The sequence below is a fragment of the Micrasema longulum genome, unplaced genomic scaffold (genome assembly GCF_059751315.1).
Source record: "Micrasema longulum isolate JH-2025_06_02 unplaced genomic scaffold, ASM5975131v1 h1tg000427l, whole genome shotgun sequence".
In the NCBI taxonomy this organism is placed as follows: Eukaryota; Metazoa; Arthropoda; class Insecta; order Trichoptera; family Brachycentridae; genus Micrasema; species Micrasema longulum.
The window spans coordinates 13755-82597 of record NW_028277627.1 but is presented as its reverse complement, the minus strand read 5'-3'; the positions used below and the strand labels follow the sequence as shown (position 1 = coordinate 82597).

At 30.8% G+C, this 68843-nt stretch overlaps 1 protein-coding gene across 4 annotated transcripts; it reads left to right on the top strand.

Annotated features, from left to right (window-relative positions):
* Positions 1–17890: 17890 nt before the first annotated feature.
* On the top strand, positions 17891–50484 carry LOC148281651 (uncharacterized). Of its 4 annotated transcripts, none has more exons than XM_088226368.1 (11): positions 17891–18136; positions 23693–23834; positions 26148–26318; positions 27454–27609; positions 28338–29022; positions 33915–34054; positions 40023–40203; positions 42687–42740; positions 43959–44042; positions 45046–45182; positions 48116–50484. In XM_088226368.1, the coding sequence occupies exons 1-11, from the start codon at positions 18122–18124 to the stop codon at positions 48238–48240; spliced, it is 1890 nt and encodes a 629-aa protein (XP_088082494.1). In that variant the 5' UTR covers positions 17891–18121; the 3' UTR covers positions 48241–50484. The 4 variants fall into 4 exon arrangements, with proteins under 4 accessions (XP_088082494.1, XP_088082493.1, XP_088082495.1 ...); XM_088226367.1 differs by having other exon boundaries at positions 45025–45182; XM_088226369.1 differs by lacking the exon at positions 43959–44042.
* Positions 50485–68843: the final 18359 nt, after the last annotated feature.

Genomic DNA, 68843 nt, shown 5'->3' with positions numbered 1-68843 from the left:
CTGCTGGGTGTTCTCTTACCCCCGTTATAAGGCTAACTAATTTAGCACGTACATATCGATGTGAGGGGTGGTTCGGTACATTCGTTGTGCCAGAGGCCGGCTACTTAGTACTAGGGAATTTGCATATATTTGTGAATTACGTATTTCGCAAGCTAGCCGTTAAATTAAAGCGACGTTCCTTGTTATAATTTATTCCTCTTATATTATTACACAGCGTGGATATGAACGCGATTATTGAAGGATTTTACATTTGGGAGTGTTTGTTTTCATATAATGTATAAACGTTGACACAATTTAATACAAAACACGTTTCTTATACTTCACTTTATTTATTTTGATTTGATTTATTAAATTAGTTGATAGCAATTTTTCTTCTTCTAATGCTTTTCAGGTGTCCTCGATGTTAGCGATAGAGCTTTGTGTCTTGCGCTTCCCGCAACAGATCCTCTGCACACCTAATTTTGTCCAGTCTCTTATGTTGCGCAGCCACGACGTTTGCCTTCTGCCAGGTCCCCCAATCTTGCCCATTAGCGTAAGCTGAAGGATTTTATATTTGTCTCATCTCAAATGTTTGCATTATTCGGTGAAGTCTCATCTCGAATCCCTCTGCTTGGTTCATAGAGAGTGCTTTCAAGGTCCAGGTTTCTGAGCCATATGACAGAATATACCAAACATAACACATTTTATTTTATTAATTTATTTGGATAACGAACACCTATAATTATTTTATATATATAACAAATAAGCCAATAACAGGTTTTCACAATTTGCATCACAGTAAGTTAAAAAATATTCTCAAACATAAAATGAATAGTAATTTAATGTAAATCCAAAAGAAAATAAAAAATACTACGAATTATTTCGAAAGTAAACGCCGTACGTCATTAAATTTATTTGCAAATAAATCTATGTTTAATGATTTATTTTTTACATTAAAACTATTTAAAGTTCGCCATAAAGATGAATTTTGCGTATAACTAGATGAAACAAGAGGTATGTGAAGAAGAAGGTTATTTCTTAGAACTTTGAAAGGAACATTGATAGAAAGTTTGCATAGTAGTTCAGGACAGTCGATTGAACCAGAGGCAGTTTTTAGTAAATAAATTATATCCGCTATTTCACGACCTTTTTTCAGAGGCAATAGGTAATGTTTTTTTTACATATATGAATATATTGATCGGACTTATTACATCTATTACATTTCTCTATCAACTAACATTTACAATTATTTTAATTATTACTATATTACACTTATTCATTAATCAACATTGTTATAATAAACATAACTTCTTTTTTGAAAAATCAAGTGGTTTTTTTATTATCTTATATACGTTTATCATCATACAATTTTACCTCAAAACAGAAAGTTGTTTGAAAATTTGGTTTTTCTCTCAAGTGGTAGCCTTATTCTATTACTAATTCTAGATACAGTATATTTATAAATCATATTTCTTATTAATATTTTGGCATAAACCTCTTTATACTTTTATTCACCCAGTGGTTCATAGGGCACTGCGTTGGAATTCTAATTTCAAATTTATTAATATTACATCGAGGTAAGCTGATCACTCTTTCTCTTTAGGTGCAATCACAGGAACAATGAAATATTTCGGTAAAAAAAAACACCTTCAAAACCTATATTCAAGGTCCACCCTTCAAAGAATCGAATCCAGGACCTCAAAAATGTTAGAAAAGCGCGCCAACCACTACACTAAATGACGTATACCTACAAGGTGGGTTTGCATTCAATCGACCTTTTTTTCTTCCATTCTCAGCTGAGAGTTCATAAAAAAACTCATTTAGAAAGAGTCAACTATATTTTTTTTTAAGACGTAATAAACATTGTGTTATTATAAATTATTAATTATGCGTTATTATTATTAACCAGTTCAGATCTGAGTGAATTCTTTAGGATGTAAAAAATATGTTTTATTGTGTATGTAGGTACTAAAAAAAAATCGGGTCGTAGTCCCGTGGCCATTGTGGCGGACTCACGGATCAGAGGTACAAGGTTCGAACTCCTACTCTTCAACATTCTTACATTCTTACTATTCTTACATTCTTACAACCTTACAAAAAATTAAAATATTTTGACAAATAGAAAAATATATTTTACATCTTTTTTTTTTTATTAATTTATTTATTTATTATATAAACGGCCTAAACCAATTACAACAGTTACATGAACAAACATAAATACAAGAAACTAAATAAAAATAACATAAAACTATGTAGCAAAGACAAACAAGGGCAATGCAATAATAAGGACATAAGACTTCGAGTTAAACCGTGTCAATCCAACTTCATCCCACACTGTTTTATTCGCGAAGAGATCTACAAAAAGCCAGAAGATCTATCCCAAAGAATTCCAAATCGTGTGATGAATTGACTAATCTACACGTTCTGGACATTGGGGAATGAAAACAAAAGTGGCTCTTAGAAGATTTAATAAAAAGCAGATTTTGACTTCTGGTGACATGGTTGGGAACACGAAAAGAAATTGATTGCAACTGAGATGGGACATCACTTAAAGCATTCAGTATTTTGAAAATGCATATAAAGTCCGTCTCAGTTGTACGTCTCTCCAATGAAGCCGATTAAGAGATTGCTCTATTTCAAAAAAGGAATAATTACCCCTCTGTAATCCAAGCAACCTTGCCACTTTTCTTAAAAAACGGAGTTAGACAGACTCGATATGGTCAATATGAGTCCTTTTAATAGAAAAAATTGAAGGATTTTTTTGTTTTCTGATTATTTTTATCTTGTATGCTTTATAAATAACTAGTGCTAATTGTTCACATATAATAAATACTGGGTCGCAACGTAATAAAAAATCGACATAGTTTCTGAAACAATACAATATAATAATTTATTTTAATATATATTTGTATTGTTATATTACATTACAAATATTTGTTAAAAAAAAAAAAAGTTTCATTTTAGTGAAATGCGTTTAAAACAATTACTTTTATCATTAAGGATGACAGGAGTTCACTATAAAACAAAAAATAAACAGCCAGAAACAGCCAGCTGTCCAACTAAAAACAATATTTTATGTTTAATACTGACCACTTAAATAAACATAGAGAAGTACTTAGGGATACATGTAATAAATAAATCAATTTTCTGTGATTAATTTGTGTACATTCTGAAGTTATTCAATCTTAAACGTCGCGTCGGGTGTTTTTAAATATACATCCCCGCTGAAAGTGTTAACAATATACCAGAAAAAGTATACAAAAAACAAAATTGAAATTAAAACCTATGAAACCCGATTTTCATATATTATTTAGTATCTTTCATATTATAATAATGGTTCAGTTTTTTATATTACTCTATATTTTGATAAGTGAATTTAAAAAATAATCTGACCAATAATTCATAATTTAGATAGAAAAACAAACTGATAATAGTCACGGTCCAGTGATAGTTTTGGTAATTTACGTATCAAAGGTTCGAGGTTTGAATTCCAGTCTACTATAACTTGATTTCAATTTTTCCAGCACAAGTTGTTTACGATTTTTAGGAAATGTTCTGAATGTTTAAATATTTGAGTAAATAATTAGAATTTAAGTACTTCTCTAACAAAAAAAAAATCTTTTTATCTTGAAATTCCGATGAACTTTACTTTATAAAAAATACTTGACCGATTCATGAGACCTGGGCCCTGATGGCAATAATAGAGTTATCTTAAAATTTCTAAAAAAAAGTCTAATTTTTTGTAAGAAAAATATTCATATAATATCTTTTTTAAACAAACTTAATTACACGTTTTGTCGTCCTCTTAGTTTAGTGATCAATGCATTTCTCTGCCATGCAAGAAGTCTCCCGATCCGGAAGTTCAATAAGTTTCGAAATATGTGTAAAATGCCGACCGGTTTCAAAAAAAAAACTTTTATCGATATTTACAACATTATATCATTAAATATTTTACATCTGACAAAAAACAAGCATGAACATTAAATGCTTACAAAGTTACTCCTTCAATATTAATTTTATTAATAATTAATGAGGTGATAAATATGCCATACTTTAGCTTGTCATTAAGGAGAAGATCCAGGGACGTAGACGTGTTGGAACAAAACAATTCTCTTGGCTTCGAAACATCCGAGTATGGACCAAGGTTAGAACTTTGGAGGAGCTGTTTCGCACTGCTCAGTATAGGAAAGGTTTCTTCCAAGTGGTCGTCAATTTCGCGTTGGGGGGACCCGACATGACACGTGAAGAAGAAGAAGAAGAATGATAACTCTGTTAACTTCCCACTTTAAATGGGGGCCAGCTCTTTTATTTGGAAATATCGGTCCCAAGTAAATTTGACAAATGGTTGAACTGCGAAAGTACCAAATGTTGCAAATGTTTTCGACCAAACTTTTTTGAGGAAAAATGTGATTATATGTATTATGCTAAAAGTTTACTAAGTTGAATAAATTCAAATTACTTATACAGTTTTCTATATTTTATTTAAATGAGTTAAATTAGGATTTAATGTGAAACTACCCTTGTACTTAATGTTTAATTCATCGAATGGCTTTAGCTATAACTAGCATACCCGTTATGTGTAACACTGAACGTAAATCATTCACTCTAAAATCAGTCGGCAACAAAGCCTCTCCAGGCGTCGGTACTTTGGAAAATCTATTGTTACTATCTCCATCCAGCCCTCGCCATTGAAAGAAAGGCATGGATCGTGATTTCTAAGTACTGCGATTTGTTTTGGTGAGATTTGAGCTTTTTGAGATAGTGCCTGGTTAAGTGAACCCGAGTTTAAACGGTTTTGTGTATTTGACGTTGCAGAACATTCAAACTAACCACCGACGGCGACGTAGCTTAATTCTCAACCGTGAGGACTATTCTGTGGACATCGATGCTTAAACCAATGGCGAAGATTTACCATTACTTAATTTGTAAAATTAAAACGGAAGAAAAAAATATTTTATCGTCAGATATGCTACAGACAAAAAAAGATCGGACTTCATACTTATATCAATTTATAAGAGGAATAATATTTTCGTTGCGCCAGCAATATCTGTTACGTAATATTTTTTTTAAATAAGGGGGTAATAAATACAATGCACTTTTTGATGATGAACTATTTTTTAACATTTTCATACTTGATAACAAAAAGGAAAATATCTACAATACCCGGCAGTTAATGAAGTACATCGGGCTTAAGAAAGAGACTTTCCATTTTGTAAAGCGTTTAAATTTATTTCAAGAGAGAGGGAAAAACATTATTGAGAAGAAAATATCTCACATATGTTTACAAAAGTCAACAGATAAAAAACTTGAGGAAATGTGATTGTTATGCATAAGCAGAATGCTAAATGTTACTTAGTGTGTAAAGTGGCCACTTAAACCAGCCAATGACAGATTATAATCCCTGTAAATGCCTAGACTTCCATATTCCCTTCTTAATAATGTTTTCTGTCTGTGTTGAAATAAATTTAAATATGAATAACTCCCTAGGAAGGAAATCCAGCCAATCTGCAAGCATTTGAACATACTCAAACATTGTTGTAGAGCGTTGTTTCTGTCGCTCGAGTCCGGTATCCGTAATATGGATGAATGACAAAGACGACGCTCTACAAACCTAAAGTTAGCCGATTAGTCCGGCAGTCTCTTTCTCATGCCCTATATACTTTATTTAAAACATTTAAGTTTGTAAGTGAAAATTCTCGATGGAAGTTCATTGTAATTTATTATATAAATAAAACACGAGTGATACTTTAATCCACAAATTTGGAATATCCAGTGACCGGTTTCATCGCTTTCGCTTTTCGAAAGCGATGAAACCGGTCACTGGATATTCTAAATTTGTGGATTTAAGTATCACTCGTGTTTTACTTTATTTAATGCCGGGTACAATAATTTTATTTTGCAAATTTTTTTTGATTTTTGTTGTAACAAATCTGTGAAATCTTAATGAGAAACTAAAAATACTTCAAAATTAGACAAATTAGACAAATTGCTTTACAGATATTGTAAGCGTAACAAAAATATGAAAAAATTCATTGATTAATAATTCATAATAATTTACAATATTCAACGTAATTACATAAATATAAATGAAGGTGTTTTCCTTTTGAAACATATTTAAAAAATATTTTTAGTTTCTTTTATTTTACTGTTCTGAATGTTCATCAATGATAAATATATATATATATATATTTATCTTATCGATACCTAGGGAGAAATATAAAAGAACAAAAATATTTAAAATGTCTAAATCAAAGATTTAATGAGTTTTTACATTTATTTTTTAAAAAAATCATAATTTACTGTAAGAAAAAAAACGATTAAAATCGAAAAGTTGTACAATTTTCAAGTCAACAGTAGACTCATTGTACAATAAAAAATTGCGAGCAGAAAAGGGCCTGGGAAGAGGAGAACTCCCAGGCGGAAAATCTTGCTACAGTGAAATGCCAAGATTTCAGTAAAGCTCTTCTGGGCAACCGTAAATAATTTTATGTTAGCCAACATGATCTCAGACGTCCGATAATGGACATGCAAAGATTCTCCGGAGAAGAAGAAGAAGATTGATGAAGGATTTTAACGACTTCGAAAAATCCATTTAAAACACGTTTGATAATACACGTTTGAAAGATGGTGGCTTGTTTTGATCAAAATTTAAAGTTAGGAACCTAAGTTCATGTAAGAAAAATATAATGAAGGTGAGAGAGATAGATCAAATAGTTTACTTTGCAGACAAAATATTTATTTGTTAATCGTTAAAAGTGGGTAAAGTACTTTTTTGTTGTTATTAAATCCCGATCAAATTTAGTTGTAAAAAAAAAGTTTTATTCATGTTTCAATTAAAATTTTACATGACAAATAATTCTTTGGTCATAAAATCTAAACATATCCGTTTTCTTCCTAAAGTTATTCCCAATTGATTTTTTTTATTTTTTTGCAGTTTTGAACACAATCTAATGCATTAAAATGCTAAAAATATGATTTATTTATTATTATATGAAAAGCAAAAGTGACGCAAGGTTTTCAAATATGTTTCTGCTTAAATTCAAAAAGGCCACAAATCGGAAATTTCCTTTTTTCTGTGGAGCCAATTAAAGTTAACACGAGCTTTATTTTTAAAGTCTTACTTTTAATATGATCCGATGAGTTTTTTAAGGCTGTATCCATCTATTTATGGGATTTTGTGCTGACTATCACCTATTACGCTTTTAAATTACCCACCAAAACGCAAAATGCCGAAATAACTCTTGTACAATTTGGGTAATTTATAATGCAAAATCCATGAAAGTCTTTTTCTTTTAGAAAAATATAGCAGATTTTATTTTCGTTTTTGAAAAAATCTAAATTTCGGGGTTTTCGACTTGTGTCCCTTTTGAATTAAAGCAGCGATGTGTGATCAATTATTTTTATATTGCATTTTTCCTCTTTGTCCTTTGAAAGTGGAATGTTGTCAGCGGCTGGAAACTATAATATTCTTAATTAAGTTGGCTGGTTTAATGAAAACGGCAAACAAAAAAAATCACTTCATCAAAAATAATTAAGAGTGCTCGGGTATGGTGATCGATTGTATGCTTTATTACGCCACAGGAAAACTGAAGCCCAGCTTTATGCGGGAAAAAACCTCTTGCGACCGTTAAAAATGACGACTAATTAGACAAATTAATTGATTACCCCAATAAGTCCTCATCACACCGCTGGAACCGAATCTACAGTATAGAGAATAGAAGGCCGAACAGTAGTGAATAGCCATAGAATTTATAATTAGACATAATGGAACTAATATACATATTCTAATTAAAGCCCACCCGTTCGCCAGAAACGTCGAGTCCAGAGAAGGCGGGAGAGGAAGGGAGAATGGGTGTCGGGTTAGGGTGGCTCGGGGGAAGGGTGCACTCCCCAGGAGGAGGAGGGGACTTTCTGAAGCGCTGGACGAATAATTTACCGGCTGTTTGATTGATTCACGCATTTTTTATCGGAAAAGGGTTGCTGCAAGGCGGATTCGAATTCCATACACGAAAATTGCTATTCAATTCATGAATATGAATGAGTGCTTGGGATGATAAGACTCTCTGTGTTTGTCGAAGATGATTCCGGGATTTTCCGTTATAATTTCTGCAGAATCATCGTGGGAAGAAATACGCAAACAACGAAGCACCTAAATCATCCTGCTGTACACTCTTAAATCCCTATTGCCAAACGAAATGATTTATACAAATATTTTTTTCCTTTTGAAAATTGAAATATTAATGCCAAATTTCACCATAAACACATTTGATAATAAAAACTTCATTTTAGAGAATTGCCAAAATTTGTTGATGGATAAAACTATGTTGACCCCAACGTTTTTTCTGCCGATTACCATTTCGAGAATCTATATATTATAACTCTAAAAATGATTGCATATGTCCGGTATGGGCTTTTTTCGCCCGCTGGTGGACAATTTTTTTTTAGTAAATGTACTTCCGAAGCGAGAAGTTTTGTTGAAAGTTGAAACTGTGATGTTGGTTCATATTTTGGAAAAAATTAGTTTAACGTTTCACAATCGGCTGCTAGATGACAGGATATTTAAATGTTTTTATTTTGCTAATAAAATAATATCTAAATCTAATTTTAAAAAAATAATAACAATAATCGACATGCAGAAAAAGTATCTATAATCACATTTAATATTTGTGTTCACACCAGGAATTGAACCCGGAACCTTCCATGCGTGAGTCAAGCGTCTTAACTTCTTATGAATACATATTTATGTTTTTATGATTTACGTCACCAAACGCATGTTTTTATTTTTTCACGAAATGACTAAGATTATCGGTAAGTCGGAACGAAACAATCACACAGCTCAATTGGTCGTTTTAATATTTTTAGAAATAAAGTAAAGTTGCTATTTGTCTTGGAATAAAATTGACTTAACCGGTTTTCGGTCACTATGTTTGTCTGCGTTGTGTCCTTCACACAGCAATATAAACACAACTTTAATAGTGTCACTCCCGTAATGATACAAAACCCAAATTTTCTGAGTAACAAAGAGACCAATGTAACGGTTTTGTCCTATTCTCACCTGAATGTTGCATTTTTTTAATACAGGAAGATAAATAATGTTCATTGAAGTCGTTTTATGACGTTCACTTATTTTAATTGAGTTAAATCGTTTTCGTTCTATAAGTGCGATAAATTGATGTAAATAAAATATATAAAAACATATTTACACACACCCTTCTCATACATACTTACACATAAACATGGTGATGAAAATTAAAAAATAAAGTTTTGTTGTTACTACAATAAAGTAATAGTGTGTAATAAAATACGATAGTGAAAATATGTTTTTTTTTATGTTAAAATGGAACATTAAATTATTTATCATATTAAAAAATTAAAATTTAATTAAAGTGATTGATACGCAAACATTTTTACCTTAAGCTAGATTTTTGTAAATATAATGATATTTTTTTTATTACTTAAACTTGAGACTGAAATGAGAAGTGAAAATTTTTTCAAATACTGAACCCATTCACTATTTCATTATATGGCTACTCTCTTATCGTTCTATTTTTTCTTTTCTTGTATGATTGAGAAAATTGAGTTATAAATGCCCAATATATTTATTATCTTATTACGCGTCCATGTAGCTAAAGAATTATTATTTTTTCAGTTACTAAATAGTATTTTCCGCATTTTTTGAGTGCCAATCTTCACTTATTAATTTTACTTATTTGACTCTAAAAACAAATAAAATGTCTTATGTAAAATTTGCAAAATAGTCTATTGAATACACAAGAACAAGGGCAGCGTGTGGTAAATAATTCCTCTGTGCACGGTAATGTAACGTTGTTTTACCTCAAGCAAAAGACGAAATATTCTAACATTCAGACATTTTTTAAAAAAAGCCTGGAGAAATACTGTTTGATAATTATTTTTTCATAATTAATTAAAATAAAAAAGTTTGATTGAACCTTGCAAGAAAAAAAATAAAATCGTCAATATGCCGGTTATCTTACACGCGTGCGTCCCCCATCATTGTCAATAACTGACTGGATATGTTCCACACAAACATTGGCCACAGAACAGCGTCTCTGCCTTCCTTGTAATGAGTTCTATCTTCGTGCTCTCTATAACACAGATTTATTGCTGTATTGGAGTCACGTTTATTCATCGTGTGTCAAGGATAAATATTTTTTGTCCATTAAAATCTTAAAATTATAATTTAAAAAAATAATAAAATCCAGCATATTTATAAAAATTTTACTTTCCTAGTAAAAATGTCCGCTGGAAGATTACTAAAAATGCATTTTTATCATTTGAAAAAATAAAAGAGACATATGAAGCCTTGTATCGTATGAAAACTAGTGTGACATCACAGCCACACAAGAGTTTCAGCCATGTAACAAATGTAATTAATTTACTTAAAGTATTGCAAAGATTTGAAAGTCAACTTTGTTGACTTCGATTTTTAATTTATAAATCTTGTTCATTTTTAAATTGATTTGTTCCATCGGTTCTGCGTAAAAGCACGAAACACTAATTACAGCCTTACCTACCCCAAGGCTAGCAACCCCTATCTTATTTTCTGTTGGCGTATCAAGGATGTGAATGTGTGGGGGTGGTTCGACAGTATAATGAGGGATGATGACGTGGCGTGCGATGCTAAATTACACCCAATCGCACTTCAAATGCACTTGCTCACTACTGGCTTTAATTAGCCCTTATTTCCTTCCAGCAAGTTTCACGGACAAATGAAATTATACCTAGATATATCCAAAGAGACGAAAATTAACAACATCACCTGGGAGCTTATAAATTCGCTGGTAAGTTATATTAAAAAATAATAATGAGCAAACATTTTTTTCTCATTATTTAGTATAACCGAACACAAATAATATATAATGTTTATTTTTTACCCACATCCAAATTGTAAGTAATTATTTTTCATTTTGATTCCATGCCAAAAAAATGTGTTGTTTTCGAATCAAAATTTCTCTGCGGAATAATAAACTAACTATAAAGTAGATACCAACCTCCTGAATAATTTTGAATAAGGTTATAATCCCGTGGCTAGTGTTGCGGACTCTCAATTCAAAGGTCCACGGTTCGAACCCCATTCTACCCCATCTTGATTCCCATCCTCTAATAGTGAGTTATTTACAACTCGTTGAAAATGGCCCTGAAAATTGAAATATTTGTGTAAATCATAAAAATGCAAATATTTTGGTTTTTTATCAAATACACGTAAATGTGGGAAATATAACTCTGAGACATCTAAATATATTCAAACTGCTTTCATTTTCAAGCAATGTAACATACCATACACCTTTGACCCACATGTGTCGGGAATATAACATAAATAAATTTATTTAAAAGTAAATTTAGACTTATTATTTCTGGCTGCGATACGATCCCACTTACTATTTAATGATGCTCACACTTACACACACCTGAACACTTACCTTCACACTTATACACATAAACCCACATCTACGCTTACTCTCATACAAATACACATACTCACACTATTTTGTTGTAACACAATTTAATAATATGTATGATTTTTATTTAAAAACTTCGCTGGTCTGTCTTTAAACCGTATTTAAAAAAAAAAAAATTAAATCTTTGTTGACGGTTGGTTTCTTTAAAATAAATAAATAATATTCAGCCGAAATAGCAAAATAGACATTTCACGATTCTTTACGAACTTTTGCAATATATTACAATAAATAAAATAAAACAAACATGTAACTTACAAATATAATTCTTTCTATTTTGTGTACTTCTGTTATTGAAAATGGAATTGTATTGACAAATACGGCCATCTTTTTTAAGCATGTATTTTTGTTGACTTACCTAATAAAATAAATTTATCTAACAAATAATGAGTGATTAATCACTGTACATTCTATGCTAATTCAATGATTTGGATTTAAGTAGTAAGTAGTAGACATCGAGTTCAGGGTTCTTATTATATTTCCGAAACAAAGCTGTATTCTTCATTCCGCCTGGTTAGAGAAATCTTTTTGGCAGAGGTTAAGCTAATTAATCTACTGAATAAATAGTAAGTACATCAAAAATAATTTAACCGTGCCGTGTGGCTTTGTACGATCCGTCTAGAATAGGTTTATTCCACACCATTGATTGTTTATGGCTTATTTTACAACGTTCGTAAAAATCCACATAACACGATAAAATTAAAATAAATTGTTTATTTTTTCAACGTATCTATTATAATTATTTTTCCATTTGTTTTGTGGCAGGCAAACGCACCGACTAGTACACTATGGGGGCGACTCCACTTAATTTAATTTCGCACGATTTTTACCGTAGAGTCGCCATCAAATAAGTAATAAATATAATAAAAATGAATAAAATAAAAATGGATCCACCCTATTTTTACCGTTAAGTTTGGATTTGTGTGGCCTTTGACTTATCATTTTTTTTTTTTAACATATCCGTCCAAGAAATCTTACAAAATTGGTCGAAGATAAAATATTATTTCACAAGATAAATATATATTGACGTTTAACATGAGTTTAGCCCGTTTTAACCGAATAAAGGAGGATTAAGGCTTAAAAAAAATCAGAACATATTAGTCAATAATGTATTCTTCTTTACTATTTTACAAAAAAACTACAATAATTCATAGTATGCTCACCGTAAAGTGCGCAAAAATCGTAAGCAGCTTTGGCAGCTTTATTCCTTAGATTGAACGCGAACAAAAGGTAGAGCCCAAAATGCCCACTATCGTCTACTTGACATTCCATTTTAAAGATTTGTTTTCAAATAAAATAATGTTTGTATCCTAAAAGCAAACACAATATCTTGTATAGCAGAAAATTTTGTTTCGAATTACATAAAACTTTAATCGTTTTGTTTTACTTTTGGTGCTCACTTTTTAATTTGTAAAAAACGAACAAAACTTATACATAGCAAATATATATATATTGCAATATTTCATCGCAAATATTTATTTGTGTAGTAAATTACTGGTACGCATTTGTGATTTCAGATTTTAAATACTTAATCGGCTTATACTTACATTTTTATTTTATATGATTTTTGAAAAAATATTAAAAATCGTTGAAATTAACAAGTACCTACTTTTAGTCACTTAAAACGTAAAATCACTTTACAATAAAAGCTCAGCAATTATGAATATTGACAGTGAACTATCAGTTAACTTCCCAGTTCGAAAAGGTGTTAAACAAGGTTGCATTTTGTCTCTCGTCTTGTTTAATATACTTGTTTAGTATATCGTGAATATATCGTTCGAAAGGCACTTAACGGCTGGACAAGTAAGTTCTCAATTGGAGGAAGAAAGTTATCCAACCTAAGATATGCTGATGACACCACACTTATTGCATCGTCAGAGATTGAAATGAAAAAACTAATTGACCGAATAGATGCTGCTAGTTCAGATCTGGGACTCTCAATGAATATAAGCAAAACTAAGCTTATGATCATTGATCGAGCTAATAAAGTAGCGCCTATATTCTTACTGCGCAACTTGGAAAGAGTCAACAATTTCATTTATCTAGGTTCTCTCATCAGCGATGGCGGTGGGTATGAAGGTAAAATACTGCGACGTGTTGGTATTGCCAAAAGTGCTATGAGTCGGCTGGTGAAGATCTGGAAGAATCGCAGTATAACCATTAACACTAAAAAGAGACTGGTGAAGGCCTTGGTTTCTCAGTGTTGACACTGAGGAAATCTGAAAAGAAAAAAATCGAAGGTTTCGAGATGTGGTGTTAGCGGCGAGTGATGCGGATTCCGTGGACGGCCAGACGTACGAATGCATTTATTCTCCAGGAACTGGACATAGGAGAAAGACTGATATCCATGTGCGAAAAAAGAATGCTGCAGGTCTTTAAGCATATTTCCAGGAGAGATTCTGATAGTTTGGAGTAAACTATTCTTCTGGGAAGTGTCGAAGAGACAAGGTCGCGTGGATGTCAACCGACAAGATGGAGCGGCACAGTCACTAAGTTATCAGAATCATCACTGATGAATGCCTATAGAAGAGCACAAGACCGTTCGAGATGGAGGGAGACTGTCCACAGACGAGCCGTGCCTGGAGTCAGGCGTAATCACCATCCTCAGACATGAGGCACGGATTGAAGAGACTTTTAGTAGATGCTAATGCTTTTGTCAATTGATTGAAAATTCACAATGCTAATGCTAAAATTATTCCCACTGCTACCCGCTGTCCAGTCACCGTACACGAGTACTGGCCGTAATTAGCGCTAGGATATTGGGTCATTATCGTTTAATTTCCTTTTTGCGTCCCTAATCATACAACTCTTGGAACGATGATCAATTGAAGTCATTAGGGCTAATTCTTTCCTCGTCTCCCCTCTACGATAATCAACGAACAAGTTTTGTGCCTGTGGTAGTGTAAACAATTCATTAAAACTTACACATTCACATGACGGCGAAATAATACATTAATGATTTCAGCTGGTTGTATGTGTTTCGTGTATTCGTAAGGCGCTCCAAATTAAATTGGCCATTGTTTTTTTACAAGCTTAAATTTATTTTACAGTCTAAAGGCTTAAAATTAATCGAAAAATAACTTAATCAGAGTTATCAATCCATTAGATTAATAAAAGTGGGTTACAAAATAAGTAAAATTCAGATTTTCGTGTAAAAAAATAAATCATGAAATTTATGTTGAAAAAATTGTCTACATTTTTTCAAGAATTATTTACTTTAAATCTGTAAGAACCACATAATATTATTAGTTTCTGATTCATGATACGGAAGTACAAGACGTACGATAGTTGGTGATAGTTTAATTTCTAAATTAATAACCATAATTATGCTCAGGTACAATGGAATATATTAATGAAATGAATAAACTTGACAAAAAATACAATCAGGCATACAAAATATTTTTAAAAGAAGCCAAAGATAATTTATTTTAATAAAGTACTCATTGAAAACACTGCAAGTATGTTTTAAAATTTTATTAATTATTTTTGGAATATTCACTAAGTAAAAATATAAAATACATAATTGTAAGAAGTCACTTCCCATTATGGCAAACAAGATTTTTTATTTAAATAGATTTTTTTAGTAAAATTGTATTTCCATGTTCTTTTTTTTCTAGATAAAGACTTTTATAGGTATAATACATTTATATGAAAAAAAAATATTGAAGAGCCCAAGTTAAAAAAAAAAAATTGCAATAATTTATCTGTTATATAATAAAAACCTATATACATTACCTTTATACCCAATACATAAACGACCCTGTTTAATTCCGAAAATGAACGATATAATTTGTGCAGGGCTTGTGTTTTTGAAAAAATTATTTCAAAATAGGAACGTTTTTTTTTACAAACACTATTTTAAATTAAGATTATTTTAATTTACAACTCTGCTAAGCATGCTGATATTTTGTGTTTGAAGGTCTCTAGAGAATAGATGAAAATATGTGAATGTTCAAATACAGGCAGTATAGTGAATGTCACACGATGCATTATCTCAAATAAGATCCAGTCAATTACATTCATAGATGAGTAGATTTTCGCAGTCGCTGTTTTCAATATGTAGTCTTTTTTTAGGTCAATTTCCGTTGGTTGGACTTATTCCGATGTTTTGGGTGCCATTGCAGGAGCAATCTTCATCATCGTCGGAATTCCTGAAGATGTCTTTTGCAATGGTAGCCAAAACGTCAGAATGAATCCAACCTAAACCGGATCACCCAAATAAGACTATACAAGACGCCAATAGTTACAGCCATAATAAGCCCAGACTTTTTTTATTTGAAAAAATATATTTATCTTTGTTTATAGAACTGTTCTTAAACTTGTACGTGGGTTAATTCAGTATTTGTTGTCTGTAAAGATTTGGACATCTACAAAGCGTGACTAAAACTAAATTTTATTGACAGAATAATCTCTAATATTAAAGAAACAAAATATGACTAAAAATAATTCAAACGAAGGTAATTCAGTTTCCGAAATATTACATACATACAAACGTTTCGAATTATAATTGTGTATTATAATGATTTCTAAATCAATTAGTTTCAGAAGTGTAAGTTTTTATGTTCAATTTAATAATACACACTATGTTACTTTTATCAATCATTTTTTTTTCGGATATACTATAGTTACTATGTGTTATTATTATAACTTTAATTACGGCGTATTGAGAATCCTTTAACTGTCAATCTTTTATTTTATATATTTTATTTCGATTGTACCTGCATATAATATAAAGAAATGTATTAACCGTTGTTAAATATAGTTTATAAGTCAATAAATAAATTAATACACCTATTCTCAGTAATATTATATCATTACTACAAATAAGGCAATAATTGTCCTAAACCTTAACGCATTTTTAAAAAATATTTTTTTTTTTAGTAGATGTATAAACTAGCCTTTTTAATATACATAGGTTATTTATTTAAATTATTGTTATTACACATTTTTTAAATAAATCGGTAGATTTAAAGGTTATTTGAAACAACCGAAGTTTGCACAAAATTGAATATAATTGTATGTACATACATTCATAATACAATATATTATATACTTACTATTTATATTGAATTGTTAATTATTTAGGGGAAAAGGGGTGTAAGTGACTCTTCTTCTTTTATATCTTTACCCTTCTTTAGACATAGCGTGATGGCGATTAAGTGACTTATAATAAGTAATTATTTTTTAGTTTGTGCGTGCTAGGTACAGTGTCGCGTGTTAAGACCATTTGTAGGAATATGTTGGTTTATCATAAATTTGTCTAATTCTTTCTGTTTCTTTACGATTCAATTAGACAAATAATACTTAATTGTAGCGAGAGCGAGAGGTAGAAAATATTTTAAGTAATCTGTAATCACTTGTACAATTAAGCTATAAAATTATGTAATTTTCATTAAAACAGATAAGATCCGTTGTTAAATTACACATTTCTGTGTTATTACAAATGGAAATTAACTTTTTTTACGTGAGGCTCGGACGTAGGTGTTTCATGTTTTTGTTTTACTGAATAAATAATATCAACATATTGCGTTAATGCCAAGCTATTATTCTCATGAAAATAGGCAGACAATGATACGTTATAACATTCAGAGAGTAACGAGGTACGACGCACATACAAAAACGTTAAAGTTTGTTTTATTTGATGTGAAGTAGATCCGTTTTATCGTTTTATTCGACGTGTTAAGTCGCTACTTGATATAAAGATGGTATTCAGAAAGCGAGTTTCTCGTGATGACGATGTTTCAGCAACTCGTTTGTTTGGTCGATTAATCCTCACATTATACTTCACCTCAATTCAGAGGCACGCTGCACTCCGCAGGCTGCACGACCACGACTCATCTGCGCCACCCGATAGAAAAAACGCACCCACATAGAGGGGTAGGTTTGGGGGGACGAGGCTCGAAAAAATCCCCGAAACAGCATCGGCACGATAATGGCGAGAGCCGCGAATTTAAAGCTTTGACAGTGGAAAAATCGCCCGCTTTCCATTTGACGGGGAGGGGGTGGTCGGATGCAGATACAGCACGGGGGGGCACAATCGACCCCTTTTTTCGATTTTTAATTATATTTTTTCTCCCCATTCCCCACGCGTGCAGACCAATCTATTTAACTCGCCTCCCGCTGGCCACCCTCCGCGGAAAAAACCGGGCGTTTTAAAATTAATGAGTAAAATCTACCCATACTCTGTTGCGCGATCGTGTGTGTACGTATTCACCCCTTTTTCCATATCCGTGTTTTTTTTATTTTGGATGAAGGGGGTGTTATGTGCCCGTACCGCCAATACCCCCCACGCACGAGGGGTTTGGGTTCCTGTTGTGTGTGTTAGTACGATTGTATTCGTGTTAAAGGGGATGGGCGGCCGCTTGATTTTTCAAACTGATGACGCGCATTCATTCCGTAGCGAGTAAGGTTTACTTATGGACGTAAATATAGAGTGTTGTGTTATATCATTACTCAGGCCAGCGTTCTAACCAATATAACACAAGTACAAGTTCAGTATGCGCGCGGCGCGGAATTACGTCTCTATACTTTCGATCATTTTCTTTTTACTTTGGAAACCAAAGCACCGATAAATCAAATGAACGAGTAAAAGTGTTGTTAACTTAATGAAGTGATAAAATATTTAATCTTATGATTAAGAAATTGTGGGTTTCTTTCAAGATAATATGACTCTCTCTTGCGTAAGTAACTATTTATAATGAAATTATTTAGTGTATCGATAAAAACTTTTCACATTAGTACTTTCAAACTATTAAACTCCTTATATAGGTATTTGTTAGTTTAATGCAATTAATTAAAATTTAAGCCCAATTCCTAATAAAATATTAAAAAATTAACAAACGTTTGTTCTTCCACATATAAATGTAAGAAATTTCTTTTTAGAAAATTGGAATACTTAACTCAAATACACTATATTTAAAAATAAATTTTGGTTTACACATGTAACTTAAATGCTTATGTAGTTACGGGATATTAGACTTTTTTTTAAAAGAGTCATTAACACATTTCTGGTCATGCGGTTACAGAAGGAAATCCCAGCAGAATGCTAGTACGAGGTTTTCCTGTAATTTGAATTATTTAATACCAAAAATACGAACGATTTTTGGTCAGTTATTTTTATCTTTGTGGTCCTAAGAGTGTTCAATGTCCTGAATGAACATATCAAGTTCTTCAAAACGAAAGTTTTTTTTCAGGAGAAGTGTACAAGTTTGGATTTTTAAGGGAAAAGACCATTGTATTAGTTTTCTTCGAAATATTGCATAGATTTATATAGGTTCTATAAGCATGTTGTCCAGATGTTTATTTAAATGTATATTTATGTAAGAACTTTAATTTTTTTTTTTGTATTGTTTAATGATATGCATGCTTATACTTTCCGTTATGTTGTATCCCAACTCAACCCAGGGCTCTTAGTTTCATAGAAGAAGAGATACGTTATTATTTTTTTTAAATATATATGTATATTCGTACGAATAAGTAAATAAATATGTACACAATCAGAAAAAAAATATTTTATCAGTGTTTGAATCCTGTTATATTAATTAATAACGTATTCGATATGTCTCAATGTTACTTTATTTAAATGATGTTGTTAACCCTCCATTGCCCAATTTTTTAAATTCTAACTTAAAACACATTTTTATCTATGTTTTTTTATGCAAATACTGGAAAAAATAATGAAATTTTAGTTTTTATTTTTTTCAGTTTTATTTATTTATTTAGACATATTATAATATTACATACATTTTTTCTACACTTATATTGAAACACTTGTTGACAATATGTTACATCGGGCATTCAAAGGTTAAAAAATACAAGAACATAACGAAAACTAGAAATAATTATTTTCTTTTTATTTTATTTTATTTATTTGGATAACCAACAGCTATAATTATCTTATATATATATAACAAAACAAATAACAAATAAGATAATTACAGGTTTTCACAAGTAGCATCACAGTAAGTTAAAAAATATTCTCCAACATAAAATAAATAGTAATTTAATGTAAATTCAAAAGAAAAGAAAAAATACTACGAATTATTTCAAAAGCAAACGTCGTACGTCATTAAGATTATTTGCTAATAAATCTGTGTTAAATGATTTATTTTTTACATTTAAATTATTAAAAGTTTGCCATAAATAGGATTTTTTCCTATAATAAGATGAAACCAGAACATTATGAACATATTTTTATGTTATAATGAAAGTTACGAAAACAATTATAACTTCAAATATTTGTATAAAATTACAAAGGAATCATCCTTTGAACTTTAGCTAAATAACACTTTTGACAAAATACGTGCAAATGATTTTTTGTTTTAAATTTTATAAAAAAAAAATACCCTTGTGGCGATTTTAAAAATAAATTATAATAGCTTGTATGTATACAATATAATAAACTAGTGATAAACATCTTTGAAATTACTTTTTTACAGCGATAATCGGTATGTAGCAGATCGTCAACATTGGACATTGTAAGGTTGAAAAATTATTGATGTATTGAAAGTACAAAAAACATTTATTTTCGATGATGATATAATTTGATATATTTTTGCACGGTAATAAGCCAGGAGATTTAATAACAGTTATGAATTTTAGTACAAAACACGCAGGATGAGAAAAACATTATTTGGGCCCGTCTTTGATGTAATATGTTAATATTAAATTTTTAAAATAAAATATAAGAAACTAAATATTTGGCGAACCGAAGCCGGTAAACAAATGCATCGATTCAACGATACATGCAAGACTCACTCGTTACCACTATTGCCCGTATTCAGAGGCAAAACGTAGGTGAGAAAAGCACTTTCTACTATCTTTACAGTCGAGTAATTTTATGCAAATGTACATCATTTTCCCACCTTGAGTTTTGTCTGTGACATGATTATCTCTTACAAATATGTAACCTAATTATTTTCAACTCGTTTATATTGAATTAAGGACAAGTTCCAACAAATCGGTTGAGTTAGTAAAGATATTTAGAATGCTTAGGGGTTGTTTGATCATTAGTTTTAGTTAAAAATCAAAAGTGATAATTGAAGGGGTTAAATGCAAAACCGCCTCTGTACATGATCAATCTTTATGAGAAGATCAATAAAACTAGTAGCAAAATAACTGTTCCTTTGAAGTTCAATGAACACATTCAAGTTAACACTCTGAGGGCTGGCCGAATACATATATAATTTTATTTTTTTAATAAAAGAGTTGCCAATTTTTGCCTTGCTTATTATGTACAAGGCTTATAGTAATTGCAAAAGGTATGTTTATTCTAATGTTTTGACTATAGAGTTTGTAACATTTTTGTAAAATTTCTTGAAGGGTTTCCTGAAAGTGTCATATTTGTGAAAATACTGGGTTAAATTAAATGAAACTTTTCACATTTATTTGAAACAATTTAACAAGTCATTTTTGTATGGAAGTTTTGCCAACATTGGCCTTTATGGAGAGCCACATTGCAATGTTCGCACATATACAGGGTCTCACTCCTTTTTTTGTGCTTTTTGTATCCCGGAGCCTTGTAAACATGTGATTATAATAACCACGCGTTGTGTCTCGGTCCCGTGTTTTCACGTAGTTTACCAGCAGCGAAAAAGTACTAATAAAAGTCACAAGATGTCAATAAAATGCACTTTTTAAGACAGCTGGTAAACCACGTGAAAATACGGGACCGGAACACAACGCGTGGTTGAATAATCACATGTTTACACGGCTCCGGGATACAAAGTGTTAAAATGATTAGTCTTTTTAATATCTGTTATACAACGTACGAGTTGCACATTGAACTTTAAAAGAAAGTTATTTTGGCTGCTGGTTCAATTGGTCTTCCGAAAAACAGTGATTTTGCACTGTGGTGGTTTTGCATTTAATCCCCCCAATGAAAGTTTTAAAAAGGTATTTCTTTTTTTATAAAAAAAAACACTCTATTTTCAAAATTCTTACTATTCATTTTGATTTTTAACTATTACTAACAAGAAATTTTTAATGGATGTTTTTATTTACTTCCTTACGTTAATTTATTTATATATTTTTATTAATAAACTAGGCAAAATTATTTAAATTTATTTCAACAGAGAGGGAAAAAGTTTTCGAGAGGGGAATATGGAAGTCTAGGCATTTACAGGGCTTATGACCTGTCATTGGCTGGTTTAAGTGGCCACTTTACACACTGTGTAACATTCACCATTCTGCCCATGTTTGAACATCCACATTTCCTCAACTTTTCCATCTGTTGACTTTTGTGAAGTGAAAGAGCTGAAACCTTTATCACGCGGGTGAGATTCATCCGGCTGAACCAAATCACCTACTAGGCAACGCCTGGAAACAATTTTCCAATTTTTATACTTCTTCTTTTACCAGGTAGTAATTCAACAATGTTTGATTATGTCCAAATGCTTGCAGACTGGCTGGATTTCCTCCCTAGGGAGTTGTTCATATTTAAATTTATTTCAACAGAGAGGGAAAAGTTGAGGAAATGTGGATGTTCAAACATGGGCAGAATGGTGAATGTTACACAGTGTGTAAAGTGGCCACTTAAACCAGCCAATGACAGGTCATAAGCCCTGTAAATGCCTAGACTTCCATATTCCCCTCTCGAAAACTTTTTCCCTCTCTGTTGAAATAAATTTAAATATGAACAACTCCCTAGGGAGGAAATCCAGCCAGTCTGCAAGCATTTGGACATAATCAAACATTGTAGGCAAAATTAAATTAAAAAAAACTTATTATAAAAACATATTTTTTGAAAACATACATTTCTTTTTACCCAAGATTTTACCATTATTTTTTTTGTACTCCTAGGAGTTACAACAAACTCATTTTGACTAAATGTTGATTATTTTTAAATCTAAACATAATTTAAATATCTTATAATTACTTTCATTATCGTTCCTTTTCCGCACCTAATGGTGCATAGAGCACTGCATCGGCACAAATCGCTGTGTATCTTAATCATTTTTGTTACATGAAGGTAATATAATCAGCCTTACGCTTCAGGTACTAGTCCACGGACTGTGAAATATTCTAGCATAAAAACACCTTTTTACATAAATACGAGTATTCCATGTCAACCATGTCGGGAATCAAACCCGAGACCTCTTGCACTGTAGGAAAAAGCGCAGACTACTACACTACGAGGCCGATATCACAATAATATCACCTCATTATTAACTCACCCATTAGAATTTATCATATCTCTGTTTTTCTCTGGTATATTAAATTGTCTATAACATTACGTTCTATGCGTGTTTATTTTACGACAAATATTTTAATAACTATAAACCAATTTATGTAAAAAAATAAATATGAATACTTTTCTTTAATTTTTCATACTTTCGGGCATCTTATCATACAATTCTAACTCTTGATGCATTAGGCTATTTTGTGTTTTTGTTTATTTTATTTTATTTTTGCATTAAAACTAATTTTAATTTATTAGATCATCATTATTTTTATGATAATAATCAACATATATAATTAAAGATATTATTTTCAAAATATTATTAAAAATAATTGCATTAATATTTCATTAATAAAATGTTATTTTTATAGTAAAACTAAATCTTGTCATTTACAATATCCATTTAAACTATATTAACATTTGATTTATACATATGGATATAATATTTTGACAAATGGTTTAGGTTGTTAGTTTATTTCGTGGTCTAATAGTGATCGAGTTTGCCTGCAATGCAAAAGGTCTCCGGCTCAATTCTTGAAATGGTTGACCTGAAATATCTATTCTTAAATAAATATTTATTTTAAAAAAATGAAAAACTGGCTGTGCTGACTGCATGTCAAAATTAAAAATGATCGGCGTGCATGCATGAATAGATGGTGTGATTATTTCTTTTTTGTTTGCATTTTAATTATAATTAACTGACGTTTGCAGGACATTCTATAAATTGTATGTGAAAAAAACAATTGAAATTGATATAAAAGTTTTTACTCTGTTATATTTCATGGTTCCTGGAGTGGCACCTGGAGCCTGAAATTGATCATATAACCTTTATGCAATGATGATGAAGATGTGAATTTAATTAACAATATTTTTAGTGTGTCCAAATGCATGTAGACAATACTGGATTTCACCGTCTGGGTATCTTGATAATTTCATAAGTGTCGTCCAGCCTTGTCGTCATACATACAACATAATTATTGCAACGTATTGTTTGAATGCATTGTTTTTACAACAGTTAATTGGGGATGATTTATTTACAGTAATGTTTATTCCGCAGGAGTCGGAGAAGTCTAGCGTCGCCGGGTCCCCGTCTCCGACACGGGGCTCTCCCCGCGCCCCTCGGGCTTCGCCCCCTGCGCCGACGCCCCCCCAGCTACCGCGGCAGCCCACGCCACCGCAGCACAGCATTCCCAGTCCTAGTGAGTTGGTACCATAAATAATTTATTTAAAATTAAATGAGGCTCATAATTACCAATCGAATGTTTCTATTTCTTAAGAATTATGTTTTTTTTTTTATAATTAACGCCAAAACAATATATATATAAAAACACTTTCAACAGTGGAGGAAGTGGTAAATTTAGAACTAAGGGAGATAAGTTAATTAAATTAAAAAACGCGTTGTTAATAAAAATTAAAGGCGTGAACGGATGTTAAATATTAAAATACATATTTATATGTACTTACATAATACCTAAAAGTGATTGAATTTGAACAAACGCGTTGTAAGTAATATTGCTAAAAGAAAATAAGCGAATTGCGGTAGAGAGGGTTTCAAGCTTTTAATTGAGTCGTTACTGTGAGTTTGGATTCAAGTTAAATCCAATTGATGTATGTAAGTCTCAATAAAAAATATTCAAATTAAATCAAATTGTCTTGACTAGTTTTTATTCGAAACTCCATGATAATTTAAATATATGATTTTTGTACAAATGTCATTTAAATAAAATACACAGTAAATATGTACAAACCTGATAATTTAAAAGAAACTACGGTTTGGCATAATGGATTATTGCGCCTTGTGTTTTCTGAATTATTGTCACAGTACAATAATCCAGAAAACACAAGACACAGTAATGCATTATGCAAAACCGTAGTATCTTTTAATAACACGACAAGAATACACAGGTGTATTCGGGATTTGAAAGCATCCACCACATACCCGAATTTGTTTTAAAAACTAAATGTCTTTCTTCGGATTCACTCATACAAGCAAGCAAATGACAGTGATAGGAAACGTTAGTATCTACTCTCTGGAGCACTAGATCGCCCCCAGGTGACTCTCAAGGCCGGTCACCGGCGGCGCGCGGCGCACCCAAATGCAGCTGACCTACCCAAAGACTACTTGTTCCAAACCAACTATTGCCTCTACTCATACCTACTTGAACCTTGATTATTGAAGAATTTCACCTCATCAAGCAAAAGAAATAAAGGAGACGTGTTTTTCGTGCTCAGGAAAGTCCTTGGCAAAAAATGTCCACTGACAACGGCACCTGCAATCAAAAACCCATATTCTGGATTATTATGCCGTGTGCCAAAGCGGTGAAAAAGAGTGCTAACGACTAACGGCACAGTAATCCAGAAAACTTTATTGCGCATTCGAATAAACGTAGAAATCTTTAAAAAATAACTATCTACTGTTTTTTTTATTATAGAAATAGCGAGTGATACAAAAATCTATAAATTTTGAAAAACCGGTTAGCGGTTTCATCGCGTTCATCTTTTTCAAATGTCCTAATTGACAGTGTAAATGAGTACTGATTCTCTTCTGTGCCTAGTTTGAGGAGTTTTAAATATATCTAGACTATTAAAATTATTGTTAAATGTTTTACATATACAAGAAGGCCCACGTAGATGGGTATACGTGATTTCGTTTTGTTTTGGACAAAAAACAGAAGCTCAATTAAGTCAACTTTTTTTTTTTTTTTGGAAAATAATGCTTGTTTGACAAATTTCAATGATTTTCAATGATACCTCGTTGTTATATTATGGTAGGTGTATATCAATTTACGTTTAAATAAAACTTTTTTTCTTTCGTTTATGCCCTTCTACGTGGGCACTTTTTAATTGTTGATACGTGGTTACAATGAATTGTTTTTCTTATTGGAAAAATAAAAGGAACTTACATTTTTAAAAAATCCATTTAAATTTCCACGGTAAATGACATAAATGAATAATTATTAAAATTATACACCTACACCCTGCAATAAAATAAAATTAATAAGGATAACATTTTGAGGATCTCATAAATAAATTGTATTTAATATTATTGTGCATGTAGAAATATAATATCAATACATAATAATTAATATTATTTAATTTTACGCGGTTAAATTAAAAAGACCTAAAAAAATAAATAAAGAGAATTAATAGAAAAACGAATTATTTTTAAAAAAATAAGAAAGGCAAATTATAAAAACAAAATAAAAAACAAATTAGAAAAAACATTAAAAAAAATAATTTTTAAAAACAAACTAAATATAAAAATTATGATATTTTTTTATTTTTTTTTAACGTAATCATGGCTAGCTAACCCCTAACGAGAGATGCGAAATATGTCAACCGGTGAACATATAAAAAATAAATCAAAGCATATACAAATCCGCTAGCGGGTATTACGGTTCGTTAGTTCGCGTTTGGTGAACGCGAACAGAATGTCAGTAGGTTACCGCAACTCCGGGTGCGGGAACACAAGTGTCATAATTCGATCTCACTTAAATCTTTCTTCATTCCAGTGGGCATGTTCCGCGGTCTCCAAGGGCTTCAAGGGCTGCCCCAAATCTCCCAGCAGATGTCTCAACTGGCGGCCAACTTGCAAGGGCTGGCTGCTCAGGGGGGCGCGCCTGCACCCTCGCCCGCCGCCCCCACGCTCAGCTCGCCCCTTAACCTGAGCGTGGGCGGAGGAGGTAAATACAATTGAAGGATATTTGACGTGTTTTAGTTTGAGGATTAAGTTGATTAAATTAGTGAATGATTTGTATTTGAGCTTTTTAGTGATTGATTTGCTTTATTATTTACCGAATCTCCATACCCAGATTTCTATGTCAAGCTCGCTGTTACTTTTAATGTAATCTTAATAACTCCTTAGAAAGTGAAATCCAGCCTTGTATACAAATATTTGAACATGCTCAAAATATTGTTGATTCAATTAAATGGTATATAAATTGTAAAGTGCTCTAAGGCGTTGCCTAGTAGGTGACATGCAGCTATATGAATCTCAAGCACGTCAATAAGGGTTTCCTTCACAGAAGTCAACAGATTGAACTGTGAATGTTAAAACAAAGGCAGAATGATGCATGTTACACAGTGTGTATAATGGCCACTAACAGATCATAAGCCTTGTAAACGCATAGACTTCTATATGAGGGGGTAAAATGCGAAACCGTCACTTTTCAAGATCGTTGTTTTTTGCAACCAGAAGCAAAAATAATATTTCTTTTAAGTTCAATATGCAACTTGTGCGTGGTTTAATAGGTAGCAAAAAAACTATTCATTTTAAGTTAAATGTGCACAATAAACTTAAAAGAAATAGTCATATGGCTACTGGTTTTATTTATCTTTCCATTAAAGGTGATTAAGCACAGTGGCGTTTTGCATTGGACCGCCTCATATTCCCTCCTCAAAAATGTTTTCCTTCATTGTTGCAATACATTTCAATCTGTTATTTTGTTGGAATCAACAGCATCTTATTTTCATTTATGAGATTTATCTATCTTTTTTTATGATATCTTGATTTTTTATTAGGCAATAATATTAACTTACAAAAAATAAACATAATTATATAACAATTCGGTTAATTTTAAAGCAGGAAGTAAATGCTATTGTATTAATGAATTGAATGAATAATAAGTAAAACCAAATAAATTTAAATAACCTTATCTAATTATTAAAAAAAACATTGTGCAAGGTTACGCAAGAAAATGTTTTTTTTAGCCTATAGTGCTTCTGATCGTTAAAAATAACACCTGTATATTATAATAAACATAAGTTCTTTCGACTTACCTTATAAAACATTTATTACGAACTGTTTTGGTATGACAGGTGGTATAAATTCTCCTAATGCTACTGGTGGTGTGTGTGCAGGGGCAGGACTACTACAACCCTCACTCCCCTCCCCCATGCCCCAACTGATCCTTGCTTCAGGACAACTCGTTCAAGGAATACAAGGAGCACAACTTTTAATCCCAACTTCACAAGGTAAGATTCAAAAATATCAATACTGAATTGAAATGCGAGTGAACAAACACAATCGTGTCTCTGTATTTGTTTATTGTTAAAAATTAAACATGAACATTGCAAATACGAATTGTCTTTATTTTTTTATAATTATAGTATATGAAAAAGTGTAATACAAAATTTATTTAAAAGTCCTTCTCATCAGAAAAACCTGTTCAAAGAAGAACTGTACAGCTTTTAATTTTTATTTACATTTTTCAAATGTTTTAATTTTTTTTGTAATTGTACCTTTATTTTTTATATAAACCTTTGCAGGTTAAAAGGCAAGGCTTTTTATTTGTTATATTATAAAACCGCAATATCGTATACTTATGTTTTTGTAATTTAACAAAAAAAAATATTCTAGATACTGTTATATAATATATTTTCTCGCTCGTTACAGTTAAGTTAATAATAATTATTATTTTACTAAAGTGTTATCATATATTTTAATCTAAAAGATTTTCACCGACAAGCCATATAATTTGGCTTGGTGAATCTCGTTATAAATAAAAAAAATGGATCTATTGTATGTAAATAATACATGTAATAAAAATTTTAAAAAATGAGCCTAACAGCAAATGTTAGGGTTAAAATTTATGCCTACATCATTGTAGAAAATTTTGTTTTTATTACTAAAGTTGCACAAATATGTTTACAAATACGATACAATTAATAAAATTAAATATTATTTAATGTATTTCCTTTAGGAATTGCCACTCAGACAATACTTACAATTCCCGTAAACCACGTCAATTCGAGTGACCAGATGGTAAACTTAGCCCTCAATAACGGACAAGTGGTATCAACATCCCTCGCTAATCTGCAAGCAATGGCACAGCCGCATCAAATTCTCAATAATCCTTCAGCAAATGCACCAATGAGAAATAATATTTTAAATCAAAACGCAAACGCAGCCCTTACAAACGCACTCTTAAATCCTGCGGCCTTAACTGGGCTTCTAGCAAATGGAGCAGTGGGAGCACAACAAATTTTACAAGCCATGCAGCAACAACAACAACAACAACAGCAGCAGCAGCCGCAAAACCATCTTCTTCCTGGTCAAATACAGCCTCAACATCCTCTCCTATCTCAGAACAGCATGGCTCAGATGCAGAACAACCAGCATTCTCCTTCCTCATCCAATAACTGGTCCGACCAGTCGAGTCAACACCATCAAAACCAGCGCCAATACAAAGAAAGAGATCCCTCAACTTACCATCATCAGAATAGTCATGGAGATTCATTTATGGGAGAACTAGGGAGGGAGAAAAATAGTAATAGGGAAAGGGACAGAGATAGAGACAGAGAAGGGAGTATGAGCAATGGAATGAATGGATCTTGCAGCAACCAATCAGCTGTGGCTGCTGCGGCCGCTCTTAGCAGCATAAGCAGGTAATTGTTAATTTTTAATCAGATATTTTTTTCTCTTAAAATGTAACAAATCTAAAAACTAACTTTGAAGACAATTAAATTCAATATTTTATTTATCATCTAGAGTACTTGATTTCTGATTTCTGTGTTTAGAATAAATTACTCTTGAATAAATAAAATGTAACTGTATTTAACAAATTTTACAAATTTTTGATTATTTTTTTACTTTTAGTTGTTTTATTAAAAAAAAAATGTTTTTTTATTTAAAAAAAAAGTTAATTCGGGTTTACTTAGTGTGGATCCACCCGGAAATAAAAAGGGGTTCTTAAGATCGAGTTACAACAAGAACCGTTTTCTTTTCATATTCATATGTATTCTTGTTCTGTTTACAAATACGAAGTGACTACATGCTTCTTTTTTGGCTTTGTATTCAGTAATATACACGGTTTTTCATAATACAATAGAGCAATCTCTTCATCTGTCTTAATTGGAGAGACGTAGAACTGAGATGGACCTTATTTGCATTTTCAAAATACTAAATGCTATAAGTGATGTCCCATCTCTGTTTCTCAAATTCTTTTCATGTTCCCAACCATGTCGCCAAAGTCAAAATCTGCTATTTATAAAATCTTCTAAGAGCAACTTTTGTTTTTATGCCTCAATGTCCAGAATGTGTAGATTAGTCAATTCATCAGACGACTCGGAATTCTTTGGGATAGATCTTTCGGCTTTTTGTAGATCTCTTCGCGACTAAACAGTGTGAAATAAAGTTGGATTGGCATGGTTTAGCTCTTTTAGTCTTTCTTTTTTATGAAAATATTGTATACCATTATTGTTTTGCCCTTGTTTCTCTTTGCTACATAGTTTTATGTTCTTTTTGTTCAGTTTCTTGCATTTATGTTTCTTCATATAGCTGTTGTAATTGGCTTAAGCCGTAAACACAGGTGATCTTAAAACCCTGTTACATCCGAAACCACAATGATCAGTTAGGGCAAGAAGACATATTAGCATATTTAATAAAATATTTAGAACAAAGGAAACTTTTAATATTAAAACATTAAAATATTTAAAAAACAAATGGTTGCTTACGTCTGCAGGGGAGAAGTGAGGGGAGCGCCGCGCAGTATAAGACTTCCCACTCCCCCTCCTCATTTCTCCCCTGCAGAAGTAAAAAATCATTTGCTTTTTTGATATTTTATTTTTTAAATTTTATACGTTCTAAAAAAAATTTTTTTTATGCCAAAATGTCTTCTTGCTCGTACTGATCATCGTGGTTTCAGATGTGACAGGGTTTAATGAACACCCTGTATAATAAATTAATAACTTTTATTCGTATTATTTTTCTTGGCAAAGTAAAAATAAATCCACCCATATTCATACAAATTTTACTTTGCAAATCCGATTTGAAAATGTCCACTTGAAAATAGCAAAAAACGCAACTTCATTATTTCAATATATAAGAGAGATATATCAAGTCTTGTATCCTATGTAGACTCTAGTAACACCACAGCCACACAAAAGTTAATAACAAGGGTTGCATATAGCAAACTTACCCAACAACTAGGTATGTAAGTTGTATTCCATTTTAATACTATTATACGTAGGTAGGTAGCTCATATTTTTATAATACGTACTTAAAAAAATGGTATTATCATACATACGAGAATGTGACCTCAAAGTTGTATGTAAAGTATTCCTTCTCCGTTCTCAAGACCATTACGTTTTTTTATGAAGTTATAAAACCGTTTCCATAGTTAATTTCGAACAAGAGCATTATAAAAACACACCATTTTAATGGGTTTATATTTTTTTATGTGTGGTCGGCTGCTGCTTTGAGTAAAATTATGATAATTGTCTTAATTATGTATTTTATAACACATAATGACTTGAGATAGCCGAGTTTATAGATGCCTTTATTATATGTAATTGCAATTCGTATCAAATCGCTAAATCAATTTTTACATATACTTATTTATCATATGAGGTAGGTACTTAAAATTTTATAGTGGTTAACATCGCATGCTCGCTAATCTTAAGCAAAAAATATTCCAACGTAAGCAGAAATAATATTTTTATTGTCTCACTTAAATACGGTACGCAATTTGTAAACTAATTATTATATTTTTCATAAGACATCCTTCTTAGAGCTTACGTTCATAATATTACACGTATAACGATGTAACTTATAATTATTTACCGTTATTAACTAAATTTTTCTACAAGAAATATTCTTCACGTTAAATCTTCAAATGAAAATTAACATTTCTTATCATATTGCCATTACTCCAGCAGTAATCCTGATGCCCATAATTATGTTTATTTACTAAAAAACCTCTTTGGCCATGTGTTCTGTAGATAACGAAAAAGATGTTGATAGTCCGCACAGACCTAGACTCTGGAAAATACTAGAATCATATGGGGTGCCTATAAAACTAGTCAAACTTATCAAAGCCCTCCACTCAAATAGCGAATGTTGAATCAGAATCAACGATGTTGTCACAGATTAGTTTGAGGTTACCACCGGAGTTTGTCAAGGTTGGGTCCTTGCACCGTGTCTTTTTATAATCCTCGTGGATTTTATCTTAAGGAAGTAAATTCCACTAGATCGGGGAATATCCATCTCCTTCTCCCAAAAACTTTGCGATTTAGAGTATGCAGATGATACGGTTATAATTGACGATTCAGTGACGGGTCTTCAGTCTACTGTAGATAGCTTTAATAGGTACTCCGAGGGAAACATTTTACAAAATGTGAAATATGCCTAAGATTAGCTATTTAACAAAGTAAACGTAATAATAACGATAAAAAAAACGTAATTCATCCAATAAACCTAATTATCATTAACATAATAAACAATGAAAAACTAAAATAATCATTAAAAACATAAACAGTTTATATAGACCAATAGAACAAATTTCATAAACAGTACACACATTTTGCCTATTTGGCTTGATCCACTCATCGATCCGTGTGCAACCCACCTGCACTATCCATTTCTTAATGGCAATTTTATATTGTGAGACTAACTAATTGTCTTGATGGATAATGGGAGTAGATTGTACACTTTAACCGAGTAGTAGGCCAATCCTCTTTGACCGAAGGTTATATTATTTTTTTTTGCAGCATCAGGGTGGATTTATACAACAAACACAAAAACGGTCATGTAAAAGTCCAATTTTCTTTTTTGTTTTTCTCAAAATAGTACAAACATTATAATATATGATTAGCCTAATATTAACTAATGTCTAATTATCATTTTACTATGTACTAATTGTCAACGTTTTTAAACTGTATTTGTATGTATGTACACCTAAAAACTAACAAATCATTACAACACTAAAACATTTTGAATTTTAGGAAGAACCGGACGATTTGTGAACAAGGGTTTATGCAAAATCACTTGCGATATAATCACTGTACCACACACCAACCACCGCAGCAGCGCATTATCCTATCAAACCACAAGTTTGAAACAAATTCACCATATTACAAAACAAAGATCCAAGAATAATCCCGAGAGAAAAAAACAGATTCTCAAGGGTAAAGTCGAACTTACATATGTAAGTTAATATTAACTTAAACAAAAAAACCCTTCTATACTCGTACAATGATATTCGTTCACAAAATCATAAAATCTAATAAAAATACATAATTTTGAATAACCTCGAATACCCATTTACAAGGCTCATGATCTATCAGGCGGTTTTAAATGATTTCTTTACACAATGCAACGTTCATCGAAATAGCACAATACGCAATACTGGCAATAGAGGGCGCTGTCAAAACATTATAAAAGGAGGACATGAGGAGAGATATCGTTTTCTTTTCCACGCCGACAACCTCCGACCTAATATGTGACTTTTATCTTTAAATTTTTAATCTTATCATTTTTAATTCATTGATAAATATATATATATTTTTATACATATATTTATATACCTTTATGGATTATTACATTCATTTTACATAAATATTATATAATCAAGTATTCATACTATGTTGTTGATAATAATATTTCTTACATCTTTTGAAAAGTTTATCTTAGTCCTTTGTTTTTCCTTATTCTCTTATAAGTTATTCTTATTTCGTGTCATTTGATAAAACAAACGAATTACTAAAAAATTATAAATAACTGCAATGAAATAATATGAAATCGTAGAAGTAGTTTAAATAATAATTATAACTTGATTTGCATTTTGTAATGTAGAGTTATTTACAACTCCTTAAAAATAACCCCCAAGATTAAACTATGTGTTTTACAGTTTTTTTCTATATTAAGAGAACAAGAGGACAAAACAAAAAAAGTATAATAAATTAGCTAATAATGTATTCTCCTTTACTATTTCACAACAAATTAGTCAATAATTCAAAGCATCTTCACCGTACACGGCGCAAATGTCGCGAGCATCTTTGGCATTTTTATTTCTTTGATTAAACGCGAACAGAAGGAGGTAGTATCGAGAATGCTCACTTTCATCTGATTGACATTCCGTTTAGAAGGATTGTAATAAAATAAAATAATTTATCTACCTAATGTTAAAGCAAAAACACTATCTTGTAGAGCGAAAAAATTAGAAAACCTTTTGTTTTACTTTTAGTGTTTTTTTTTTAAATTGGAAAAAAATAGGCCTATTTAATAACTTATTATATTAAAACATAATATTTTAATTCAACACCACACCATAAAACTACATATATGTATTTGAAAACAAACAAAGATACGTAAATAATATAAACTGGTTTCCATAATTAACAAAAATAATCTTATAATTTAGTCCTATTAGAGCAAAATTAAACTTCATTATTTGAAGAAAATAAGAGAGATGTATCAAGTCTCGTATTCTACATAGACTCACGTGACACTACAGCAACACAAGGGTTAATAAATAAATAAAAAAATGTCAAATGTTTAGATTGGCGGCAAGCAACGGTGAGCTTACGATAACAGCAGCGCGGGGGGCGGGGTCCCCTGGTGGAGGAGGGGGGCGGACCCCCCCTTGCAAGGCCTCCCCCGCGTCCACCGAACCAGAGGACCTCCTGGCTGACTCTCCAGGTAAGAAATCCTACCAATCATTTCACCTGAAAAATGTTAATCACACTTCTTTCCCTTATCCGCATCTAATGAAGCATAGCGCGCTGCATTCGATCACCAATTAGAACGCCCTATCACCATTAGGGGCGGATTTAAGAAAGAATGAAAGAAAAGAGATTTTTTTTTTTTTAATAATGCGATATTTTTTATTGATTTATTAAAATCTATAGTGATATACACAATGATACAATTATAATACAATAAATATTTAATAGATTGAAAAATATTTCAAACCTCGGAGTAAAAATGTAAGTAACCCTTTTTTAAAAAAAAACATTTTTTGTATCAAAGCTCTCGCTGCGTCAGAGGTAGTTTGTTAAAAAAAATGTGAAATCTATTCGGTATCCACTTCTTCAATAAAACAAAACCATTGAATTGTGTTAAAAGCATGAGTATTATTACTGCACTGCTGGTGTTTTAGAACAAACTATTTCAGTAGTGGTATTCCGGAGGACTCTTTTTAGCTTTAATAGAATCTAAATACATGAACAAAATGACATTTATAACACGATTTTTAAAAAAATGTGACTTCTAGCCCTTCAGCTTTAAGGTACAAATATTATAGCAACGAACAGTAAAAAAATAATTTTGGGTACGAATGTTTTTTAAGCAATAACACAATATATATATATTGTGTTATTGCTTAAAAAACATATATATATATATATATATATATAGAGATCCATAAGTAAAAACTCAGTGCAGATATGACAGGTTTTGCAGTTTAGAAACAATGAGGAACTTCAGCCCTACAAGAAATTGCATACAAAAATGTTTTTTTGCGCGCGGTAAAAATTAGAGCAATAAATTGTACGGCAAATTTTCTTGAAAATATACGATTTTTTTTATAATAACGTCCTACTTTGAACGGCGTCACTGGTTCATATGAGCCAATCAATGATATGAGAGCTGTGAAGATTATCCGGTTTGCTTACCGTAAACGAACCAATCGACAGTATTGACAAAGAAGAACCTCTGACGTCACACGCCTAGTTACTTTAAAAATACAAAACTTAAATTATTTGGCTAAATTTAATAGTCAATTGACAAATAAAGAAAAATACCAAACCATCTCATTCTCTAGAGAAGCCCCTAAGCTCTATTCCACAAAACAAAAGCGTTCCAATTTTTTTGTTTGGTTTTAGATTGGTTTTTAGTTTAACAACAAAAATGTCATGGACGGTTTCGGTTAGCGCTCGCAATTCTCAACCCAAGTTCCTACAGCCCGTTGTATTGTTGTAATCTGTAGCTAACTTCGTGGTCAGTAGTCATAATCATCGTTTTTCTCCGTATGAGCGACTCAATTAGGTGATTGTTAAAAGTTTCAAACTTGTAATTAACGATTTGTATAATGTGTCATAAGTTATATTACAGAAGAATCGAAGTTTAAAAAAATAAAATGTTTTTGCTTAATATATTTACACGTCTTCGCAAATTAAAAATAAAAACCAATAAAAATAGTGCTGCATTTACCTTAACATTATCTTTTTATATTAGCTTACATCAAAATGTATTCATACATCCTATTTTAAATCACAAGATGATGTTTAAACGACACTACATTTTAGTCCTTCGGAATATTTATTTACTTTAAGAATATAACCTTAAAAATATTTATTTACCTTTTATTTGCTAATTGCCCTACGTTTTATACTTACGATCATATGGGGAACAGTGCAAGAAAAAAGTTTCATTTAATTTTAGAAAAATAAATAACCATTTGAAATTAACACTTTTCTTAGTCAATCTCTAGTTGATCTTTTATCTTAACTACCAAAAAGAAACATTAAAAAACGATTTTCCAAAGTAATTTACTAGTTGCACTTTGTCCATATCTGAAGTAACTAGCCTAGGAAACAGTTTAACAAAGAAGAGCACATTGGTCAAAAAGGCGTTTTTTCAAAATACTTTTTGCTACCAAGCAAATTAAAATTGAAATTTTTTTTTTTACTATAACTTAAAATATAAAAACCAATATGTATATTTTAAAATATGTATTATTTTGTTAATTATTTATTTTTCTGTAAATATTATTTTCATAACTGTTTAAATAGATGTATTATATTTGTATAAGTATAACACTGAGCATTTCAACCTAAATATAAATTCTGCAAAAGGGTAAATATACAAATGTCGGCCTTGTGTTGTAGTGGTCAGCGCGTTTGCCTACTATGCAAGAGGTCTTGGTCTCAATTCCCGGTTTGTTTGACATGACATATTTATTAAAAATGTGTTTTTCCACTAGAATATTTCATACGTCATGTAACAAAAATGATCAAGACTGCGATTTATGTACCAATGCAGTGCCCTATGCACCATTTGGTGCGGAAAGGGAATGATGATGAGGATGAAACGTATAAGTACTACTTCTAAGTGCAAAATATCACAGCATCGCTTTCAATGATATGTTTTGATCCAGTTTCAAATCAAACACAGATTTTATGCATAGTACATACCCTAGGCACTTACTAATACGCACTCTAAATAGCAGAAATGAAAAATACACTATTTTATTATATTATAAAATATTTGTGCTTTTTTCGACATAATAACAAAGCATACGTTGAATTTGTGATAAATACCCTAATAAGTCCGGTTAGTATAAGAGAAACATGTGTATTATATCGTTATAATGTCTTGTTTTATTTTATAAAACTCGAGAAGGCATAATTACACAAGGGTTTTTAATTTACGATGACGCACTCCGTTATTTTTAATTGTCTCTGTTTTGGTAGAATTTTATTCCCAGTTCATTAATATTTCAAGTGTAGATCAATACAGGAAACTATAAACTTCCGGTCTGCTTGGCTGCCACTTTACTAAAACTGTTTTTGAACAATTGTCAATAATATAAAACAGCCAAAAACCGTAATTAACCACCCCTTAAAACACTCGGATACATAAAATAGGGGTATTTTATGGAAGAGAATGTGTAAACTTGTTTTAAGTAATTGCTATCAACAAGGAATTATAACATTTTAAAATTGAGTCTAATTGTTAGAGTGCTGTATGATTTCTGGTAAAATTGAAGGGTTCTGCTTTAAATTTGAACAGAAACGATATTCGTAATGGTCGATAAATGTATAAATATTCAAATATAATATTTGTGAAATAATGGCTTTCGTCTAACGTAAATTACTGTAGAGGACTTAAATCCTTTCCTTGCGGTACACTGGCAAAAGAAATAAATGAAGATAGCGTAATTGTATGTAGGTAAATCTAAGAACGTCGCATACTGTCTATTTCGTGTCCCAACTACCAGCAATTACTCGTAATTGTGACCTAATTGCAATAATTAAGCCAACATGTCAGATATCTGATGTAAGTACCTTGCTTCCCACATCGAGGCTTGTGGAACGAATTTTTAATTATTTCAAATGTTTATCAACCAAAAACGGGACTTATTGTAATTGGAGATAATTGTTCCTATCAAACGGCATGAATTAGTTCTAATATAGTAATCAGAAAATACTAAAGGTGTTTGACACAGTTTTACTTTAAAAATGAATAAATATTCAAAACGTTTCAAGCAATAACTGCTTCCTGAATTCACGTTGGACGGTATTATATAAATATTTCCACAAATATAGAATAATAACATTTATATGACCAAATTTTGATTTTTAGTAAAGTCTTTAAACTTAACTTAACTTTAAGCTTAGCCTAAAAGACGTGCTGAAAAATTTCGTTTTTTATAACTGAAATATTTGTTAGCCTCACATATTTACTAAGCTAATAAGTTATTTCAGCTTTTAAATATTATATACTCTCTTGTCGAAAAAAAACATACTCGTATATCAGATCGACAAAGCATAACACAGTAAAATTTGCAGCTTACCAGTTACGACTTTTATGCTTAGCAGGGCAGTATGGTACTTAGTAAGTAAATGTTTGTAATTTGTATTTGAAATTTACAAGCTAAATAAATACAAATATAAAGCAATTTATCAATTCAAAAATAAACAAATTATTGGACATTGTCAATTAGCGTTGCCTGTACATTATGCTTACGGTATTTAAAAATAAATTATCCAAATTTGATGGAGTTTGGTAGATTTTTATTCGACTCTGCTTGAAGTATGAGATACGTCAATGGACTATTATTTGCTGGCCGTCAAAATATAATGATTGTCTAATTGTATTTTTGTTTCGCCGGTGTCCATTTCACTTCCAGGCACCCCTATTAACTTGACGACCGATTATAAATTAGCAAATGATTGAACGCACTTTGGGGTTCGACTCGCTTTTTATGGAGTATTTAATAAGCAAGTCTGCATTCGAAATGGGTTGGAATTTTATTTGTTTTCCCAGTACTCTGGATAATTGGGACTCGAACAATAATAATTGTTCTCCAACGACCCGTTAAGCTTTTTCTGTGTTTGTGTAATGGTGTACTTAAAAAAAATCGTTTTGGAAACGACTGGCAAAAATATTTAAACTTATAATTAGAAATCAAACACTGATTTGAGTCTACTGAACACTTTATTTTATTTTTACAAATATATAAAAATAAAAACTTCGTGACAATTGTTTCGCCTTATTAGGGCATTTTCAAACGAATGTGAAGATTATTTGGATTGAATGTCCTTATATAGTTATATAATTCAAGGTACTTAAGTAGAAAATAAAAATAATCTTATGAACTATAGCATGTACATTAATCATAATTGAGGGAAAAACCAATGGTTAAGGGTGAGGCTAATACCCGTATGCAGAGACAAACCTTAAGGTGAGGAGAGTACATTCTATTGTCTTCACCTTTGAGTTATTCTCTGCATTTAAAATTGGTTGCTGTTCATTTTAATTTTAAAACATGATTGAAATATTATGAGAAATTTTATATAAACATAAATGTATTATTATAAAATATTTCTATTTTTAAGAATTTCTTATCAAAATGTATAAATTTTTATTTATGAGAAGTTTTTATTTTTATATGTTTATATTTGTAAAAATAAAATAAAGTGTTCAGTAGACTCAAATCAGTGTTTGATTTCTAATTATAAGTTTAAATGTGGAGTTCTACAAAATAAACACCAAATCAATCAATCAATCAAAAAATATTTATGTCGATATTTTGTTTAAAGTTTTGCTTTAACTTTGAAGCAATGTAGGATTAAGTTAAATGTTGCGTTATTATAAAGATATTTCTAACTAATACAATAATAAGGAATGAATCAAATACGTAGCAAAACATTCAATAATACAAATCAAATAAAATATTCCTTTACCCCAGCGCACAATTTAATAATACTTACAAACATAACTCCAAATTATAAAATATTTGTAAATAACCACTTACGGACTTTTCTGTGATTACCGGTTTCGAGACGTACCCGTCTTTTCGTCAGGACACCAATTAAACTAACACGCAAAAAACACTATACGAGAACATCTCCACCATATTTGATGCACAAAAATATAAAACAAACACGCTGATTTGAAACCACATGCTTTAAGCAGGTAATCTTTACATGCACCGATTATAATTTATACGGATATGTTTCGAAAGCGGTAGACAGAAAAGTTGAAAGTGGTTTTATACTTTTTTTTAAAACATTTTGTCTTAAAAATACAACTCTAATGATTAAAATTATTGGGAAATAATAAATAAATTTGCCGAAAAATTTGCTTTTTTTTTATTTCTACGCAAATTTTGTATATTCACCAATATTTTTTCATAATAAATATCTACTCATTGAAATGTAAAAAAGTGTTTTTAGACTTGAATATTTCATAGTCCCTGGACTGGCACCTGAACCGTAAGACTGATCATCTGATCTTCGTGCAACAAAAATGATCAAGAAATGCTGCGATTGGTGTATCAATGCAATGCCCTATGCGCCACCAGGTGTGGAAAGGGAATCATGAAAATGAAAAATTCCAATGTATTGAACTTTATTTGATATTTGTATTTTAAATATTCCAGATCAACCAACGATCAACCAGACGTCGAGCAATGTTGTAGATGGTATCAACTTGGATGATATTAAAGAATTTGCCAAGGCCTTCAAGCTGAGAAGATTGAGTCTTGGCCTGACGCAGACACAAGTTGGTCAGGCCTTGTCAATAACGGAAGGTCCCGCATATTCACAAAGCGCTATTTGCAGGTAAAACTTTATTGAATCGATAAAAACAACACAAATTAAGCAAAATAGTTTTATTCAAAACATCGTTGATATCACTGAATGAAAAAACGTTTTTTAATAGATTTTGTTGATAAGAAGAAAAAAACGTTTTACAGATTTTATTAAAATTCAGTGCTAACAATAGAGCCAGTTGCATTTATATATTGTCGGTCGGTGTGCATTACCGCAATTCTACAGTAAATTAAAAAAAAAAAACGAATTGGGAAATCTATAACTCTTATTGGATGCTCCTAAATCATACGATATGCAAGGAACTAATAGAGGCGAGCTTTCGAAAGACGGAGTAAATAATGTGTTAGACATAGAATTCTAATATACCAGAAAGCGCGTAGAATCAAGTTTGCATACATCGCACTGTGTCCAAAAATTGCGAATTCCCCCCCCTTGCATGACATCCCACCTGCGCGCATGCGTGAACGTGGCAACGTAATGTTGCCAAACCGCGAACAACATATTATCATAGTGAAAATAAAAGTTCGTTTCATGTTATGTTTTACAGCAAAAAATATTTTACTGACTGGACTATAAAAAAAAACATGAAATAATCATTTAGTAACAAATTTAAATTAATATAGTTTAATATTATACTAAGGCTTATTAAAATAAATCTGTGTAAAATATTCGACTGTCCTGGTAATACCAACAAAATGTCCACCTTGTTTTATTTAACAATCTGACAGACCGTAAAATAATTGAATTCTTAAAAAATATTATTCTTGAATTCGCTACTTACACACAAAAAGTGATCCCACCCCGTTTCCCTTTCCTAGCAGTATTTTTAGACTTAAAAATGACAACACGGCGTAATTAAATTTAAATCGGCAGTTGCGTGCTAAGCGACGTCTACAGAGCCAATGGTCAAAACGAAAAACCACTCATTTATGAATAGTTTTGTCGTCTTCAGTTTGATGTGCGTACGCGGTTTCTGGACCAATAAAATTCTATGGGGTTAGATTTGATTTTAAGATCAACTTTTTCTATCTATTGGAAAAGGTTGATTTAGTAGATTAGCGGTATTGCACGCCAATCGACGATATGATGTTTTTCATCATCATTCCCTATCCGTACTTCATGGTGCATAGGGCACTGCATTGGTACACCTATCGCAGCGTATCTTGATCATTTTTGCTACATGAAGGTAAAGTGATCAGTCTTACGCTTCAGGTACCAGTCCAGGGACTATGAAATATTCGAGTGTAAAAACACCTTTTCAAATAATATTTCATATGAACCATGTCGGGAATCGAACCCGAGCCCTCTTGTAGGGTAGGCAAATGCGCTGACCGTTACACCACAAGGCCGACAAAATGATGTTTTTAGTATGCATTAAAAAAATGGTACCCAAAGCAGACGATTTTGCTTATTTAAACAAAAAAAACTGTTAAATTCGATACCAACTTAACCGCTTTTCGATGCAGCTGGTGTTTATCTCATTAATTATATTAACATATTTTAACAGAGATGTAGAACATTTAAGAGAAGGTAATAAAGAAGTCTAGGCATCTACAGGGCTTATGACCTGTCAATGGCTGGTTTAAGTGGCCACTTTACACACTGTGTAACATTCACCATTCTACCTATATTTGAACATCTATATTCCTTCAATTCTTTCATTTGTTGATGTTTGTGAAGTTAAAGAGCTGAAACCTTTATTTATGCGGGTGAGATTCATCCAATTGAATTATTTCACCTACATACTAGGCAACGCCTGAAAATATTATTTTTTCAATTTCTATACTTCTTCGTGGTCCATGAAGAACATTTAAGAGAAGGTAATGTAGAAGTCTAGGCATTTACAGGGCTTATGACCTGTCCGAAATAATTGAATTGGATAAATCTCACCCGCATAAATAAAGGTTTCAGCTCTTCAACTTCACAAACGTCAACAAATGAAAGAATTGAAGGAATATAGAAGTTCAAATATAGGTAGAATGGTGAATGTTACACAGTGTGTAAAGTGGCCACTTAAACCAGCCATTGACAGGTCATAAGCCCTGTAGATGCCTAGACTTCTATATTACCTTATCTTAAATGTTCTTCATCTCTGTTGTAATATGTTAATATAAACAGCTCCCCAGGGAGTTGAATCCAGTTCTTGTCTACAAAAATTTGGACAAACTCAAAATATTGTTCATTAATTATAGTTTGATTCGGAAATAAGTTTTAAAAAGCGGGAAATTTAAAAAAATTTAAGTCGAAAAATGCTACTTTTATGTACAAGCATAATTTTTTTTTATTCAGTATGTTTTAATGTTCATTTATTTTTACTGCGGTTTCCTTATATATTTTGAAAACTGATAGTAAAAAGGTTTATTTCAATACAAAAGTATGATCTTCAAATATGTACACTTGACGTTGAGCATTGTGATGACGTGAAAAGGGATATAGTAGACGAGAAAGCTGGATTTTGGCTCTAAACTGATTATTTTATCCTTCGTCCCCAGTGCCCTGGCTTCGCAGATGTTTGCTGCGCAGCTTTCATCTCAGCAGCCAAACATGTACGTGCTTAGCAATTACTTACTTTGCATTGTTAAAATAGACCCTTGAATACAATTCACGGCAAAATAACAAACTTTCTTTCCTTCCTAAGTTGCATTTATTTTTGTATAATAATAGTTGCAGTTACTTTGTGTTTCAGATTGCATGTAGTTATCAAATATAGTTATTTATTTGTTTTTGGTTTTACTGTTGACCCTCTTTTCTGAAGCAATTTTGACTGTCTTTTTAACACCTTAACTCCTATGTTGGTCGAAAGCCAGGGCATTGGCATGCGATATATGAAACTATTAATTTGAACATAAATATCTTGAGCATAAGTTATTCTAAGGCATCCCATGTCAATGTCCTGAGCTTTAGACGTTTTTGAATTATTATTTTATTTATTTGTTTCTATGTTTCACTAAGTTTTATATTTTTGAAATTATCTCGCTACAATTTTTAGTTTATTTATTAAATAACCATATTCTTATGTACTTATGCTATACTTTATTATATAAACGCAATCTAACACTACTATTAAATATTATATCAACAAATAATTCTAGGCGCATTATGGAATGACATATCGACGTTAGAAAGGAAAAAGTTTCCATGTGACATGTAGCAACTTTACAAAAGAGCCAGATTAAGACATTTTTGCAATCAATAAAAAAATCGCATATGTGCATTGTTTTGACGTTATTCCAAAACAGTTTAAATAAAAATTCAAAATATAAGGTTTTTTATTACTAAAAAAAAAACCTTCTTTGGCTCTTCCGTAAAATTGCTACATGTTGCATAAGAACTTTTTGCTTACCAACGTTGATATTTACTATTTTATTAGACCACTAAAAAAATTCACGTAACTGTACTCTTCACACTTATTTTGAAACAGTTACAAGTATTTGAATTAAATGAATTTTTACTTTCTTCTTCCAGCTATGTACTTTTGTACAAATGACAAACCATTTTTTTCTCTTGTTCTATGATTTTATTTATTTTAATAAAATTTTATCTATATTTCGAACAGTTTTTTTATCAACATTGAATTTGATTTACTGATACATCGAAATTTCTTAACGTTAACTTATTGCCTTATTTTTTATTAATCTTCAAGCTTTATAGTCTTGCATTTGTTGATTTATTTTGTATTATTTGCCATAGATTCTGGTTGACTTTCGCTTATTTTTGTTTGTTTATTTTGTATTATTTCTAATTAAAATTTTCTGTACATTCAGATTTGAAAAATTGGATATCACGCCAAAAAGTGCACAGAAAATCAAACCTGTCTTAGAGAGATGGATGAGGGAAGCTGAAGAAAGGTGAGTGCAGTGGAAATTCTGCCTAAAATTATATAAAATTGCTTTGCAATGTGAAATAATGCTCTGTTTGTACCAAAAATTAAAAAAAACACTTATTGGCAGTAAATACAACTCCTTGCTTTATTGGATGATCAAAATTATTTTCTTCCTAATTTATGGCATAATTTCTGAAGTACTCAGAAAGATCTTAAGGCCTGCCGAACTAAGGTACACACCACCTTCCCCAAAAAGTGAAACTTAATTCTAAACCAGAAATAACTGTTTTGTGTGTTTGATATTTGATGCAAAAATGCTTGGTAACAAAACAGCAAGAAACAACAACGTAAAAAACTCCAAGTTGACAAATCAGGCATAAACGTGGTTAAAAAAACTTTTATTAAAGTTTGTAACAAAATAATTAACAATTCACCTCAGTTGAAATAAAAAATGTCTTGATTTTAACTAAACAACAAAAAAAAGTAAAAGGTTTTCAGGCATAACCAAAATAATTCATTAGAATCTCTCCCACATAAAAATAACGGTCTTATGTTTTTTATTTCTTAAATGTAATAAAATTGTGTAATACGTCTACTTATATGAGGGCAGAATGGTGAATGTGTAAGACGATCACTTGGCTGGTCACCAGTCATGTAAACGCCTAAAATTCCATATTTTTCTCATAGAGGTTCTCGATTTCCAATGAAAATATTTGTCAATTTCAATAAAATCCCCAGCAGAATTAATTTTGTTTTAGCCATTTCTTCTTAGAACAAATAAGTTTTTTGTTAAACATTTTAAATTTTGAGGTTATTTTCAACCAATCTAAGAAAACGGTGCTCGATTATGAGATTGATTCACAGACCGCTCTTTAATTTGTGATTTTGCGATCCATACACGAGACTACAACGCGGTTTCAGAGCACACTTTCGACCAAGCATTTTTACATCGAATTGTATTTGTGATTCCTCCTGATAATGTATAACTTTTGACCACTCATGTAAAGTGAGGTTGTCCGTGCGTGCAGGTACGCATCAGGCCAGGGACACCTGACTGACTTCATCGGGATGGAGCCGAGTAAAAAGAGAAAAAGGAGAACTTCCTTCACACCGCAGGCGCTGGAGTTACTCAATGCTCACTTTGAGAGGAACACACATCCATCAGGTGAGATAGTATTTTTGTCAAGACATTTACAGTTGTAAAAATCTTTTAAACATTTTCAAAAAACAATATGACTCGATATGGTCTATAAGAGTCCTATGCACAGATATATTAATTATCTATTTAGTGGTCCTATGGAATAGAGACTAAATTTTAGAATCGTATACTAAATAGGGTTGAACTAGTAAGCGATAAACAGTTATTAATATTTTCGAAGTCTGTCGTCATTCTATTGATAAAACCAAGAAGTTTGATAGATTTGTTTATAATATTTTTAAAGTGTCCTCACTATAGGAGAGTTTACTATCTAAAGTAATTTGAAGTATTGTGATTTACGTATATATTTGTAAACATATTATATAACTTCAGAACATTACTTCCGAATACACATTCTAAAAACCCATCCCTTACAAATTCATATTGTTGGCAAAAATATTGAAATGCTGTAAGGGACAAAGTGAAAAATATGATATTTTAATATTTAACTTTGTCGTCAAGCATTTCAATAAATTTAATGTTAGTAAATAGTTTTATATCATCACTTACTGACTTTTACTGGTCTATCGGTTTCGAGATGCACCCGTCTCTTTGTCAGGACACTAATTATACTTATATGCAAAACTCACTACACACCTTCACCTTAGTAGTTGCATAAAAATATTTCTGATTCTGCTTTTATTTTTATTATTGTTATTTTCGGTGGAAAAAGTTAAAGTCAACTAAATATGTCTTCCTAAATAAATGTATTTGATTAAAACCTTGCATATAACAAAAGCAAAGTATTTGCACCAAATTTTGTTTCAAATAAAAAAATATGAAAAAAACTACCTTGTTGAAGGTACACATTATGTGTGGGTTATGCATGTTAGTGTTCTGACGAAGATACGTATACTTCTTGAAAATGGTAGACACGAAAAGGTCGCCAAGTGGTTACGAACAATTATTTTCGGTCATTTAATTAATTTACACTTGTGTCGCCATATATCAAAAATGGTTCAATTTGGTCTAAATGACTCTACACAAAAAACGATATTCTGTAACAAATTATTGCAATTAGATTAATTTATTTAAAATAAAGATTTATTAAGGACTTAACCAGGTTTGATAAGATGAAGTGGCTTTTACTAGTTTTGAAGAGAGTCATAAAAAATCTTTCCTGTTTTGATTTAAACTGTCATTTATTGTATCTGTAAGGATTGTCCCCAATTAAATATAAAAAAAAAGAAATTCAGTTTAAATGGAAAATTAAACTCACTGTCAAATGCCGACTTCTGGCAATATTGGAAAATGCACCATTCTGATTTGCCGCATCGGATGTTGCTGGTTTTGAGATTAAACATGGGATTGATGATGCCGACTTTGATATAAAATAAAATTTAAACCTTAATGACTATTTTAAAACATTTGATCCATCTACTTTAAATGTAAACAACCCATAGGTTGTATGAAATATTAGTATGAAATATTGGTATGAAATCCTAATATTTTCATAGTTCTGTATTCAATTTCGATATCCATAGCGAAATAAAGTCAAAAGCAAATAAAATTGTATTTTTTAACATTTGACATAATTTTCTCATCCCTATACCATCCCACAACAATATTTTTGTTGAAGTCAACTGAAATAATGAAGAAAGTCAGCACTACAAAATATTGTAAACAAAAATTTAATCTACGCGCAGTAAAAATTAAAGCATTAAATTGTAGCACGAAGTTTCTTGAAAATTTATGAAAGAAATAATTAGAATGCTTTAATTCTTTATTATTTTGATATATATATACACTATTTTGAGCAATATAACTATTTTTTCAGAATTAACCAATGATAAGAGAGTTGTGATACCTTTTCGGTTTATGGTATGTCAACTTATCAATCAGCAGAACTCGTTGAGAAGAAGTGGGACGAGAATTTGAGACGTCACACGCGTAGTTATTAAAAATATTGAAAATTTTAAAAAATCATAACGCTGGTAATACAATAAACAAAAATTAAAACAAAAAAAAATCTTTATAGTCTATAAACAAAAAAAATGTAATAACCACTGAAAAAGTCCTCATTGGGTAGATTTATTCGAGTTGATTTGTAATTTATGTGCTTCTTAAAAATAAAATGTTAAGCGTTAAAATATTAACAAATAAGGAAGACCCATATATCATAATATATTTATATCGCTATTATACTCAAACCATCGGTTGCCATAATGATACAGTAGTTAAATAACTATTTTCTTACTGTGCCAAAAATATCATCTCGTTACGGCGTCGTATAGTAATTACGCGTGCAAAATTGAGAAATTTTAAATCGGAAAAATAAAAAAATCAAAGTCAATCGTTTCAATTATTATATTCAAGTCAAATGGGATAATATTTAAAATCTAATTACTAAAAACATGAAAATACATTTAGCTGTCACTTAAAGCGAGAGCGAGAGGTCCTCCGTTAACGAAACTCAGAGAGTTTTAAAAAGTTTTTAAATGCGTATCGAATTATTATATATTTTGAAGCTTTGTAATTACTCCACGTATGATTCTCTTCAGTGAGTCACTAATTCTCTTCGGTGAATTTTGCTGATTGGTGAATTGGTTTCCTCAAAACCAGAAATTGATCACATCACACTTTCATTTTTAAAAACAAGCTACATCGTTTGAAGTAGTTAGTTTTTATCAAAATCTTTTTTTTCATACATTTTCAAGTAAATTACGCCGAAATTTCGCCGTATAATTTAATGCTCTATTTTTTACCGCGCTCAAGAAAACATTTTTGTATACGTTTTCCCGAAGCACTGAACTTTCTTGTTGTTGTATGTATTGTAAAGGCTGTTCGTGGGTCTGGGAGAGGACAATACTGTCTTGTTTTTTGTATTGCCCTCGTGTGAACCTTGCTTAAAAATTGAACGCTCCATTGCATTTTTATAATTAATTATTATTTATTTCCAGGGACGGAGATAACAGGGCTGGCACATCAATTAGGGTATGAACGAGAAGTGATAAGAATATGGTTCTGTAATAAAAGACAAGCATTGAAGAATACTGTTCGAATGATGTCCAAGGGGATGGTTTAAGTGCAAAGTGTTCCGACAGTGTTAATAATAATATTCCACCCCTTTTTACGGTTGCCAAGCGACGACAAGGAAATGGAAACACTATTATATTTCATTGTGTACATAATTACTTGGACGGTTATTGTGATATTTGACACAAGAGTTTAGTAAAATAAATTATTGCCTAATGATGAAGTGCAAATAAAATATTCAATAGAAACCGTAAGATTTAAATGTTTGTCCCATATAAAATGTACATTTTTTGTTTTACTATGGCGTAAAGCAGTAAGTTGGTCTAAAGCACGTAATTCAAAACAACTTTTTATCAGAAAATTTAGTAAATTAATTATATTGTAATAAAAACCGTACTGTTTTTTTCATGAGCAAAATAATACTATCTATTTTACAAGGCTTTAAAAGTTTTCACTTTCATATTTTGAGGGCGTTTTTTAAATTCCAAATTTACGAATAATAATAATTGTGTCGTATTAATTCCAAACCCTTATAGAGAAATTTAAAATGAAAAAAATATCTTTGAATGTAATTTAACGGATAAAAAACAATACTTTGTAATTTGTCACGGTAATTTGTTTCAAACTTCACTATAAATTGTAGATTTTTTTTGTGATTTCTGAGAATTGCTGAAAATCCAGACGGGTTTCGAAGTAAACGACTCAATTGTCAATTTTTGTAAATTCCGTTGTCTATCCAACAATACTCTTCACCAAATAAAGTATTATTTAAAATTTGATTTAATTTGATTTTTGGGTCGGTAAACATTTTTTTTTAAATACACAAATTGTTCAAAAATATATTCTTAATGCATAAATGTATTTTTAAACAAATTAGGCCATTAAAAAAAAACGTTCAGTAAAAAACAGCCTCTAAATTTAATTGAAAAAAAACAATTGATTTTTTAAAATATGATGGTGAACAAAATTGAATCAAAGATTTGCATAACATTTAACGCTCTGAACGTCTAATGAAAAACTCGTTTAAATTGTGTTTCAAAAATAGTAGGTCAATAGGCAAGCAGTTCAAATATGCTTTATATTCAAATGAATCTTTACATGTCGCCTATCACATATTTTGAGCCCTTTTTGATTAATTATTTATTAAATGCTACCTTTTATGCATTTTATGATCACACCTTCATAGAATTCCCAATTTCAGATGATAATTGCACAATTCATTATTCTATTATATGTTTGTGACTTTCAAATAGCTTACCAAATCCATTAGTTTTGATTTCTATACTTGTATTTTTAATACGATTTTTCAGCTTTTAGTCTCTTTTGCGTTCATTAAAATTTGGTAAATATCCGCCATAGCATTTTCCATACCGAGGGCTTAGAACCAGAATGACGTTTGTGTAAAATTTTGAACAAAATTTGAGTAAAATCATAGAGATAAGGGCAAGAAAAATGTGAATGTATCATTTCTAAATAGTGTTATGCCAAATGTTTATGGTATTAGTCACTGACGTTAAATCAATGTACACGTTATTCCTTTACTAGCTGCATATATGAAATCTCGGTGGTAGCCAACTTTACAAAATGAAAGTCAATGAAAGTTTTTTTTTTAATTTATAAAATATATCATGTGGTAATTGTTTATTTAAATTATGTTTGAATCACGCCAAAATGTGTCATTATTTTTAATAATTTAAAAAAAACATAAAAACTTCAATTGGCTTTTATAGAAGCTGCTACATGTCACTTAGGAACGTTTTTCTTTCCACCGTCAATACAAGTACATATAAAATATTACGTTGCCCTTAAAAAGTTGAATAAAAGGAGAAATTCGAACAAATCACAATAATGCAAATATCCACCCGAGAAAAGTTGTACGAGTATACATTTTCTTAGTTCATATTAATTTCTTTGTGATTTGCTACCATGTATACGATACTATCTGGTAGCTGTCAAAATTTTTAAAATGTACTTGAAATATAACAGATTATCTACTTGTTCCATAAATTGGATTGTGTTTACAAATAAAACAGTAAATGTGTACTGTGTAACACAGTTACAGTGTAAATTAAGCATTTTCTCATCCCACAGGTTGGCGTTATTCTTCGTAGCGTCATTTCCGATCACGACTAAAATTCAATGGAGAATAGAGGAAGTAAGAAATAAAGAATACAAGAAAGGCAATTGCCCACAAATTAAAATGTCATCTATTATGCCCTTGTGACATGTCTATTTTATTAAATGTCAATATTCTTAGTAATGTCTCAGGAAAAATACACAACTGTCAAATTTTTTATCGAATTTTATTTCTCATTTGTATAATACAAATTTTCTTTTTCGAAAAATCTGATTCTGACCCCTCGATACACAATTATTGTAAAAAGGTAACACTGTATATTTTATGTGTAGTCATTCGTTGGCAGATGAAATCTTCAGTAGGATGCGTAAACTGTATACGATTAGTATATTATAATCACCCTGTACATAATAAAAGTAGATATGAATAAAACTGGTTTATAGAAAATTAATTATTAAAATGATCCTAAAAAGAATTTCCTTTTTATTTGCAGCGGCCTAAAACGCACAATTTTATTTTATTTATTTAAATGAAATTAATTTTTAATTAATTTATTTATTTAAAATCATTGAAATATAGCGCAATTTTATTGATTTATTTTACCAAATAAATATTTTGCCGTATTTATTTATTTGTCATTTGAAAACATGCAGATTTATTTAGTCATAATAGGCTTGTTATGAATTAGATGTCTCTGAATTAAAACATAGAATTGTTGAATTATTTTATAAGCCGTATCTTTCATTCAATATCTTTTCGAATATAAAATATGTGATTTTTTTCTAAGAGAAATCTTTTTAGGAAATAACGTTTTCTCGAATCTACAAAAATAAATTATTGATATTATTAAATATTGACCAATGAAAACTATTTGTGATCAAAATTTTATTGTACAAAAATGAAAAAATTAAGTATTTTCGGCTGTTAAAAAATTATATATATTGAAATTACTTTTGGATACAAATAAATTGATATTTTGGCAAATGTTTGGCAATTCCTAATTAAAAATGTTCATTGGTGAATTTGTAGGTACATAAATTAATGATTCTAGTATTATGCCTATACATAACATTATTGCAAATAAGATTTCTTTATACATCATGCATATTAATATGTATTATTATACTACATAGTTGAAAGAATTACAATTAAAACACTTGAAAAAATAGGAAAATACATATAATTTTGAAAACCCAAAATACCAATTAAAAAACACATTTGAATTTTTAATAATTTTTAATTTAATGAACATTTAACTATGCTTCTACATCCCTATTTTACATTCATCACAAAAATATAATTATAAAAAAATGTTTCCATATAAAGAAATATTTTTTGTTTTGAATTTCATCATTAAACATTTAATTAAACCAGACAAATAAATCTACTGTGCATCATAAGTAAGGTACAATAGGGTGTTTTCACAAATGGAAATTAAGTTGGAAATATATTAAATACTTATGGCGGATTTTTATTAATCTAGTTTATCTATATAACTAACTAACATACATATGTTTACATTTCATATTAATACATATTAAAAAATTCATTCAAAATTTTCGTGTTTGAAAACGAGCAGTTGGCGTCGCGTCACTTTAACTTCACACGTAACGCTCGCCGAGTGCGCTCTTATTGTTACATTGCGTACAAGTAAGGCGCGGTAACGTAATACTTGCCGTTTGTCCCAAAGGGAGCGAAACGCTTTGTCTTCGGGTAACTCAAAATATGCTTATTTTAAACTACTGTACAAAAAATAATTGACGTCGCGAAAAAAAATAATACTACCGTAACCACCTTAATTTTACGCTTATGAAAAGATAATTATAATATTAAATCGTGAAAAGACCCTATAACCTGTTATTTATTTAAACTTTAAAAAATAATTCAATTTTTAAAAATTAAAACAAAAGTTTCATACCTATCTATATACTTCAAAGGAATTTCTTTTTTATTTTATGATTTATAAAAAAAAATGTAATAGACGGTGTATCAATAAAATGTCAAATGAAAATATTAACAAAAACACATAAAACTTACTCAAATCTGATGCACACGTTAAAAAATAATATGTTGTATATCCAAAAAAAATCACAACTCTGAAAATGCAATTAAATAAATGTCATTGTAATTAAAAAACAAATAAAAATTCAACTTTTATTTTTCCCACCCATCCAAAAGCAGCGTATTATTGCAGCGTATCTGGATCATTTTTGTTACATGGAAGGTAAGGTGATCAGTCATACGTTTCAGGTGTTATTCCAGGAATAGTAACATATTGCAGGGTAGAAAAACTAATGTTTTACTTGCACTATGCCAGGAATCGAATCTGGAATGTACAGATATTATAAAACAGTATAAAATATTAGAAATGAATCTTACCCCATTATGAATTAACAAAAAGTGTGCTAATATTTAAATACATTTCGGTTTGATGGGAACATGTTATTTTACTTTCTTTTATTATTACTGTGAATTTGTGCATTATTTGAATGTAATAAATTTAATCTTCGTTGCGCTGATAAAACCCTCTAGATGGCATAATTTTAGAAAATAAATTGAAAATAAAGTTATGTGTACGATAATAATATCAATTGATAAAATCTTCTTAATCTTGAAGTGTTGAGTTTTAAAGTAAGCTTGTATATAAACCCAATGATATTTTTATTTTTATTTTTTCTGGTCGAAACCATTAAATCCATTCACAAGATATTTATGTTTTCAAAATCTTAACTATTAAAACAATTTATAGGAACTTAAATAGTTTCCTGAGTATGTATTATGTCTAAAATATGACTAAAGAAGATCGGAAAAAATCTTATAATGAATAAACTATATAATGAAAATCATATAGCTGTGATATCACTCTAGTCGACATACGATACAAGACTTGATACAATCTCTCCTATTTTTTAAAATGATGAAGTTGTATTTTTTAGAATCTTCCAATAGATATTTTCACACCGGATTTGGAAAGTAAAATTTGTATTACTATGCTGTATTTTTATACAACAAATATTTATCCTTGCTGTGCCAATACAGCAAAAATCTGTAGAAGAGAGATAGCACGAAGATACACCTCATGACAAGGAAGACAAAGACGCTATTCTGTGGCCAGCGTTTACGTGAAACATATTCAGTCGGTTATTGACAGTGATAGGAGACGCACGCATGTAAAATGAGCGGCTTTTTTATGATTCTTAATATATTGTTTTATAAAAGGGCTAAATTATATGTTCATTTTTATAAATTGTTAAAAAAGGAATCATTGGACAGTATGCCTCTATGTAATTTTTTTTCAAATGTCTGAACTTTAGAATATTCCATATTTTGCCTATGGTAACAGGATGTTACATCATCGATTGCAGATATATTATTTACAATAGTCTTTTAAGAGTAAAAAGTTCAAAAGGATTTTTCGCACAATAAGCAGTAACGCATTTATAGGTTTTATCAAAATACCGACGAAATGTACTGTTCTAAAATCCATGCTAATAATATTATTATAAATGCGAAAATGTGTTTGTCTGTTTCTTTGTTTCCGCAATTTCGCAACGGAGCCTCCCATTAACGTGTTTTTTTACAAAGGGATAGTTAAAGAGCTGAGAAGCAAAAGAAGACTGAGAAATCACAGGCTACTTTTCATTCCGAAAAAAATATCACTCTCCAGAAAATTCTTTGTGGGAGTTGTTCTTAAACATAGTTTAGTTCTATTACTATATTATATGCCTGTCCTGTTCGTTCGAACCCAAAGATTCAAGTGGCTCTTTAGTTTATGAGCCTTTGCTGACAAAAATCCTTCGTAATTTTTCCAAATATCATACTAGCAAAGCCGCGCCGAAAAACACTAATTTTGAACAAAACAATCAGAAACAAGTCTCAAAATCTATCCTTAATCTTTTTTACTTTTTAGGGCCACTAGCAAAAATATGATTACGTCGGCCTAAGACAAGTAAAATTCATAATAAGCATATTTACAACAAAAACAGGAATCACAAAGAATAACAAAATCTACGCAAATATATATTATAGCTGTTTTCACACCAGAATATTTCATAGTCTGGACTTGTACCTGAAGCATAAGGCTGATCATTTTTCCTTCATGAAACAAAAAAATGATCAAGATACGCTGCGTTTGGTGAGCCAATGCAGTGTCCTATGCACCATTAGTTGCGGAAAGGGGATGATGATGATATTATATTTATTATTATCCTTTGTGCCATCTAGCGAGGAAGATTGAAAGCTTTTTTGTGTTATTCACATTCAATAATGTTACATTGTTTTAATAATAAATGTACATTACTGCCATCTATGAAACATTACTGCCATCTATGAAACATTTACGCCATCTACGAAACATTACCGCCATCTATGAAACATTGCTGCCATCTATGAAACTTTTCTGCCATCTACGAAACATTACTGCCATCTATGAAACTTTATTCAAACCAATTTGTGATGTAGTTTGTAAGTTAGAGAAGGAGCAATATTGCTAAGCGATTCCACCCGATAGTGTAGTTATACTAAAATATCGCAAGGTGTCTCAACTAAAAAAAAAAGAATTGTCTAATGGTCTTATGACCTGTCATTGGGTTTATTAAGAGTGGCAACTTTACACATTGCGTGACATTTACCACTTTGCCCATTTTCGAAAATCCACAATTCTTCCATCTGTTGATTTTAGTGAAGTTAAAGAGCTGAAACCTTTATTGTTGTGAAGAGATTCATCTGATCGAATTTTTCACATACCTACTAGACAACGCCTGAAAACAATTTTCCAATATTGAAACTTTTTCTTGGACCAGTCGGTTTTATTACAATATTTTGGGTTTGTCAAAATGTTTGCAGACAAAAGACTGGATTTCACCCCCTATAAAGCCATCATGATCCACAAATTACAACAGCAGGGATGGAGAACATTTTCGAGAAGGAAAATCTTTTGTCTACAAATATTTGAACAGACTTAAAATATTGTAATAGAACCAATTGGTCCAAGAAGTTTAAAAATTGGAATTGTATTCAGGCGTTGCCTAGTAGGTATGTGAAATAATTTGATCAGATGAATATCTTCACCACAATAAAATTTTTAGCTCTTTACCATCACTAAAATCAACAGACGGAAGAATTGAAGAAACAAGGATGTTTAAACATAGGCTAAATGGTGAATGTTACACGGTGTATAAAGTGGCCACTGAAACCAGCCAATGAAAGGTCAATGTTTGAGATCTTATAAGCCTTATTAACTATAAAAAACGTATAAAATATTTTTTTTTTCGTTTTGCCTAGATAAGGATTGTCTCTTCGGTCAGTTGACTTTTTGGAACAGTTGTAGAAATGTGGCCTAACATAGGCAGAATTGTTTCATAGTAACCAATAAACTATCAGACAAAACTAAACAAAAGAAAGATGAAAAAAATATTATTTTGAACAGCAGAATATGAATAAAATATGCAGATATTATTTTCGTAAAATAAATGTAATCGTAAGGGTTAAAAAATGACAGGTTATAAGCTCTGTAAATGCCTAGACTTTCATATTCCCTACTCTAAAATGTTCTCCGTCCTAGTTGTAATTTGTTAATCTTAGAATCTATTTACATTTACAAAAGGTATGGTCATGGCATGATCAAGGAAGACATAACAAATGTTGTCATCTGTGTGTCAAGTGTGTTTATGTATAGTTTAGTCGTTTATGATATATGTAGGTCAAATTGCATTCGTGAGTTCTTTCGATCTCCTGTCGTCAGGTTCGGTAGAGCTGACAAGTTTGAATCCTCTGTCAATGGGTAGCCCTCTCTTGGCTCTGCACTCGAAGACTTCCACGACTATGTAGCCAATAAAGCCGAGAAGAAGAAGAAGAATTGAAATGTGCAGTTGGTAGGAGGCGCAGATGTAAGCGGAGTAGCTATACACAATGACGCTTCCGGTAGATTCCCACAAGCGGAAGTTGGAAAACGATGCCTCTTCTCTGCCGGGGAACAGAATTCCGGACATAGCTGAAACACAGAAAAACACAAGCGAATAAAAAACATATTTTTTATTAATATTTGAAGCATTAATTTTGTGGTCAAACATTTAACTAAATGTTATTAAATATTTATATATACCCCCTTACCGACTTTTTTATGTCTACCGGTTTCGAGACGTACCCGTCTCTTCGCCAGTTGGTTTAATTGGTGTCCTGACCGAGAGACTGGTACTGTTTGAAACCGGTAGACCTAGGAAAGTCTGTATAGGTATGTCAACAAACACACCAGTATTGATTTCTTTTATAACAAGTTGTATTCTTTCAAACTATCAATGAATCACATTCATTAGTAAATCTTAATGTAACATATGTAAAACAACTTTATGTAAAAGCTCTGTTACTGTACGCACACAAACTTATTCTCTACCTTCCATAACTCCTTTCACAAATACAATATTTTCTAGATACTCCACATTGATGCCGCAAAAACAATAAAAAAATAATAAAACCTACGGTCAAAGAGGATTGGCCTACTACTGGGTTAAAATGTACAATCTACTTCCATTATCCATAAGGACAGTTAGTAAGTACTCACAATGTAAAATTGCTATTGTGAAATGGATTGTGTACTGTTTATGAAGTTTGGTCTACAGGTCTATATAAATTGGTTAGGTTTTTATATGATTATTTTAGTTTATATTGTTTCTGATATTAATGATAATTAGGTTAATTAGATTAATTATGTTTTTATTTTATTATTATGTTAACTTTGTTATATAACAAATTTAAAGCATGTTTCACTAATTGTAAAATGTTTCCCTTGGCACGGGACACTCCAGTGAGGGAACATTATTCTGTATAAAATAAAGAATACACACATTGTAAAAGTATAAATAAATAAATAAATTATAAACACCTCTCTCCCCCTTCCACTCCCACAAAGTCCACTATATACCATTGTGTCTTTCTACTTTCCTTTATAATATTTTTCCGTGTTTAAATATATTCTTAAAAATGCCCGCTGGGCGTATCTTTAAATATATAATGCTACTGTATATGTGATGTCACCGTAATCCTCCTAAACGGCTTAACCAATTTACGTGCGGTTTTCAGAGAAATATATATATTTGAGCTGTGCGTGTTCGTATGTATTAAAATCTTCAATCGAATATGTAAAAAAGAAGTTAGGAGCATGAATGTTTTATACATCTACCAGAGTTGCATTCGAGGAGAATGCATTTGCAAAAAAATGGAAAGATGTTGTTTTGTTTGTGTATAAAAAAGTTTGTTTTTGAATGTTTTCAAACAGCATTTGGTTTTTGTGGATCTCAATTAGATTCTTTCCTTAAATTCCTTGGAATTTCTACCCATTTATTTCCTTTTATTGGATTTTTGGTAACACTAAAATATATTAAATTAAACAAATTTTAAAATCGTATTCCTACATAAGTACACCCCTTTATTGGTAGACGACCGGAGTTTGGCGTTTGCAAAAAGAATGTCATATTTGAAAAAATGATTATTTTATACTTTGGAATTCAGCCATAAACAAGTATCTACTTAAATTAAATATTTTTTTAATATTGTCAATTTTTAGTTCTGGAATTTAATCACAAAGAAGTACTTCTAAAACAGAAGTTGAGTTTTACTAATGTTTAATTTATTAACGAATTCGGTTTAACTACCGTTCTATCAATGCGTTGTTTCACCCGCGTTTTTACTTGAGTAAAATATAACCACTGTTTTCTTTATATTCCAAGTATCAATAATTGAATATTATGTTTTATTCATTTTTACACATTGTTAAACTGTGGAATGTGACTTTGCAAACGTCAAAAAGGCGAACAATTTAAACCACGTGACAACACATATTGAAACGCAATCAAATAATAACATCGGTCGGCAGAATCTTAAAATAATAATAAAGTTTGACAATTTCATATAATAAAAAACGAAAAACAATAATAATATTTTAATATCCTATTTGAAAGCAAGAACGATAAGAAAAATTAAAAGACAACAAAAATACGGTAATCTAACAAGTTCTGAAATATTATAATGTAGGCATAATATAATCATAGAAGCAAGAATAGTCCAGAAGGAGCGTAAAATCATATTTAAATACATCCGACTGTGTCCAAAAAACCCCTCACTTCGCCCTACTTTCGCACCACGCATGCGCGAAGTCGCCGCGTTATGTCAGATCGCGAAAAATATAGTAAAAAAACATTTGTGTTAGTAAATGTTAGATTATAAAGAATTAAAAAAAACTATTTTTAATTTCTCTAAAATTTTATTGTACTCGTGGAAACATTGATTGTCTGTCACAACAGAGTAGATAAGTTATAGGAGATTTAATAAGAGTTATTTAATTAATGAACTTTGATTTTTTAAAATGAAAAAAATTTGACTGCCTCGCAATTAAACGGCCGAGGTTTGGCGGAAAAATACTGTCAAATCGTTTTCAAAATATTTTCGTTTTTTTGACGATTAAGTAAAAAAAAGTCATCGTCGAATGAATTCTCCGATTTAGATTGCTTAAGTATTGATAAGCATAGTCCATTCCGTATTCGGAAATAAAACAATACTGAGAGACGTGAGTAAATAAAGATAACCGGTAAACGTCAAAAAATGATACCATCTTCATTATTCTAATATTAACGTTTTAGTCGCCAACTTTGGCGGGCTGAATTTTTAAGTAACGTTTCTTTTAAACTCTTTAGTTTTACTATCCACCTTTAGTTACTATAGATGAAACAACAATTGTTTATCTATTTTGGACTATTACTACAGATTTTTTACTATTACTAACGATCATACAACCGGGCCTTAGCCAATCGGCGCAGGGTAATGAGGTATTGCACACTTATTTTGGTTTTGCTTTGGGCAACAGCAAATCACACAATGACCAAACGAAAATATTGAAATGTCAAACTCAATGTCAAATGTCACTTAGTATATAATTTATCCAAAAATTGAATATCGAAAAAACGTTTGCAGAACCAGCTAATGGCAGGCAAGCCAATGTTTGGGGCAGGAGAACGTCTGTCGGGTCCGCTATTTAATAATAGTTTGTAAGAGAAAAATATGAATAAATAAATGAAAAAAAACCTTTAAAAAAATTGAAAATATGTGTGGTTGGGCGAGGTTCGACCCTCACACATGAGTCCACGGCGCTTTTATTATATGACAATCGGTTTATGTAAGTTAAGTATCATGATACTTGCATGTATTTTTATGACCTTAACACTGATTAATCTTATCATGAGTTGAATTTCAGATTCCTCAATAAAACATTCACGAGAAAGTAAAGTAATCCAGATGATTTTCTTTAAAATATGTCACAAAATAATAAGTATCTTTTCAGTTGTAATTTAATTAATAAGAATTTCATTTTAATTGGAAACAAAATGGAAAAAGTCCAATACAAGGCTCCTGGCAGTTAGTTATTAACCTTTATTAAAAATGCCAATTCTTGCCACCCTACGGAACAGGTAAAACTTTAAGTCACTTTTAATTATTCCTTAAGGTTGAATTTAAATGAAATATGGTGCAAGAAAGTCTTTAAGCCAACTGCGCTAATTGGATACTATAAAATTATGGGCTCAAAATTATATGTGAAATAACATTAGTGAGTTGCTAATTGAAAAAACCGTCAAAAAAATTTACGCTTTAGTTAAAAACGTATTTTCTTGGAAATCTTACTAATTTTCAAGGCAAACAAAAAACATAAAAAACAATTAATACTTAATCTATGTAAGTGTCGGGATTCTTCGGTAATTAATGTTTTCCGAGGATATATTGTTTTCACGAGAAAAAACTGTTGGGGCTCTTTTAAGCTGTTGTATCATTAATTTTATTTTACAGTATCTTCAGTGTTTCCAAATATTTAAATTTAAGGAGAGGCAGGGGGCTAGCCAGCACGTGTGAGTTGGGTATTTTAAGCGATGCACAAAAACACGTTTTTTTTACGTAGATGTTTCAACAATACCTCAAGCGATGCGACGTTCATCACCCTGATCCCCAATTTTCCCCACTTTTGCCACGCGCATACGTAAAGTCGCCTCGTGATGTCACCAGATCGTGAACAATATTATCATTACACAAAAGATAATTGCATTTAATACAAGCAATTTGTTGATATCTCTCAAATTTTATTACACACGCGATAACGTTGATTGACACAACAAAGGAGATAAATAAATTGTCATTCAAAAAGAGTAATTAAACTTTAAACTTAAAAAATAAAACAAATTTTATTTGACATTAAGTAGATATTTTTATTTCATGTTAAATAATATTTTATGGCATTAGGTTTTAAATATAATGTCGGTCAAATGACCACCACGGCGTTGTTTAATTCGAGAGGTTCAATTATTGTTAGTTCTTTCATTAGATGAGCAAAGTGGAGTAAAAAAATTTACTTCCCTGGCAATACTAACAAAATGTCAGTATTGTTTTCTTTGACAATCTGACAGATGGAGAAATAATTCAATTCCTAAGTAATGTGATTTGTGAATTTGCTACTTGCACAAGAAATGTGATTCCATCCTGTTTCTTTTTGATCCCAGCAGCATTTCTTCACTTTAAAACGGAACAACACGGCATAGTTGAATTTAAATAGGGAGTTTCGTACTGAGCGACGGCTTATTTATTTATTTAACTTTTTGTACATAATGTTATTTGTACATTGGCGGGCTTATTGCTAAATGGCAATTTCTTCCAACCAACCAATAAAATAAAAGTTTTATTTTTATAATTCAAGTTACAGAACATATTCAATAGAAAAAAAAAATAATAAAAAGTTAAAAATATATAAAAATAGAACTAAACGTATTTGTTTATAAATTACCTTAAATCAAAACTATTACTCAATGGGAAAAAGGAAAAAAGAGGAAAGAGGAAAAAGGAAAGGAGGAGATATTAAGGAAGAGAAAGGAGATGTTTCTTCAGACGTGATTTAAACAGAGATAATGTAGTAACATTTTTGATGGTGGATGGGAGATGATTCCACAGTCGAGCCGCATGGACACTATATGAGTTAGAGAAGAAAGAGGAGTGTATGGGTATTAAGAGAGTGCCTTGAGAATGAGAACGAAGAGGTAAACCATGAACTGAAAAGCGTTGAAATTTTTCACGCAGGTATATAGGAGCGTTAGGACTATGAAGTACATTGAACAGAAGTGAGAGGGAGTGATAGTCTCTCGGCTTCAAAGGAACTAACGATCAAAACGTAAAATTACTCATTTACGAGTAGTTTAGTCGCCTTCAGTTTGATGCGCGTATGCGGTTTCTGCATTATTCTTAATTCTATGTTGTTAACATTAAAAAAACAAATACTGTTTAAATTTTTATTAATAAATAAATAATGGCGGTAATTTTTTAACTATTATATGTTGCATATTTTTACATTTCACATGCTTATTTTTGGCATTTTTCTTGTATATTTTCATGCATATTTCAGCTTTTTTATGTTGCATATAATCCTGTCTGTATTGATCACTTTGCTTTCATGTATATTACAAATTGACGACCCTTAACAGGGTGAGATCATTGGCTGAGTTTACAGTAATAATAATTCCAATTGAACCCGCAACGTTGTTTCAGTTTCAGTGTTGCCGAGCAGTGTTTATTTAATAATTTTAAATACATATAACAATTTGTTACCCACTAAGTCCAAAGACTTTTCGGTGGGACACATCTTTTTATTATTTTTATGACAGGTTTATATTACATTTGTTTTATTTATAAACAATATTTTGAGTTTGTCCAAGTTTTTGTAGACAAGGAATGGATTTAATTCCCTAGGGATCTGTTTATATAACAAATAACAACAGAGACAAAGAACATTTAAGAGAACTTAATATATAAGTCTAGGCATCTACAGGGCTTTTGACTTGTTAATGGCTGGGTTAAGTGGCCACTTTACACGCTGTGAAACATTCACCACTTTGCCCATATTTGAACATCTATATACCTTTGGTTTAAAATCTTCTCCTTATATTGCTTTTTGAAATTTGAAATATTACTTGCTATAACTATTATTTTTTCTTTTTTCTCTGCTGCATTGACATGTTTTTTATACTTTTAAACTATTTTTTATTACTTATATTGTATATGTACGAGTATATCAAATCAATATATTACTGCTCTTACTAAAATGTGTCATTAATTTTGAAGATGTTTTTAAATTGACTTAAATTTATTGTCTTATTTAAAGATTTTTTAACAATTCTTCTCATCGTTTCTTTGAATCCCTTGAAATATGTATGTGTATATTCATGTTTTTCTCTTTTAAAAAATGTTAATATTATTTTATTTTATTTTTACATCTGAGCATGTTTTTCATTCTTTATTTTAATTCTTAACTTATAATTACTTTTACAATTTTTTTTTTACTTTAATTTAAATTTTTAAGCAACTTCTATTTATTTATTTTTTCCTTCTCTTTTGTGTACTTTAATTAATAACTTTATATAAAATAACTTTATAATATGGAAACTTCACTGGTCCATTAGAGTTAAGCCTAACTGTGTAAATGTACTGTAGGTTTCCTAAATAAAAGAAAATAAAAATAAAATTTAAAAAAATACTTTCGATTCTATCATCTGTTGATGTTTGTGAAGTTAAAGAGCTGAAACCTTTATTTATGCTGGTGAGATTCATCTAATTAAATTATTTCACCTACATACTAGGCAACGCATGAAAATGTTATTTCTTAAATTTCTATACTATATAACAGATTGAAGAATTGAAGGTATATAGATGTTCAAATATGGGCAGAATGGTGAATGTTACACAATGTGTAAAGTGGCCACTTAAATCAGCCATTGACAGGTCAGAATCTCTGTAGATGCCTAAACTTCTATATTACACTCTCTTAAATGTTCTTCGTCTGTGTTGTAATATGTTAATTTATTTGTAAACAGGCAGTAAAGATTATCTAGAAGATATTTCTTCAGTTCTTTTTTTTCATTTGAAGATATTTTATGTTAATGATGGTTTGTGGGAGATCATTGAACAACCTTGGAACAAAGCAATTTAATGTTCGCTCTCTGAAGTAATTTTTTATTCGGGGAACAATCAGGAAGTCCTTAGTTTTTAATCTAGTGATGTGAGTGAGGGAAACTCTTTTTTTATACTCAAGATCAACAAAGTGATCTACAATCAATTTGTAGTCACAAAGTTGTTTAAACAGCAGGACTTTACAGAATTTAAAATATACACCCTCGCTCACATGTTTCGCCTCGCGGATTACGCTATCCGGTACAATCCCCCTCAACAGTTTTACCTGAATATCATAAGTTTAGCCAGATGAGACTGGAAGGTGACACCCCAGACACGCACTCCGTAAGATATAATCGATTCAATGAGCGAGGTATATATGTATCTCAACTTTTTATTCGTCTCTGTTGAGATACGTGTCTGCAGAGTTAATTAGTCAAAGTTTATAATAGGTTTCTAAGTGAAGAAGGACTTTTGAAGACGTAAACGTCTCAAGTTTTACGACTCTCAGTGCACTTGACAAAGTTCCGCTACTAAGGAGTTATAGCACTAGAAAGCTATTAATCTGGAAATAGGAACCAAAGATCGCGTGCAATAGAAGATTAAGAATTTATATCTACTGCGTACAGAAAATATCGTACTCCAAAACCGCCAAAGAGGGAATTGAATTTATTTTATTGGATAACTTTAGTATTTATCCCCTTAAAATGAAACTGTTTTTACATTTTTCCTCTTAATGTGTATGGTAAATAAATACTAAAAAAAATCTAACAAATACTGAATTATTTTCAACAAGTACTGGATTATTTCATACAAAAAATAAGGATTTAGCTACCTCCTCAAGTTAAAAATAAATCTTCTTTGGCCACTTATAAGTTTATATATGTCTCCTAACCTACTCGAAAGACTTCCATTCCGTGTGCCATCTAGACCGACAAGACAAAATCTTCTGTTTTACACAGATAACGCGTCAACTAACTATTTAAAATAATCCACAATACCTATAATATGCGACCAATAAAACAATGTATTTACCGAGGCTGATATTTTTTGTGCCAATGTATGTAAATTTAGATAAAAAATTATAGAACTTTTGAGGGAAGCAGATATTTAACTTTATTATTATTTGCATATTTTTTCATTTCGTTTCTTTTAAATTTATTATATTGAACTTAATTTAAACTAGTGTATTAAGTGTAAACATTTTTTTTTGGTGTGTACATGAGTGTCTTAAACTAATATACTAAGAAATTTCTATATTTGTGTACATACTGTTTGTTTACCTTATAAATTAAATAAATCAATAAATTATGCGGTTAGGAGTAGCAGGCGCTGCATTCAACAGTATGAAGGCTGTCTAGATATCAGATATTTACTCAGTTAAAACCAAATACCGCCTATATAACGCCTGCATAACACCTACTCTTCTCTACGGATGCGAATAGTAGCACTTCACTAGGGCCCAAAACAAAAAAATCTGAGTTTTGAGAATAGGTGTCTCAGGAGAATCTTAAGTGTGCGGTGGTTTGACATTGTAAGGAATAAAGTAATAAAAGAACGGACGCAGCAAGCTCCGGTGACACGCACTATCCTGGATTCAAACTAAAGATATCAACTCTTTTTTTCTACGATATATTTTGCTGCCCTTTTTTTGCTGCAGGATTTTTTTTATTTTTTTAAAATTTTTATTTCCCTTTTTAATAACTTTAAAATAAAATAATTTCCTTATAATCTAATAATCTTTTACAGAATATTTTATTTTCTTTTTCTTATATAACTCAAAAATATTATTTATTATTTTATTTATTTTTATTTTATTAACATAAACGGCAAATCTGCCTTTTACAAACATTTATAATATCAACATGTTTGGCTTTATATTTATTACCTTTTTTTTCAAAAATAAGAATTTTAAAAACAAGATTTATAAAAATAAAAATAAAAATCAAACCAAAAATTTTACAAGATTTATATTTAAAAAAATAACCTAAAAATTATACAGCATATTCAGTAGAAAGTTTAAATAATAAAACATTCTACAGTAAAACAACAAGAAAATCATAAGTACTGTTTCACACAGCTAGGCAAAGTGAACAAAAAACTGTATATGAAATGCATGAATAAATAAATATAATTACTATTCACTATTTTTGAAAAAGTTCAAAAGGTTTGTTCTTTAGGAACAATACCCTACACTTAATATATCAGATACGTGAGAATAACTATTGCCGAGTTCATGAAGTCTATTTAAAACTGCATTACAAGCATACACTGTCCGTGAATTGTTGCTACAAAACGGTGGCACCTGTCTAGTCATTCTTCCAGGCACCCTGAAGTTGATAGGGGCAAAAACTCATAAACATTTCTCGTATACCCACAAACAGGCCATGTCTTAGTGGGATTTCTTCGTTTACTATTTTTACAGTTAATATGTATTTCACAGCTGTGTATTTTTTCTTTATTTTTAAAATACTCTGTTTTACCTCTTATGTATATGGTACAAAAATAAAAAAAACTGTCGCATAGCGGAGGCGATACGGTTGGCTAGGCGCTAGGCCGTATACCGCGGATGCCTCTTAAGAGCCTTAACCACGCTTGCCTGACTTGGGAGGACGCAAAGAAGTTGGCAGCCGATAAAGATGCACGGAGGCCCTTTGTGATGATGATTAGATTCCACATTCTTATTTGAAAGTCTATCTACATACAGTTATTTAAAATTACTATTTTATATTCAAATCTTACTCAGTCTCTTTGGTTTACCTGCGTATATTATGTAGTACATATCCTAACGTTCTGTAAGTTTCAGTTCTTATCATGTGAAAAACCTGGTTTTGTCTAAGGTAACTTGGAGGTATGGTTAAAAATAATTTATGGAGGTAAGTAATTAACTTTAAAATATTAAAGAATTATTAATATTATTTTTTATTTTATTTGAATGATTTAAAAAAAAAGAAAAATTGTATTAATAAATTTCATAATTTACCCGTCCATAAGTGGTAAATTGGTATCTTAATACCGGTCTCGAAGATGTCGCGAAAGCGATGAAACCGGTCACTGGATATTCCAAATTTGTGGATTGAAGTATCACTCGTCTTTTATTTTTATAATAAATTTCATAATTGGTAAATATATTTTTTTTATTCAATACAAATCTACTTTTATAATTCTAGTAAATGTTATAATATCTATTCAGTGGTTATAACGGTAGCTCTCCAATACAAGATACTAACTCTTGTGCTTGAACTTACACTGTTATAGTTATTTATTTATTCGAGTTTATATAATTTTGAATATATAAGTACATAAGAAAAAAAAAACATATTATGTAAAAATAAAAACAAAAAATAATAATACATTCATACCTATTAAAATTTTATACAGTTTTTACAATTGTTCAAAAAAATTATTTAGATTAACTTGGAATTTATTTATCGATATTTTAGTTTTAAAAGTTTTTAGTTCATTGGGGAGATTATGGTAATTTTTGACAATTTTGAAGACATAGCTATTTTGACCATGACTTGTGTGTAATTTGGGGATTTTAACATAATTTTGGTATTTGAGTGACTTATTCATGTTAAATTCTTTAATTTAATTAAATAAGACTTTATGAACAAGATAACCTGATCGAATTTTTTTCAATGATCTTGTAGCAAAAACGTACTCATTTATATGTCTTTATAAGTGTGGGTAATTCCTAAACTAACCCATCATGACGCTCACCTTTCCTGCAAATAAATAACAGAAGAAGAAATTCTTATGAAAATTATAACTAAAGAGCTGAACCCAGTAATGCTTTGCTATTGCTAGATTTGAGTTCTTGCTAAATAGATAAAATGAACACAATCGAAAGTTTGATATCAATTATCGAATTTAGTCCAAATTAGATATGTACGATGTACGTATCTATTATTATTTTTGCGTTTCGGTTTAGATAAATTGTGAGAACAGAGAATTTTGATAAATAGGTGTTCGAACATTGTTTTCCTGTCACTGTCTAGCAGATGCTTCCTCGATACTGTGCACAAAAGACAACTGAATAGCAGACGCCTTTGTTAGAATAGACAAAATCGACGTTTCGCTGTACCGTTTTCCGCACCTCAAACCTGAACCGATTTAGTTATATTTTTAGACTTATTTTAGGCTTAATATTTTAATTTTGGTTGCCATTTTCAACGAGTTATACATGAATAAGTTGGAGTAGAGTGGGGTCCGAACCTCGGACCTCTGATCCGGGAGACCGCAACACTAACCACGGGACCACAACCCGATTCTATGATGATGGTGATAATACTTGACTTAGGTTTAAACCTCGTTCTACCTCACCCATTTCTCATTTACGCTATTTTTTATTCATTTATGGTAGTAGAAGTACATATTTTTTTACATAGGATTAGTTAAATCACTTATAAACGTCAATAAAATTATTAATATATAATATAATTCAAGAATTAGTAAATTAAATCCAACCAACAAATACATTTCAATCGACAACACAATTTAAATCTACAAACTAAAATCAATAATTCAAAATCAATTAACACAAATCTAATGTCAAGCTGTCTTGTCCTGCAAATTGTCTTGATATACCACAAAACGCTGGAATTTAAATTTTGTACCTGTCATGTAAAAGCCCTTTTGTACCTGTTGTGTCTAGCTAAGGACAGTTTGAATCATTTTAAACAATTATAAATAGCAAGCATTTTCTAATTTTGTCTTGCTTGTAAATAGTTTTGATACCTATTAGATTGTTCTTGCACAGCTTTAATTTGAACGGGTATTTTAGGGGCTTTCATTTTGAATTATCATCAACCCTTTTCTAAGTAAATGCTTGCGGCAGATATTCCTCCAGGTACTCTGTTATCTACTTTATATTCTTCAATTTTCTCCTGATATTCGTAAACTGCTTCTTGTCTGTCTTAAACCATTTTAACACCTCACCGCATCTAGACCTTTTTGGTAGACGCTGCCTCTGGGGAATCTCTTCATTTATTCCTTTGACAGTTTGAATCTGACGCGTGTCCTCCAATACCAGAAATTTTACAACAAATCTAACGAAATTTTCGTTTGTAACACGTTTGCCTTTTACCTCCTTTTCTTTGGCAATAAATTTACCAAATAGCTACGCGATCCCAAGGGTATAATTTGAGGCAAATGGGGAAACAGATAATACTCTACCGTCATTCTGGCAATACAAATCAGATTGATCTTTTTTATGAGCAGGATTAAGAGATAAATATTATCATCTTTATAATTTCTCAGTTCATCAAGTGGTGCATAAGGTACTGCATTGCAATTTCAATTGCAGCGTATCTCGATCATTCTTGTTGTACAGAAAACAATGAGATCATTCTAATTTCTTAGGAGCCCGTCCTTTAAAATCTAAATTTCACGACAACCCTGTCAGAAATCGAACCCAGGACCTTGAGTATGGCAGGCAAGCGACTAGATATCGAGGCGAACTTATCTACAATCGACACATTTTTTTACGAATCTTACAGAGTTGGAAACACTGGTTTAGAGTTCTGGCTTTATTTTACACATAAAACTCCAGTTTTCATCCCCCTGAACACATACTTTTGCAATTTGCAATCCGTTATACTATA

Bases quoted from the DNA above. Each gene is read 5' to 3' on its own strand.
- LOC148281651 (XM_088226367.1), top strand. The intron at 27,610-28,337 runs GTAAGATTCAAA...TATTTCCTTTAG, and splicing joins TTTAATCCCAACTTCACAAG to GAATTGCCACTCAGACAATA. The intron at 40,204-42,686 runs GTAAAACTTTAT...CTTCGTCCCCAG, and splicing joins TCACAAAGCGCTATTTGCAG to TGCCCTGGCTTCGCAGATGT.